This window comes from Tamandua tetradactyla, chromosome 3, assembly GCF_023851605.1.
Source record: "Tamandua tetradactyla isolate mTamTet1 chromosome 3, mTamTet1.pri, whole genome shotgun sequence".
In the NCBI taxonomy this organism is placed as follows: Eukaryota; Metazoa; Chordata; class Mammalia; order Pilosa; family Myrmecophagidae; genus Tamandua; species Tamandua tetradactyla.
Window position 1 is genome coordinate 168,372,516 of NC_135329.1, and position 72,089 is coordinate 168,444,604.

The following is a 72,089-nucleotide window of genomic DNA, read 5'->3' on the forward strand; positions in this document are numbered from 1 at the left end:
ATTGGATTAGGAATAAAGCATTATGTTAGAATTTTGAAATTGAAATTGTATGTAAATTAAAACAGGATTCCATACATGCAAAGCAAGGAGAAAAATTAAAGAGTATTTTATTTACTCTTTAAAGTCAGTCTACAAAAAAAAAAAAAAAAAAAAAGGAGCAAAGAGTCTTATCCCCATTGCTAAGTCCTTTCACAAAATCCTTTTCTCCAAGGTCATTTAAGTGAATTTCTGTTTCTTATTATCTATGTTCAAGCTAAAGAACACTGTCAAAATATCTTAAATTCATGACTTTTGTTTTCCTTTTCTCATTGCTTTTGAATGTCTATGTGATCAAAACATTATCTGTGTATAATGTCATCTTTTACCTCAGTTACATTCTCTCTTTCAAGAAGGCATTGTGTGATTTTGATCATAGAAATCTGTTATGGGTTTATTCAAAGGGCAACTCAATTTCTTTTATTTCCAAGTTCTTTAGTGGTGTCTTCTGTCTACTCACAGGTTTTGCGTTTTTTTTTTTTTTTGGCAACTTTTTAAGTTACAAATCCTTCAATATAGCAATATTCACATTTACTTTAAATAGGTTACTTGACATTTACTTTAATTAAGTCCTGTTTGCTATAATAATTAACTCTACTTTGAGAATGTATTTCCATAAAAAATCATCATTTATGAAAAACATACCACCTGGACATTTGAGAAACCAAAACTAGTGGAGTTTAAACTATTTATTTTCATTTTTTTTAGATGACTTCAAAATTACAGGAAATAAATAATACAAAATAACACAAAATCCACACAGAGAACTGCAATAAACCCCCAAACCAGAGACCAAGATTTTCCAAATTTTAATATTTTGCCATATTTGCTATATCATTCTACCTTCTATCATCTATATATCTGTATCTATTTTCTAAAAATTTGTGAGTAGATTGCACACATCATTCTCCTTCAACACTTAATACTGCCATGTATACTTCTTAAGAACAGTTATGTGCCACATTAAGAACTTAAGTTCAGGAAATTCAACCCCGATACACAGCAAGAAGACCCTTTTCCAATATTTTCAATGTCCCAATAATGACCTTTGGGGCCTTTCCCCTCCATTATTAGTCCAGTCCAGGATCATGTATTCCATTTAATTGTCATTGTCCCTTTAGCCTCTCTCACACTTTTCTTTGTGGTAATATATATATAATTCAAAATTTGCCACATAAACCACTCTTAGGCATAAAATTCAATGAATTAATCATGATCACAATGTTGCACCACCATCCAAAACACTCATTAGTAAATGGTTACCCTCACTTAAAGTTATTGCTAAAGTCCTGATAATGCAGGACTTTGTTCTGCCATTTTACCACTTGGTGTTTATAAGTCTTTTATATTTCTTGTCCCTTAATTCTTCCATTACTCCCTACTTTTGTATTTAGTTGATCTTTAGTAATAGACACTTTGAAATCCCTTCTCATTTCCTTCTCTGCATATTTCCTCAATATTTTCTTTGCGGTTACCATGGCACTAAAAATTTAATATCTTAAATCTCTGAAAACCTAGTTTGATTTGATATCAACTTAATTCTGATAACAAATAGAAACCATGTTTCTATACCCTTCCAACCCCCTACTTTTATATTGCTATTGTTACAAATTGCATCTTTATACACGGTGTGTTGAAAACCATAGACTTACCATAATTTATTATGCCCTGGCATTTTAGGTCCTGCAATAATTAAAAAGCAAAATTGCAATCCAAAAAAGATTATTATCTTTTAGAACTGGCATTTATATTTACTCATTTAGCTACTTTTACTGGAGAATCTTAATTTCTTCATGTGGCGTTGATCTGTTGTTCAGTGTTCATTCCTTTCAACCTGCAGAACTTCCTGTAGTATTTATATTTACTCATTTAGCTACTTTTACTGGAGAATATTAATTTCTTCATGTAGCATTGATCTGTTGTTCAGTGTTCATTCCTTTCAACCTGCAGAACTTCCTGTAGCATTTCCTGCAAGGCCAGTTTAATGATGATGAATCTTTCAGCTTTTATTTATCAAAAAATACTTAATCTCCCTTTCACTTTTTGGAAGACAGTTTTGCTGGATATTGAATTCTTGATTGGCATTTTTTTTCATGCACCACTCTTAACAGCATCCTGCTGCCTTCTTGTCTCCCTGTTTTTTTGATGAGAAATTGATACTTAACCTTATTGAGTCTCCCTTGTACATGATACATTGCTTCTTTCTTGTGACTTTCAGGTTTCTCTCTTTGTCTTTGGCATTCAATAATTTGATTATACTGTGCCTTAGTGGTGGTCTCTTTGAGATGATCTATTTGGATTTTGTTGAGTTTCTGGGATGCGTATACTCACGTCTTTTGTTAAATTTGGGAAATGTTCAGTTTTTATTTCTTTGAATATTCTTTCTTCCCCATTCTCTCTTTCCTTCTGAGACTTCCATAATACATATACTGGCATACATGATGATGTCCCACAGGTCTCTTATGATCTTTGCACTTTTCTTCAACATATTTCCTTTCTGCTATGCAGACCAAATAATTTCAATTGTCATCTTCAAGATCACTGAGTCTTTGTTCTGTCACCTCCCAATCATCTGTTGATACTCCTCTTGGGAATTTTTATTTCAGTTATTGAGGTCTTCAGTTCCACTAAAAATCCTTTTTAATGACATCCATGTCTTCATTTTGAAATTTTCTTTTTGTTCATCTAATGTTTACTGAATTTCCTTTAGTTCTTTGAGCATATTTAACACTTTTTAAAAAGCTTTATATGTATGTCTGAAGTCTGAATTTCCTCATCAATGATTTCTAACCCTTTATTTTACTTCTTTGCAAGACCAGCCATTTCCTGGTGTTTTTTCCTGGTGTTTTATAATATTTTGTTGTATATAGACATTTTAATATTTTCATGTGTTATATCTGTAATTTAGTCACTCAAGTATCTGTTGCATTAACTTATATCCAGTTAATGTTATGACTGATATTTCACTAATGTCAGTAGCTACCAAAAAATAAAATTAAAGAGAGAGGGAGAGAGAAAAAGAAAACAGAAAACACTTTTCTGAGTCTTTGTAGATTGGCCTGTGGAAGTCCTTGCCGTTTGAGCTTATCTAGCCTAACAATGAGTCTAAAAACTGCCCAGGGCAAAAGATTGAGTCATGACTGATCTTTTCTGAGCATGCTCCTAGTCTGAGCATTTAGGCATGACCTTAGGAATACCCCATTTACACAAATCCAAATGTCATTTTCACCCTGGAAATAATCTTTTCTCCCAATTCCAGGTGCTATATTATATGTCGTAAAGCTGGTAATCCTTTTCCCTGGTCAGCTGCAATGTGATTGTTTTCTTAGAGCATTTCACATGCGCTGTGCACTACTTCTATGTGCAGGGTGAGTTATAGGACACAACTGAGCTAAAATTATCCTGATATGTATGTTAGGTTGCACTATACCATTTGATATAAATTCATATGCACCCATGCACATAAAGTCAAAAGTTGCATGATATCACTCGAAAGAGGTTATTAGAAATAACAACTTTGCAGATACAGAAAGCAAATGGGTTGTCTATGGAGACATGGAAAGAAGGAAAAGGGAGAGTGTAAAAATAAAAGAAAATGCATGCGCCCTAATGTGTGCTTAAGAGTTGCTTTACTCCCTCCAGAAACAGGAACAGGCGCCTGCATTGGGAGTGAAAGCTGGCTCCATGTCAACCAGGAAAGTTGCAGGGAAAGGTCCAGCAAAGCTTCCTTGAGATTTTTCTACCATTTTTAAGTTGCTTTCTTCTTGAGTTGGCACTTGCTCCATTACTGCAACTCTTTAACTATTTTCTGGAGTTCTCAGAGAGATGTTTTTACCAGTTTTTGTTTGTTGCTAAAAACTTCAATGAGGGTATGAATCTTGGAGCATTACATTCTGCCACCTTGTCAATGTCATCTCTTAAACAATAAGTTTTTAACATAATTTTATGCATATTATACCCTTCATAAATTATTTTTAAAGTTATTTCAAATAATATTTCAAATCCCTGTAAAAAGCACATATTAATTTGTTTACCCCAGATTTACTCAAACTTATTTTACCTGAAAATATTATTCCCACATAAGAATTAACAGCATTTCATATACTATAAAAATTCCCAGCCACAAAGTTAAAATATTACTATAGTAATCCTTCTATACTTGATGTAGACCACCTAATGAATTCAAAATGTTCCATATCTGAAAAACATATTTTTCAAAATGTATTCCAGAACACAAGCTCATACGTAATTTACAATCAGTAAATTGAGTATTGCTATATATAGAATTTTGAGCCAAGATAAATACTAACTTTAATCTGATCTTATGACTTAGATTGAATAGGACATGGCTTATGACACAGCAGTCTTGAAAGCATTTCTACCTTGTTCCTGTTACTAAAAATGAAAGCAAATACTAAATGCAATAAAGTGTTCTGTTAGGATCTACCAAAGAAAGCATCTACAACACTAAACTCTTATATAAGTGAAATATGCACTTTTAAAAGCTACAGATTTCTCAAGGACTAAACTAAGCATTTTCTGAAGTTAATTCATTTCTCTCTTGCATGGTTTCAGTGACCCTCTCAAACATTTCTAGAAGACTATTTCTGGAAGATGTGCTATGTGGTTTATTGTCCATAAGAACACCATTTAAGTCAGGAGAAATAAACCGTTTCCCATGAACAAACTGGCTCTTGAGAAAGTTCAATTTAAGTTAGTTATTTCATACTCAGAATTGCAGTTTCCTTTAGGAGCAGTGTTGGCACTAGGTAGCCTATACAAACCAGCAAATTGTTAACCATGACATATCATCCTCATTTATAAAATGGTTTTCTAAAATAAAACTCAAACAGTCATAATAGTAAAAGTTCTTTCTTACTTTCTATTACAAATTGCTGAGAGCGCATCAAGTGAAATGTTTAAAGCAGATAATCTATTTGAATTACCTGAAATAAATTCTTGCTAATCACACTCTGAACAATACACAGATATTAGGTTATAGAAATGTGCTAGCTTGCAAACAAAAATTACACCAACAAACTTTAAGTTAGTTTTCCAAATAGGTTCATGTGGTTATGAATACCATTGTAACTTACTACTTTTAATTTTTCATGTCTCTATGCCCTTTGACAATATGGAAAAAAAAACTCTGGATCTTTTCTTAGAAAAATAAATACTGAAATTCAGAGAAAAATTAAATACTATTTATGACACTCATAGGTGCTTAAAATTTTTCTCAAGACTCCTAGCGTTATTATGGCTCCTAGCATTATTCAGGAGTTGGACAGTGTTCCTGCTCTTGGATTAAGCATTGTTAGAGATTCCTTATCAAATACTATTTTCTAACAAGCGTTCATAATTGCAACTACCTTTCTAACTGCAGTCTACCCACTAGAATCATATAGCATCTATATAATTTTGTGTATAACTTTGCAAATCTATTTTTTATTTTAATTTTATTTATTTTTATGTTTACAAATCTTTACTCCTTCCTGCAAACCTGCTAATAGTTGAAACAGAGAAAGGAGAACATTTGATGGGGTAGCTACTAAAATTACATAGAGCTTATAGAGTGGCTAATATAAGACACAAGGGATATCAAGCAGGTTCTATAAGAAGGAAAAAATACGTATGTTTCAATGTCAAGTAGATTTATCTGTTATTTTTTTCCTCCACCTCCCTGACCCCCATCCATTTCATACATTGCGGGTGGTTATGATTTCAGATGAGTCTAAAAGCAGATGAAGACTGAATTAAAGAGAATGGAAGGCGGATATTTCTTATGACATATAAGCATTGTTCAAAAATAGACATCTCTGAGTAAGAGGTGAGGAGTTACCTTACTAGTGTTACATTTGACACTCCAGGTTAATAAGAAAAATAACCCCCCTAGGTTATCGAATTCATATTGAAATTTATCTCCCTTAAAATTGGAAAACAAAGTCCTCAAATATTGTGCTAAAAGTGGTGTCAAGACCCTGACAACAATGAAGTTAAACTTTCTTACTAAAAGAAATATGTTAACCCTTAAGCAATGTTCTTTATCCCACACAGAGATTCCACTAGGCATCAACATCAACGACTTCAACTCAAATGATTGAAAACACAATGTGTCATTCTCTGAATTGATATGGACATGGAGAGCACAGGAATGGTGAGCCACATGTCTTAGTTCACAAGTACTGTAACCACAGAAGTCCTTCCTTTATAACGTTAGGTTATATGCTTATCTGCCTAAGGACTGTTTTATGTATAAAAGGAAGCAAACAAACAAAAAACACTTTAGTTTTTCCAATTATCTTCAGAAATGCAAGGTAATCCCTTAATTCAGAGAGAAAAATTTTTAAATATCCATTTCTGTTTGTTTACCAGGTTAACTGTTAGACTCAAATTTTAAAAAATGGCTTAATGATGACATTTTTCATGATACATGTTCTGTATTCTACCTTGAATTACTTTGGAATCCATATCACACACAGATGAATTTATTTATAGACCACCTGACATGACTAAATTGTTCTCTTTTGCAATTTTTTGCCTATTTGTTTATAAGGTATGCAAAAATAAATGCAACTTAAGCACATAAATATTCATGGATTCTATGTATCTGAATATTTATATAGCACCTGCCAAATACTTTGACAGGCATGATAGCTTCAAATGCATTTTCAAGGGGGTAAAGAATGTTTATTTGGCATCAGGTTTCAGATCATTTCTTGAACAAATGCAGTGTAAGTTTATAAAACAGACACAAGCGAAAAACAATATGACTTAGAAATGGACAAATCATAAGGTGGATTTAAATATTATTCTATATACACATAAATATTGGGCTCAAATGATCTCCATAGACTGAAATTTTGGGGTTTTCTTTGAATTTTGGTTGGTGTTATTTATATAAATTATTTTCCTGAAGTAAATCCTGGCTTTGTTCTTACATATCCTGACATCCTTTCTATTTGTAGAGATGAGATATACTTTTCAGGTGAGGATGTGGGGTGTGAGATTTAGTTTTCATAATAAAATTCCAACACAACTACTTTTCATCTAGTGTCTAAAATTCATTAAACTGCCTTAACGAACGGTCTTATACTCCTGCTGAAACTTACTACATAATACAGTCTTACAGCTTTATACTCAATTCTCATAAGAAACTTGGCCTTTGGGAAAAATATAGACAAGATAACAAGAAAAAGATGTCATTTGTCTAATATTCTGCTAAAATATGAGCTTAATCATGAAATCCTTGATTAAATTAGATTATTGGAAAACTATGTATTTTGAGCGCATACTTGTCCTTTGCATTTGCATGAATTTGTTTTAGTGCTATAGTTTTAACATATATCAGAAGTTACTACATATCCTATCTATTCCCAATACTGTAAATATTAGTGTTCTGCAGGTATTTATGTTGAGTTTTTTTCAACTGTACCAGATTGACTCAGTTTGAGTCTCAGATTTAACATTTTACAGGCAATGTGAATTTGAGAAACTTAATTTTTCAGTAAAATAAGCATAATAAAATACCCATCTAATAGGATTGTCTTAAATATCAAGATAATTAAATGTACAATATTTAGACCTGTGCCTGAACACAGTGAACTTCAGAAAATATTAGAATCACTATGTATGGTTTGTTCCTCTCACCCTAAAACTTCTTGAGCAAGTATATCCACTTCTCTGTCTACAATTGACATATCTTGGTTGATGATTCACACAATTATATATTCCTTCAGATCTCTCCTCTAAGCTTCTAATCTGCCAAATGGACAGCTAAATTTGAATGTCTCATAGATTCTGCAAACTAAATAGATCTGTTGTCTTCATTAGGAATTTAAGGAGTCAATAAGTCACACCCCTCTTCTCCAGTCACGTTTGGAAACAACTTGGAGATAGGCATGAAAGCTAGGAAGTTCAAGATGTGATTTATTACTCATATTTTGTCTGGGGAATGTAGCTTAAAATGATTGTCAAGTGAATTAGACATGATCATTTACCAGATGGATAATAGGAGACTCCCCAGACATTACTTAATGCCAAAAAACTGGGCAAAATAAACACTCCAAACAATCACATCAAAAAGAAAGAACACAGAAGATGCTAGACCACCCATGCATAATTCCTTTTCCCAAATGCAACAATCAGCTAAACTACTCCACCTGCCTTAAAGGAGGCCAGAAGATGCACTCACCGTAGAATTCCTCCAAATAAAAGCCAAATTTATTTGTAACACAACTTTTGTCAAGCCATGTGTTCCAAAAGAATGTATTATTTTTTCCATTGATGTTAAATGCCAAGACAAAAATATCCAGTAATGTGAAAGATGTAAAAGACTATAAATTATGCTATCTACTTTTTTCCCATTATGAAATTTCCTGGGAGAAATTAATGAATAAATATGAATAAACAGTGTTACCATTGAAAGTTCAGACAAAGTACATAATTCTAAAGTTAAATTTGCTGAAGAACAAGCAAACTTTGAGATGCTTGGAAGTGGGAGTTTTTACTGCTAAGATGTTACTTGGACTACCCTCCACTGGTAAAAGCCTAAATCTTTAGGCTCTCTGATGTTGCATTTGCACTCTTGTGCTCTATATTTAAAAAGTGCAATAAAGATAATAGGTTAAGCTAGTTTCTTATAGCATTGCCATACACCAGCCATTTTTGAAAATATGTTCTTAGAGCACTTATTTCACAATAAATTTTTAGTATGTGATAGTGCTGCCAAGGATCATGAAATGGGCTGAGTATATAAGAACAAAGGAGAAGAGACAAAGCAAGTGGTTTGGATTCAGTTTTCCTGGAGCAGTAATTCATCACTTTTAATTCTTTGACCTAAAGAAAATTCCATGACCTATACATTTTAAATCAGTAGTGAAAAATCACCCATGTGATTAAGTTGATACCATATCTTACCTCAGATAGGGAAAATCTCTACCTTTGTGCATTGCCTCCTCTCTTAGCGAGACTTGCAAAATTTGGAATAGCAACCCTGTGGTAGTTAGATTTAATTGTCAACTTGGCCAGGTGAAGGCACCTTGTTTTGTTGCTGCAGACATGAGCCAATAGTACATGGAGCCCATCTGTTGTTAATTACATCTGCAGTCAGCTAGAAGGCGTGCCTGCTGCAATGAATGGCGTTTGACATAATTGGCGCTTAAATGAGAGAGCACAATGTAGCACAGCCCAAGCAGCTTGGCATACTTCATCTCAGCACTTGCAGCTCAGCCCTGGCCTTTGGAGATGCAGAAAGGAATCACCCCTGGGAAAGTTGTTGGAACCCAGAGGCCTGGAGAGAAGGCCAGCAGAGATCACCCTGAGCCTTCCTGCGTAAAAAAGAACCTCAGTCGAAAGTTAGCTGCCTTTCCTCTGAAGAACTAACAAAATAAGTCCCCTTTTATTAAAAGCCAATCTATCTCTGGTGTGTTGCATTCTGGCAGCCAGCAAACCAGAACAAACGCCATCAACAGATCTTCTTATCTAGCGAGCATATTCAAAAAAAATCTTCATTTCAAGCCTCTACATTAAAAGCAAACAGTCCCTGGTAGTGACTCCTTCACTGTCTCTTTTGAAAGGTTATTTTGGCTTTGCTCTGCGCCAAGGACGGCTTCCATTTTACATTATTTGAATTGTTTTGGCTCATGAAACCTCCCAGGGAAGGATTTTCTTTCAGAACTACAGTTGCTTCAGCTAGAGAATCACTCTTAACACATCTCTGATTTGAATCTGTCCTTATGTTATAAATTTCGTGCCTATAACACCCTATAAAAGACTAATTCCTCTGCCATACATTCATCAAAACAGTGCCTTCTCTTATTTTCTGAATGTCCCAGACCTTGACTAACATCTCGTTCTGTTACATTTTTTAAATATCTTTTTATTTTTCAAATACCAATTTTCAGTTTATTTTTTTTTTAATTAGAGGAGTTGTACATTTACAGAAGCATCATGTAAAAGATACAGTTACCATATGCACAGTTACCAGTGTCCATCCCCCACTCTGGCTGCAGGCCACTGGGAGCCCAACTCCTGGCTCACTCACTGCTGACAGAAAAGGAGGTAAAAATCCTCCTCCCCAAGACCAGAGATGGGGAGAGCCAATTGCTGATCACAGCTGTTCATTAGCAACCTTGGGCTTCTGGGCGCCTTGCACATTATTCCAAGCTGCCCTGGACAAAGATAGCAGCAGAAGAGACTTACAGACAATATGATTTCTCAATGCTGTGGGGTACAGAAAGGCCACATTTGCTGAGCAAGTATAGGAAACTCAGCTTTGGTGAGCCACGGAAAAAGTTCCTGCATCCCTCCTGATTCATTTCCCAAGGCACTTTTTGAGCCAGTGTGTTCTTCTGTCATGGGTCCCTAGCCTTGTTTTATCTGGGAAAGATTGACTTGGGGTACTCCTTTCTGGCATGGCCCCCTCCCAGAATTTGCCCTCCAGGTGAAAGCAGTTTGAGACAATGAAAGGAGGTAAGAACTATAGAGGCAGATTATCGGGGGCAGATTGTGGAGAGGGAGGTCTGTCTTCTGGCAAATAGAGGAAGCATTCAAACTTTAACTGAGGAAGCTCCAAAACAACTAACAAGCACAAGTCCAGGACAAGACACTATCCAAGAAATAACCAGGGAAGACCACATACACTGCATTCACCTTGGGCAGAGCCTGCAGGTAGGAGGGCTAAAGCTCAAGAAAATGTCTGCTTTAATTGGAAGCTGGGAACAAAATCAAGAAACAGACATCTCCGAGAATGAATTCCAGAGTTAACACTTAAAATTTTAAAATGCACAGTGTGTAACAAAAGAATACAAGTCAAAGAAATGGGAAATGATGGCCCAACCAAAGGGGTTAAAAATCCAGAAGACACCAAGGAAGAACACCAGAATGTGGACATGCCAAAAAGATGACTTTTAAAAATTATCTTAAAAATGCTCAAGGAGAGGGAGGAAAACAGAAAGACGTAAAGGATACTAGGAAAACAATGAATGAGCAATATTAGAGTCTTAATAAAGAAAATTTAAAAAGGATCCAAACAAAATTACTGCAGTTGAAGACAAAAATAAATGAAACAAAAAATTCCCAGGAGGATTTCAAGAGCAGATTGGAACTGAGAGGAGAAAGAATCAGCAAATTTAAAAAGACAAGATAATTGAAATTAGTCAGGAGAGGAGCAGAAAGAAAAAAGAATTATAAAAAGTAAAAGTAGTCTAAGACACCTCTGGAACACCATCAAGTGCATCAATACACATATTGTGGGAGTCCCAAAAGGAGAAGAAAGAAAGGGGCAACAAGAATATGAGAGAAACAATAGCAGAGAACTTCCCAAATGTAGCAAAATACATGAATGCGCACATCCGAGAAGCCAACAGAATACCAAACAAGGTAAACATGAAGAAAAATATACTGTCATGGTTAGGGACAGGTGTCAACTTGGCCAAGTTGTGGAACCTGTTCATCTGATTAGGCAAGCGCTGGCCTGTGTGTTGCAATGAGGACATTTCATAGGATTAGGTCATGATCACGTCAGCTACATCCACAGCTGATTCCATTTGTAATCAGCCAAAGGGGAGTGTCTTCTGCAATTAGTGATGCTAAATCCAATCATGGGAAGCCTTTTAAGGAGGACTCAGAGGAGACAGGTTCCATTCCTGCTTTGGCTGGTGAGCCTCTCCTGTGGAGTTCATCCAGGCCATCCATTGGAGTCATCGGCTTCGCAGCCTGCCCTGTGGATTTTGGACTCTGCGTTCCTACGGTCACGTGAGACACTTTCATAAATTTTATATTTGCAAGTGTTCCCTGTTGATTCTGTTTCTCTAGAGAACCCTAACTAATACATCTTGGTACCAGGAGTGGTTCTTAAGGAACAGAATCTTAAAAATGGGTTTTTTATGAATGGTTTTCTACTCTGACTGGGCTCAGAGACACTAAGGACTCTGATTCCCGTAATCAGAATGACACTCCCAATCCATGGACTGAGTTGGCAAAGGAGATAGTCAAAATATCATCATTCGATTCTCCTAATGCTTCGCTTATACGAAGCCAGACTCTGGGGGATAATGTTTTTGACACCTTTACAGAGTTTTGTAGAAATAAGAGTTATACAGATGTTGGTTGGTTGTTGTTAGATACACTGTCTACATTAAAGGGTGAAAGGGATGGGCTTAAGGCTTCAAACAAGAAACTTAAGTGCCGTCTGAAAGATGTAGAGGTTTCTATGAGTATCCTGAAGGAAAATTTTATTTCCTGTAGCCATAGACTTGAGATCTCTGAAAATCAGACTCAGAATCTTATTGTTAGAGTAGCAACTTTACAATGTAAACTGAAATCTCAGTCTTCATGGTGTCTGCCGTTAAAGTGAGGGCATTGATTGGAAAGGAGTGGGACCCTGAAAAATGGGATGGTGACATACTGATTGATAATGATGTTGAGGGTGAGGTTGAAACTCTAGACCATGCTGAGCCTTCTTTAGATAACCCTGTAATAGTCTGCCCTGAGGACATAGCCGTCCCACCTCCAGCCTGCCTTGAGGAATTGGCCACCCAACCTCCTCCTGAAGGGATTAGCCCTAGAGTTATTAATCCTGTTTCACCAGATGAAACTGCAAATGAAAGCCCTGAAGCAAAAGACTTGGAAGATATTTCTAATTCTTTTCATGACCCACCCCCACCACCCCTCATTTCTTCTAGACCTATAACTAGACTAAAGTCCCAACAGGCCCCTAAAGGTGAGGTACAAAGTATCACACATGAGGAGGTACGTTATACTCCAAAAGAACTGTGTGAGTTTTCCAATTTATATAGACAGAAATCAGGGGAATATGTGTGGCAATGGATTTTAAGAGTGTGGGATAATGGTGGGAGGAATATAAGGCTGGATCAGGCTGAATTTATTGATATGGGCCCACTAAGCAGAGATTCTGCATTCAGTGTTATAGCTAGAGCAGTTAGAAAAGGTGTTAACAGCTTGTTTGGGTGGTTGGTTGAAACATGGATCAAAAGGTGGCCAACATTACCTGAGGTTGAAATGCCAGAACTGCCCTGGTATAATGTAGATGAGGGGATCCAGAGGCTTAGAGAGATTGGGATGTTAGAGTGGATTTATCATGCAAAGCCTGCTCTTACACCCCAGGAATGTCCAGAGGATGCACCTTTTACCAGAACAGTGAGAAATAAATTTGTGAGACTAGCACCATCATCCCTCAAGAGCTCTGTGGTTGCACTTCTCTGTAGGTCAGATATTACTGTAGGAACTGCTGTCACTGAGCTGGAATCCTTAAACACAATGGGGATGACAGGATCCCGAGTTGGCAGAAGCCAGGTGGCAGCACTTAATCACCAAAGACAGGGTAGACGTGGGTATTATAATAGACAACAAACTCAAAGGAGGCATCAAAATTATATGACACGCAGAGATTTGTGGCATTGGCTAGTAAATCATGGGGTGCCTAGAAATACAATAGAAGGGCAGCCTACTAAATTCTTGTTGGAGCTGTATAAACAAAAGAGTTCTAGGTCAAAGGAACAGAAGTCTAACCTGAAATACAAAAACACAGATTCATGGCCCCTTAATCAATTTCCAGACTTGAAACAGTTTACAGACCCTGAGCCCCTTGAATGAAGGGGAGGCCAGGTCCCTATGGGGAAGAAACCTGTTACACTGCCACAAATTTATACTGTTAACCTTCCTCTAAGTCTTCCCCAAGGAGACTGACGGCCTTTTACCAGGGTAACTGTGCACTGGGGAAAAGGAAATGATCAGATATTTCGGGGATTATTAGACACTGGTTCAGAAGTGACATTAATTCCAGGGGACCCAAAATGTCACTCTGGACCACCAGTCAGAGTGGGGGCTTATGGAGGCAAGGTGATCAATGGAGTTTTAGCTCAGGTCCGTCTCACAGTGGGTCCAGTGGGCCCCCGGACCCATCCTGTAGTTATTTCCCCAGTTCCGGAATGTATAATTGGCATAGACATACTGAGCAACTGGCAGAATCCCCACGTTGGTTCTCTAACTCGTGCAGTGAGGGCTATTATGGTGGGAAAGGCCAAGTGGAAGCCACTAGAACTACCCCTACCAAGCAAAATAGTAAATCAAAAGCAATACCGTATTCCTGGAGGGATTGCAGAGATTACTGCCACTCTTAAGGACTTGAAAGATGCAGCGGTGGTGATTCCCACCACTTCCCCATTCAACTCTCCTATTTGGCCTGTGCAGAAAACAAATGGGTCTTGGAGAATGACAGTGGATTATCGTAAACTCAACCAGGTGGTAACTCCAATTGCAGCTGCTGTTCTAGATGTAGTATCATTGCTTGAGCAAATCAATACATCCCCTGGTACCTGGTATGCAGCTAGTGATCTGGCAAATGCTTTTTTCTCAATAGCTATTAGTAAGGACCACCAGAAACAGTTTGCTTTCAGCTGGCAAGGTCAGCAATATACTTTCACTGTCCTACCTCAGGGGTATATCAACTATCCAGCCCTATGTCATAATCTTGTTCACAGAGACCTTGATCATTTCTCCCTCCCACAAGACATCACACTGGTCCATTATATTGATGATATCATGTTGATTGGACCTAGTGAGCAAGAAGTAGCAACTACTCTAGATTTACTGGTAAGGCATTTGCGTGTCAGAGGATGGGAGATAAATCCAACAAAAATACAGGGGCCTTCCACCTCAGTAAAATTTCTAGGTGTCCAGTGGTGTGGGGCATGTTGAGATATCCCTTCTAAGGTGAAGGATAAATTGCTGCATCTGGCCCCTCCCACAACCAAAAAAGAGGCACAACGCCTAGTTGGTCTTTTTGGATTTTGGCGACAACATATTCCTCATTTGGGTGTGCTACTCCGGCCCATTTATCGAGTGACCAGAAAAGCTGCTAATTTTGAGTGGGGACCTGAACAAGAGGAGGCTCTGCGACAGGTCCAGGCTGCTGTGCAAGCTGCTCTGCCACTTGGGCCATATGATCCAGCAGATCCAATGGTGCTGGAAGTGTCAGTGGCAAATAGAGATGCTGTCTGGAGCCTTTGGCAGGCCCCTATAGGAGAATCACAACGCAGACCCTTAGGATTTTGGAGCAAAGCCTTACCATCTGCTGCAGATAACTACTCTCCTTTTGAGAAACAGCTTTTGGCCTGCTACTGGGCCTTAGTAGAGACTGAACGCTTAACCATGGGCCACCAAGTTACCATGAGACCTGAGTTGCCTATCATGAGTTGGGTGTTGTCTGACCCACCAAGCCATAAAGTTGGGCGTGCACAGCAGCACTCTATTGTAAAGTGGAAATGGTATATACGAGATAGAGCCAGAGCAGGTCCTGAAGGCACAAGTAAGTTACATGAAGAAGTGGCACAAATGCCCATGGTTTCCACTCCTGCTGCCACATTACCTTCTCTTTCCCAGACCAGAGCTATGGCCTCTTGGGGAGTTCCTTACAGTGAATTGACTGAGGAAGAGAAAACTCGGGCCTGGTTTACAGATGGTTCTGCATGATATGCAGGTACCACCCGAAAGTGGACAGCTGCAGCATTACAACCCCTTTCTGGGGTGTCCTTGAAGGACAGTGGTGAGGGGAAATCCTCCCAGTGGGAAGAACTTCGAGCAGTGCACCTGGTTGTTCATTTTGCTTGGAAGGAAAACTGGCCAGAGGTGCGTTTGTATACTGACTCATGGGCTGTTGCTAATGGTTTGGCTGGATGGTCAGGGACTTGGAAAGACCATAATTGGAAAATTGGTGACAAAGAGGTCTGGGGAAGAAGTATGTGGATAAACCTTTCTGAGTGGGCTAAAAACATGAAGATATTTGTGTCCCATGTGAATGCACACCAGAGGGTGACTTCAGCAGAGGAAGATTTTAATAATCAAGTGGATAAGATGACCCGTTCTATGGATACCAGTCAGCCTGTTTCCCCAGCAACTCCTGTTATTGCCCAATGGGCTCATGAACAAAGTGGTCATGGTGGTAGGGATGGAGGTTATGCATGGGCTCAGCAACATGGACTTCCACTCACCAAGGCTGACCTGGCTACAGCCACTGCTGAGTGCCCAATCTGCCCGCAGCAGAGACCCACACTCAGCCCCCGATATGGCACCATTCCCCGAGGTGACCAGCCAGCTACATGGTGGCAGGTTGATTACATTGGACCACTCCCTTCATGGAAGGGGCAGCAATTTGTTCTAACTGGAATAGACACATACTCTGGATATGGGTTTGCTTTCCCTGCACGCAATGCTTCTGCCAAAAATACTGTCCGTGGGCTTACAGAATGCCTTATCCATCGTCATGGTATTCCACATAGCATTGCTTCAGATCAAGGAACACACTTCACAGCAAATGAAGTGCGGGAATGGGCACATGCTCATGGAATTCTCTGGTCTTACCATGTTCCCCATCATCCAGAAGCAGCTGGATTGATAGAAAGGTGGAATGGCCTTTTGAAAACTCAATTACAGTGCCAACTAGGTGGCAAAAACTTGAAAGGCTGGGGTAATGTTCTCCAGGAAGCTGTGTATGTTCTGAATCAGCGTCCGCTGTATGGTGCTGTTTCTCCCATAGCCAGGATCCATGGGTCCAGGAACCAAGGGGTGGAAATGGGTGTGGTGCCACTCACTATTACTCCTATTGATTCACTAGGAAAATTTTTGCTTCCTGTCCCTGCTACCCTGAGTTCTGCTGGTCTACAGGTTTTAGTTCCAAAATGGGGTGTGCTTTCTCCAGGAGAAACAACAGTGATACCACTGAACTGGAAGTTAAGATTGCCACCTGGCCACTTTGGGCTACTTATGCTTCTGGATCAACACACCAAGAAGGGGATTACATTATTGTCTGGGGCAATTGACCCTGACTATCAGAAGGAAGTAGGACTGCAACTACATAATGGAGGTAAAGAAGAGTTTTCTTGGAATATAGGAGATCCCCTGGGGCGTCTATTAGTACTACCATGCCCTGTGATTAAAATCAATGGAAAACTGCAACAACACAATCCAGGCAGGACCACTAATGGCTCTGAGACTTCAGGAATGAAGGTTTGGGTCACCCCAGCAGGCAAAGAAGAACGGCCAGCTGAAGTGCTTGCTGAGGGTAAAGGGAACATGGAATGGGTAGTGGAAGAAGGTAGTGATAAATATGAACTTCGACCACATGATCAGTTACAGAAACGAGGACTGTAATGCTGTTTTGTTTGTGTTATACTATTTAAGTTGTAAGATATCAAGTTTAAGAATGAATGTTGCCCAAGGATTTGCACCCTATTCTGGAGAGATTTAATGTGTTTCCAGTTATATGCAGGACAGTTGAGTATTGTCAGGTAAAAGAAAAAATGTGTGCTTATTTGTTTTCATTTGGAAATTAAATATGGTCTAAGGTGATATATATATATAGGTGCCAAGTTGACAAGGGGTGGACTGTCATGGTTAGGGACAGGTGTCAACTTGGCCAAGTTGTGGTACCTGTTCATCTGATTGGGCAAGCGCTGGCCTGTGTGTTGCAATGAGGACATTTCATAGGATTAGGTCATGATCACGTCAGCTACATCCACAGCTGATTCCATTTGTAATCAGCCAAAGGGGAGTGTCTTCTGCAATTAGTGATGCTAAATGCAATCATGGGAAGCATTTAAGGAGGACTCAGAGGAGACAGGTTGCATTCCTGCTTTGGCTGGTGAGCCTCTCCTGTGGAGTTCGTCCAGACCATCCATTGGAGTCATCGGCTTCGCAGCCTGCCCTGTGGATTTTGGACTCTGCGTTCCTACGGTCACGTGAGACACTTTCATAAATTTTATATTTGCAAGTGTTCCCTGTTGATTCTGTTTCTCTAGAGAACCCTAACTAATACATATACTATTCTGTATATTTATCACATTATCAAATGCAAAGGACAAGAAGAGGGTTCTGAAAGCTTGAAGAGAAAATCCACCTGTTAAGTACAATAGAATCTCAATTAAGTTGAATTCCAATTTTTCATCAGAAACATGGAGGCAAGAAGGCACTGAGCTGAAATGCTTAAGAATGCTAAAATAAAGCGAACACCAATCAATAACTTTATATCTGGTGCAATTTTCTTTCAAAAATGAGGGAGATACTAAGATGTTCCCAGAAAACAGGCTCTCGATCTTGGAGCTTGCCCTTATGAAACCTATTCGTGCAAAGGAGAAACAGCCTACTTATGATTATGCCCAAGAGTCACCCCCAGAGAACCTCTTTTGTGGCTCAGAATGTGGTCTCTCTCTCTAAGCCAACTCTGCAGGTGAACTCACTGCCCTAACCCCTATATGGGACATGATTCTTGGGGGTGTAAGTTGCCCTGGCAACATGGGACATGACTCCTGGGGATGAGTCTGGCCCTGGCATCATGGGAGTGAGAAACCCTTCTTGACCAAAATGGAGAAGATAAATGAAACAAAGTTTCAGTGGCTGAGAGATTTCAAATAGATTTGAGAGGTTTTTCTGGAGGTTATTCTTATGCAGTATATAGATATTCCTTTTCAGATTTTGGTCTATTGGAGTAGCTAGAAGGAAATAACTGAAACTGTTCAATTGTAATGCTATCTTTGATTCTTAAAGATGATTGAATAACTATAAAGCTTTTAAGTTATGAATGTGTGAGTTTAAAAACCTTGTGATTGACACTGCCTTTATCCAGTGTATAGATGGAGGAGTAAGAAAAGAAAAAGATAAGAAATATAAATAAACAATAAGGGAGAATGGGAGTTATGGTATATTTTGGGTGTTCTTTTTTACATTAATTTTTATTCTTATTCTTATTCTTATTGATTCTGGAATAATGAAAATGTTCAAAAATTGATTGTAATGATGAATGCTCAGTTTTGATACTATGAACCACTGATTGTACACTTCGGATGATTATATCTCCAATAAAAAATCATTGAAAAAAAATGACATTCTCAGGTTAAAAAAAGCTGAGGTAGATCATCAGCAGCAGACCTGTCCTGCAAGCAATGCTGAAGGGAGTTCTTCAGACTGAAAGGAAAGGACACTAGGCAAAAAAGAATGAAGTCCTCCAGTAAAGATAAGCCTTCGAATAATTATAAATGCTAGTACTACTGTATTGTATATTTGGTGTGTAGCTTCATTCTTACTTCCTACAGGTGCTAAAATGTAAATGCATAAAAATTGAGGGAGGACAGATCTATGGTTTTGGACATACAATGAAAAAGATATTTCTGGTAAACAATACAAAAATATGATGGGGGGGCAGAGGAGTATAGGATAAGGGTATATTCATGGAATTGAAGTCAGTTGGTGTCAAATTAAATGTTATTGTTATATATTTAGAATGTTAAATTTTAGCCCCATGGTAACCACAAGAAAAACACAGGAAAGATGTACCCAGATAGAAATGAAAATGCAACTGTGATGGTTAAGTTCTGGTGTCAACTTGGCCAGGTAATGATGCCCAGTTGTCTGGTCAGGTAGCACTGGCCTAACCATAGCTGCAAAGATATTTCATGGCTGGCTGATAAACTGGAAAGCTGGTTTATTAAATCATCAGTCAGTTGATTGCAGCTGTGGTTGATTACATCCACAATCAACTAAAGACCTGTACCCCACAAGGAGAGAATCCAATCAGTTGGGTTTGGTCCAATAGTTGAAGCCTTTTAAGGAAGAAGAGAGCATTTTCATTTTTTCTTTTTTAACCAGTGAGCTTCTCCTGTTGAGTTCACTGAGTCCCTTGCCTGGAGTTGCCAGCTATACAGCCTGCCCTACAGATTTGGACTCTTTCAAATCCATGGTTGCATGAGATACTTTTATAAATCTAATTTTTACTGATATCTCCTGTTGGCTCTGTTTCTCTAGAGAACTCTGACTAATACAGCCCTCAACAAAGGAAAACACACACGCAAAAATCAAATAAATGTGAAAGCAGATATTAATGGACAAACTGAGGGACAAAAAAAGGCATAAGAATTACAAAGACTATATAGCAAAATGGAAGAATAAATCCTGCATTATTAGTAGTAATGATATCATAAATGGAATCAGAGTAACTATGCTAATATTGGACAAAACAGACTTTAAATGTAAAGACATCATAAGAGACAAAGACCTATCCAGATGGTTCAATGGTAGGATACTCGCCTTCGGTGCCGGTGACCCGGGTTCAATTCTCAGACTATGCACCCAAAAAATAAAAACAAAATAAATAAAAAGACCTAGCCAACTTTAAGTGGTTGGATCTTAAAAGAATTTGAATGTTGATTCCCTCTTATGCAGTCACCCCAGTCTGCTTTGCGATATTTTGTTTTTCTTTATATGCTGAGTCTAGAAAGAAGTTCTGATCTAGCAAGAACCAAACTTTCCACCTTTTCTTATCATTATCTTCAAGAATATATCCCTGATCATATACATTTCCTTTCTATACTCATCTATTATATGTTTGAGACCTTAATCCCTTATTTCAAGAGAAGAACCTCTCAGGGAAGGAAAATTCTCATTTTCTTCAGCTAATCAGTTCTGATATTCATTACTGAAGCATTTTTCCCCAAAAGTTTTAGTTACTCTTTGATTTTCTGAGTAATATACTCCTCAAAAACAGTGTATTCAAAGCATAGGAATTTTTAATGGCTTTTGCCTTTGGATTTACAATAATTTAATAATTTTATTGTGTTGTTTCTCTATGAAAACTTAAGAAAGAGTGATTCAATTTTGAAATAAAGTAGGCTTTCAATTGCTATAAAAAAATTAACCACCCTCCTGTGGATGAAGCTCTGACATAAAAATTCACATTCATGGCTTCTAAAATTAGTAAATCTAGAGCCAAGTTTTCACTATATGGTTTAAGATGACCTAATTAACAAGGGTAAGTTTAAAATATCAGTAGGAATGGAATTTTACTGATAATCTAGTACATATTGAACTAACATTTCAATGCCATATTGAACTAACATTTCAATGCCAGAATACCCAATATATTTATTTTTCCATAACTTATGTGGAACTCAGCATTTTAAGTTTAAAGATATGACTTAACAGAGCTGGCTTAGTAAGAACCCGGCAAAAACAGTGAGCGTTGTTACTGACCTTTCATTTCATACAGTGTTTCACTGGATCTGGAATTCCCTCTTATCACTTTTTCTCTCTCATCTGCAATTTTAGGAATAGCAGGTCTTCTGTTGCAGCCTACACAGTAAGGAACCTATGACCATGTTTACCATGGTTTCCATGGTAGTTGTTTGTTCCCCAAGGCTCTTGCTTGCTAATTTATCTGTGGCCAGAGATTGCTAAAACTAACATAAAATATAATAATAGCCAATGCAAAAAATCCGCATGAGTCACAAATACTAAAGCTTAAGGCCTAACATCACTGTGCTGGTGACATGTGTTTAAAGACAACCTGCAAATGTGAGACTACCATTTCCTACTTCATTGCTCGTCTCTCCATGACCCTGGCCACATTAGACTTCTTTTAAGAACTACAAAATCATGAGTTCCTGCCCCCATATCTCTTTGTAGTCAACATTCATCCTCCTGACAGAGCTCATGAATTCCTGCTGGAAATTTTCCTTCCTCCCTGGATTAGTTGCCTCTATTTATGCGTATTGTATTTCATCTAGTGTAGTACTTAGTTACTGTTATTGTTTGCTTTTTACCTGTCTCATAATATTAGAAATATACAAAGTTTTGGAAAGTCAACAAAAGGGATCATTTGGGCTATCAGATGAAGTGAAGAAATCCTGACCAACAATTGGGATTAGGCAAATAAAATCTCACTACAGGAGAACACTGTTCTGCTCAGTTCTGCATTCCTGCTGCATAGGAGAGATTTTGAAATATAGTAGGTAGGAATGCGCTAAATATTTTTAATAAATATGTGATACAGAAAAAAATCATATAATCCTTCTCTTTCATTTTATGTTGTCCATAATAATTCTATTGGATCCCTCTAAGAAATTAATTAGCAATAATTTAACTGATTGATTTTACTTTTTTTAACTTTATTAGCCAGAAATCTTAGGATCAAGTTTTATCCTCAAACCTTCAGAATTTTGCTTCAATGTCATGTTGGTAGATTACAAAAAAATGGCCATGAGTCTTTCTCTGACTGTGACCATAACACTCATAAACATTTTTTAGAGTTCCTCATTGATAATTGGAATCTATTTTCCCTCCTCTTAAATCTGAGTGTCCTTGTGATTTTCTTTTTCCAATAGAATGCAGCACAAGTAATGATGGCCAATTCCAAGCTTGGGCTTAAGAGAACTTCTAGGTATTTGCTCATACCGTTGAAACCAGGGCAAGCTGCCAAGTGAAGTATCTTGTTAGCCTACCAGATGATGACAGCTACATGATCCAGTTACTCCTGTCATCCTAGTCAATAGCCTAAAAATGACCAGATATGTGAGGGAAGCTGTCTTAGATTAGCCAGTCAACCCAACCTACCATGTGAATTTAGAAGCATGAATAAATTCGCTAAAATCCACTGTGCATGGTCCAGAACTGCAGATTTACCCAGTGACCTACACTCTTATGAATAATAATAATGCTTCTTGTATTAAGCCACTAAATTTCAAGGTTGTTTGCTAAGTTGTAATTGTTTTTTAGTAAAACCTCTCCAAATGACCTTATTTGTAAAAAGCAACATTTCTTCCTCACACTTACCTCAACATTTCATTTCCACTTCCCATCTTTATATGTTTTTCTTTGGTGATATGTGTCTTTATACTTACATCTATATCAGTGTTTTATTTATTCTTTATAGTTTGATATACCCCAAATTAGGAAGGGGCCCACATATGGATAAAATTTTATTTTCTTTCATTTTCTGTATTCCTCCAACACCTAAAACATGCTTTTACACAGAATGGACATGAAATAAATATGTGTTTAATTAATCCATTGATTGATTTTAGCAATGTTATTTATTCATTTAAGAAATATGAAATATCTGCTTCTTTTACCTAACTAAAATTCTTCTCTCTCCCTTGCCCCTTGTTTAATAAGTTTTATTGTGTTTGTCAGATTTCTTGTTACTCAATATATTAATTCTGTTAAACCAGAATAAATTCAATGAATGCATTAATGCTTTGCATGAGTTACTGAAGAATGCACAAAAACATGTTGTTATAAACAAATTTATAACTATTCCTAGTGAGATTCAGGCATGGAAAAAAATATTAAGTTTTATTTAAAAAATCCCTGACTTGGTGTCAACTTTTTTTATAAAGATGTTAATAAACATTGTGACAGCCTTACAAAGGGTAAGTAGTTGATTATTGGATTTTTCATTAGATTGCTGCCTGTTTCTATAATTTCATGATCTCAAAAAACAAAAAACAAAACAAAACAAAAAAGCAAGAATGGTTTGTAGTTTCTAGCAAGGCAAGAATGGTGACTTCTACCATACGTCCCCGTCAAGTAATTAAGCATGCTGGTTTGGAAAGGACGTTTGTGGATTGTCTGATGGACATAAAATTAGTCATGTAGATGAAGCAATTTTGGAAATCAGTTGGTAGTATCTCCAGATTACTCACTTTGACATTGTGTTATATATACCATTAAGACATGAAAATTGGGAATTATTTTTTAAATTAAATTAGATTTATAACACCTTTAAAAAACACTCAATTTAATGCTAAAGATACTTTAGTAATTGAAAAATCTTAATATATATGAAACAAATTTATAGAGTTGAAAAGATAAAAGATGTTATCAAAATTCCAGTTGCATTATTATTCTTGTACATAGTAGATTATTAAGCTCATATTAAAAGAGCATTTAAAAAAATATACTTAAATATATTTTTTAAAAATTTAAACATATGAAAATTGTGTTTAACAATTTAGAAGAGTTGTAAAAAATAGAAAACAACTCAGAGTTCATGATAGTAAAGCAAAGCATAATTTTTCAAGTCATGGTAATTATGCTGGTTATCACCCCATTACTGATATAATGTGAAGCTAATAAGCCAAGTAATTAGTATGCTCTAGGTCAGAATGTTCACCTCAGGAACTGAAGGGTAAATGAAGACAAAGCAGTGAAATATTAAATATACAAGCAAAAGAGCAGTAATATATTAAACTGAAAATTTGAAAGGTCACTTATTTAAGAAATGGGGTATTTGTGCTTGCTCATGGCAAAAAATAACAAACTGATTTTGTTTTTAAACTTAGTGAAAGTTCAGACATATTCAACTGTGTTGCCAATGGATGTTACTAAATACACAAACAGAATGCAGGTTGCAGATGTGTATAAATTATGTTTTAGTTTAGATGTGTGCTTCTCAATCAGTTACAATAGTTTCTTAATTGTAAGTAAAGAAATACTTTTTGCTGTCTTGAAGAATAAAAACAAATGAAATCCTAAGCTTGTATACAAGAGCTGGTGCCCTCAGAAAGAAAGAAAAAATATTAAGAGTCACTGGATGTTGAGAGGAGTTTAACTATTTTCCTTTAACGGGGGCTTAGGCACAACCTGGGATGAAAAGAGTTAAGTAAAACCTGAGTCCATGGTCAGGAAGATACTAGAGATACTAGATAACCATCATTCTGTAAGTCTCTTTGTCTCTAGTCCCTACTCTGCTCCAGCCAGTACATACAAAAAGAAGGAAGGAGAAAAGTTGTGTTTGAGGAAGTACTCTGTTTTGGGGAGAGGATATCCCCACCTCTCAAGAATAGAGAAGACTTGTTTATCCTTAGGTTGATTCTGCAGAAAGAAGGATGCCTATTAGGGAGTGCTCTTGAGATCAACTTCCTATGGAAGAGAGAAAGGAAGGAAGAACGGGATGAGGAAGAGGTGAGCTGTCAAGCCTATAAACTCTAGAGCTGGAATGGCTCTGCACAGTTTATCTGAGTTGAGTTGAATCACTGTGAAGTTAGTTGGTACAGGCTGCACTTGTAAAGAGGCATGACGTTGGGAAAGGCACCGTTCTTCAGCCAGGAAATCTGCAAGACAGACAACTAGGGGCCATTCTCCAGCAGCATCCTCAGTAGCTGAAGGAGTTAGTTTCTCATTCCTGAAGATGATCTGAACAGCATACAACAGCATCTGTTTCACGAACCTTGTTCAACCTTGGCAAGAGACATTGTAGAGGGCTTTTGTATAAAGGACAGAATTGGCAAAACTGACCCCAGCATTCCCCAAAGTCCAGGAGTGATAGAAATTATGGACCTTAGAGTCCAAGAAATTTGGGAGAGGTTCTATGAGATTGGGGATTTTTATCTTGCGGAAACAGCATCAGCATGGGTATGTGGGACTGTGTAGAATTAGTGTGTGAATTCTAACAGGGGCTGTTTAGCTGAAAGAGATTGCAAGATATCACAGGGGGCAAAAAGAAATGAGCCCTTTTCTTCCCACATCAGGCTCATAGATACGAGTTATAGTCAACCAAGTAGAAGGTTGCAAACTTACCAAATTAAATAAGTAGGTATGTGTTCCACAACCAGAAATGAGAGGAAAAAAAAAGGAGGGGGAGGAAATGTGAAGAAAACACCATACAAAATTTCTAACACTCCAAACCACTAGAAACACAGGCAAATTTGAGTTGTCACAAAAGATACACGCCAGAAGTATTAAGGAGTTAAGGTCCTTGGAGACACAATGACTCTGCAGTGACTGCAGTCGATAAAGGCCTCCATCTTCTGCTCTCTTGGGCAGACAATTCTAGAATGTGGAATAAGGTTCTCATAATGTTCTAATAGAATCAGTACCAGTTTCCCTCAGGGTGGCCAATTTAATATATCCCTCTTGTGTAGCTTTATCTCCTTTCTTGTTTCATTCTCCTCCTCTCTCTCATACCTGTGTTCTACTATCACATTCCTAAGCCTGTGTCTCAGCTCTGTTTTCCAGGGAGCCCAAGCTAAGATGCAAAAACAAAGTATGCTTTTCTTTATCCTTATGTTTAATAGAAATCTCTTTTAACCTTGGTTTGACAGAAACCAAACACTATTTTAATCATTAATATTATAGCAGTAATACATTTGATGGTTTGAAGATACCTTTGTCTTCAATGTTTCTAGCAATTTTATTGAAGAAATTGGATACTTTTTCTCAGGGTTTTTATTTTGGAAATATAATTTTTTCTCCCTGAGTCTGATCAAGGATAGCCACTTGGCCCAATGTTTTTCTCCCAAATCATAGATCTTTGTAAGCTTTGTATTATGGTTTTAGAAATTCGATAGGTTTAGAAATATTTTTTACTTAAACTTTCTAGCAACAGAAGACCATAAAAATAATATATTGCAACCTTGGATTGGACTTGCACTTAAATAATCACAGAAACTATTCTAGCCTCTCTTTATTGAGAATGGTTGTAGGACTATCAAAGTCACTCTGAAATATTCATGTTATAACTTATATATGATATCAGACCTTCCAATAATACACAATTTCCCTTGCACTTTATAGTTTCTGCAAATTTTTTTCCTCTCAGTAAAATGAATACACTTTGGACATTTATATAAATCACTGGCAGAGAAATGTTTGTACCTGTCAAGCTGAACAAATGTTCTACACCCCTTTCATTGCCATGAATCTACCAACTGACTGCTTATTTATTCATTGTGTTTGCATGTTTGATTTATAAAGGAGCAAAACTGTATGATTGGATACTCTGAGTTTTGTACCACTTTTCTTCATAGTAAATAGTTGACAATCACTGGCAGGTTTTTAAAAAAAGTTTCAACTATGATTATATCCTGAGAATCTCAACTTTAAAAGAAATCTGATTTTAAATAGACATATATTAGTCATTTGGAAGAAATCAAGATAAATGATTGAAGTATGCATGTCTCTTATAAACCAAAAGTGGGAAGATGGTTTGGAAAAACAGCTGCCAAACATGACACAAGAAAGGGGGGGGTGGGGAATACATATAGAACCATTATGCTTATTCAAAACATTTATGAAAATTTGAATGTTATGGTGTGATGTTATATAAGTTGAACATAATGTTATGATTCACATGGAGCCCATTAATTATTACAATTCAAACATAGTTTTTTTAACAAAAAATTTCCTTTATCAGAGGCAGTAGTTACATTTGATTAGTAGTTGTCCTATAATATAATACTTCCTTTTTCAAGTATATACCTTAATAACAAGTGCAGAAACTTGGATGTCTGGTTCTTCCTCTCCCTATTACCTCAGTACTGATTGAATATATTTTCCTTTCCCTTGACTTCAATTTTATATCACAGCCATCACATACTAATGCTATTAGAAAATCTAAACTGATAGTTCTCTTGATGGAATCTATTGGGAGAAGAAGACAGAAGGCTTGGTACCTAAGATGATCAATAATACTTATCCAAAAGATGCTTAATTCATTGCTCTTTATTTCCATTTCTCAATCTAGCACTACAAGGAAAAAGCTCAGGAATGGCTGCATACCCTTAATCTCCAACTGAACTCTTTAGGCCAAGGATGAGAGAAAAGGTTTCTTTGGCAAGCGATAGTTTAAGATGGAGTAGCTGTTACCTACATATCAGGCATCAGCTTCAGGTGCCATATCTATTAGGAGAAGAAACAAAGCCAAAGGAGACCCCAGTCCAAAAGCCAAGCAGTCAGCTTCATGTCTATTTGATTTAAGAAAAACTGAGCCCAAAATGAAACCATGTCCTGAAAGAAAAGGCATCTGCAATGTGAAGCGCAACCAGACAATTAGGTCAAGTGTAGAAATGAAGCACTTCTGGAACTGACCACTGGACTGCTCTACATATGTTTATTCAGTCAATAGGGAGAGGTTTATGGCAAATTGTTAATGTAAGGTCGGCAAACCTGCGAATAACAAATGATCGGGAAAACAATGTCTAATGCTGTCCAACCTCAGAACTATATTTGCTTCTTACCCTCACTGCTGCTCGTGTTCCTTTCAACATTTGTATTGAATGTTCTAAGAAGGCATTCATGCACTGAATGTTTCATGTCACAGAATGCATCATGCAGGCATATATTATTTTACTTATTAAATTACTGGGATAAATCTATGAAATAAAAATATTACCCCACTTATAAGAAAAGAGAAGTTGAGATTTGAAGATATTATGAATCTTATGTTAGTTGGTAAATGTTAATGTGGATCTTTTTATTACAGCCCCTAGGGAAATGCAAGGACAACTGAGCAGACAAAATGAAAACACACCGCAGAGGAAATTTTAGCCTCAGATATCTACAAGTCCAGCGACTAGAAAGGGGTGAGCAACGGGTAAAATATAAGACACAGTGTCAGAGAATTAACAGGGATGGGTGGGAAGAAAAGAAAATGCATGTAGGGCCATATCCAACAAAGAATTCATATCCAAAACATATAAAGAATATCTACAAACCAATAAGAAAAAGTCAGGCAGACCAAGAGAGAAATGGGCAAAATATTTGAACAGGCACTTCACTGGAAAAGAAATGGGGAATAGCACATGATAAAATATTCTACTACATTAGACATCAGGGAAATGTAATTAAAACCACCACTTACATAAATGTAAGTGTTATACAACTACACATCCAGAGAAAAATTAAAACTTAAAAGGCAGACAATACTAGGTGAAGCAGAGGAAACAGCACTCTCAGACACTCTTGTAGGTGTGTAAATTGACACAAACTGCAGCATCTACTAAAACTAAGTATATGCATACCTTATAAACTACTGTTTCCATTTTTAGATTTATATCCATCAGAAAAGCATATGTATGTTTCCCGAAAGACATGAGTTAGAATGTTTAGACCAGAACTAGTCTTACTATCCAAAATTTGAGAACTACTCAAATGCCCAGTAACAGTAAAATGGACAAACAGATTGTGTTAAAGTCACACAATGGACTACTATGTAGCATTTAGAATGAGTAAACAAACAATATAGATTAATCTTACCAAAAATATTAAGCAAAGGAACCAAACACACAAAAAATTAACACTCTGCAATTTTATTTGTATAATGTTCAAAATCAAGCAAAAATAATCTCTGTTGTTAGAAAATCCCCAAAAAGAGAATGAGGGGAGATTCAGAGAAGCCCATTATATTCTGTTTCTCATTGTGGATGCTCATTAAATGAGTGAGGTCAATTTGAGTAAAGTGCCCAAGCTTCACACTGATGATCTATGTTCTTTATTTGTATTACATGTCAATGAAAATTCATTTTTTAAACAAATCATATACATGCATTCAGTTCCCTCCACCAAGGTATCAGTGACCTATCCAGCACCTGTACCTTACCCTACCCATGGTAAATATGAGGGACAAGGAGCATGATGGATTGCTGGCCTAAGAAAAGAAAGAGTACAAGACTTGTTTTCTCAATCCATAACTGCAAGCTCTACATTTAAAGTTACTGAAATGGACACAGTAAATTCTCTGGCTTGTGGGAGAGAGTATCTACTCCAAAGAAATTGAGCAAATCAGAAATTAACTTGACTCTGGCCAAGATATGAGGGAAAGCTATCTTCCCCTTAACTTTATAAATGTTAATAACGTACTTATTGTACCTTATACAAAAGAACATTTTCATGTAGCATCATGGTGCCAGCTAAAGCTGTGGCAACATTTTGAGATGAATAATTCAAAGTTTAAAGAAAAATACATTGCATATTTTCAGTGTAGACATTATGAGCTCTTTAAAAGCCAAAAATAATTACAGCTTTTCAAACCAGAAATGAAGAAAGCATTCTAAAATTTTAATTTCTAATAACATAAATCTCAATAGGCATAACTCACACAAAAACAGGATGGTTTGGAATCCTCAATAATGTTTTTTAGAAGAGTAAAGTGTTCTTGAGACCAAAAAGTGAGAAAACCACAGTGGATTATTCCCAGCCTTGATGGGTCCATTCCTTACTGTGACCTCTTGGGGAGCCACTGTTTGTAAATTCCCAGTCTCTAGTTATGTCGCTGCTGAGCCTCAGGACTATAATTGCTACCCAGGTTTGTGATTCTTCTAACACAGGAAGCTGATTTTCAGTTACTTGATGGTATGACCAAAGTTAACTTGTTTGCTTATGGGGCTTTTGTCCATTTTATTAGTTACTTTTTTTTTCTTTATTTATTTCTATTTATTTTTCTCATTTTTAATTTTTTCTCTGTTCTAATTTTACCTTTCTTTTCTGTTTTTTTATCTTTTATTTATTACTTTTCTTACTCATTTTTCTTTATTTTTCTTCATTTCTTTTTCCCATTTTCCCTTATTGTTAATATTTTCTTTTTTCTCACTAAAATTTAATCTGCTAGTTTTGGGGTTTTTTGCTCATTTGTATTTTGTCAGACATGGTATTTTGAATACATTTTAAAGATCAGTTCATCAAATGAGCATTGGAAATGATTTGTTTTTGAGGTATTTGGATCAAACTTCCTACTAGATTTGCTCAATTATAAACCTACCTCAGGACACCTTGACTCTAAGCCCAGTAGTAAGTGCAACATGCTTCAGGGACTCTCAGCCTTTTCTGTTGAACAGGAGATCTATATTGGCAACTTCAAGTTCAAGATCACCAGCAAGTAACTTAGCCAAGGTGAATTTGCCTGGGCATGTCCTGAGAAAGGGGTAGTCGTGAAGAGTCAACGTAACTCCAGTCCCCAGAAATTACCCCACAAAATAAGAATAATGAAGATTTTGAATTATTTCAATATAGTTAAATTATTTGAAGTGATTAAGACTGAGAAAGCACTCTGCTTTTCCAGGGAGTAACCTAGCAAGGGGAATGTATTTGATTACTTGGTGGCTCATGATAATACCAAAAAAAAGAAGCCCAAGCTAAATTACACTAGATATCGTCTGCTGTGCAGTACCGTGCAGTACTGTCACCAGAGTATAGTGTTCATAGAGTCTTAAAGGAGAAAATATGCTCTTGGATATTAACACAAACATCAAGGTTGCAGACTTTGGTTTCAGCAACAATTAACCTTTGGCAAGAAGTTGGATAGCTTCTGTGGGAGTCCCTTATGCTTCTATCAGAACTCTTCCATTATCAAAAGTATGATTTGTTGGAAGTGAAGTGGTCCAGGAGTCACTGGTGGGCTACAAGTACAATGAGATGACGGCCACTTATCTGCTCCTGGGTAACAAGCACCAGAAGCCCCAACCTAGAGGCAAAATAGCCAATGGCAACACTCCTTCCCATCCCACAAGGTACAGCATAGCATCTCCAAGAACCAGAGTTGCAATGAGTCTGCTATTTCCACATCTCAGAGTAGTGACAGAGAAATTAAGGGCCTAAAGAGCACCATTAGTCAGGGTACAAGGCCAGCAGCACAGCCAACAGGCCTGCCAACTCCCTTTGCAGCATGGAGAGAAAGAAGACCACCCTTGGCTCCTCTGCAAACCAAAAGCAGCCTCTCCATCAGTGCAAAGCAAAGCAGGAATTCTCCACTTTTGGAGAAGGCGAGGCTTGGCCAGGCCTCTATCCAGAACTCACCAAACTCACTGCAAATTCTAAATTATCATTGTTTTCTCTTCCAAGCAAACCATTATGGGTAGCCTGTCCCTGACCTCAGGCTACTGAATTTGAGACCTGGGCAGCTGTGGGCTGAGCTAGTGTCAACCCTCAGCAGATATTGCTGGCGGCTGCTCTGGAGTTGCAGAGATAAGGAAGAGGAGCTCTGATCTCCTCCATCTTGAAATTTCACCCCCCCCCCCTCCCTGGAGCTGAACATTTCCTTGTACAAGTTGCTGTGCGAGGCACATTTGTGTTCCAACTCAAGAATCTGTGCCTGTGACACCGCTCCCCTCCCTGCCATCTTCTCAAATACAAGAAGGAGCTGACTTAAGTTTGGGCGGTGGGGAAGAGACTGGCTCCTTCCATCCTCATTCTGGGAAAGCCTTAGTCTGAAAGCTTTCCTGCTCACCCCTCCTCATGCCATTCCTCTTCTCATCTGCTTACCTTTGATAGGCATTAATCTGGATACTGGCTAGTTCTGGTAATAACTTCCTCCCCTGACCTCCCCAACCCCCCAACCCCAGACAGGGAAAATTGGCTCCCAGACTCCTAACCTTGAAGCTGGTGTGGGAGGAGTGGGTGATTAAAGGTGCTTGACTGGTGGTGACCACTGTATTCCTTACTTTTGTTCTTGAGCAATTGAGGGAAGGACCCTTACACAGAGACTGCCTCCTCTCTTACCTGGGATGTTTATTTTTTATTTTATTTCACTTTTTAAAAATTTATGATCACTCAGCCTCTATCCATTACCCTCTCCCACCTCTGCTCCTCTCCCAGGCTCAACTACAAGTTGAGCCCTTGGATCTCAGAATGAGGCCTCATCAAAATTAGCCATCCTGCCACCTAGCCCAACCTGGGCTTTGGCTCTGACCACCGGCTCCTCCCATCCCTCCTCTACCTCCTACCCTGTAGAACAGCCCAGACACTCCAATACAAAAAAAAATGTACATATTCCATGGGGCACTGGAAGGCATGGCCTGGTTCTGGAAAGGAGTTAGGGTTAGGGCACACAGTGAAGTGATCCTTCCCTTCCCTCACTTAGTTTCTACTAAATGTCGACTATAAAATAAAGAAAATGTTTGGAGGGGAGGGTGGCATGTAGGACCCTTAAGCCTCTGTAAAGACTTTTAATCTAAGAGAAATAGGGAGGCACTGGAAGATTTTTACGGATAACTGACAATAGTCTGAGTTATGTTTCAGTGGGATTGTTGTGAATTCTGAGAAAGTGTTTAGGGTGTGAAGAGCAGAATGAGGCAGACACTAGGAAGTATTTCCATAATCTAGGTGAGTGGTGATGGTAGAATGGGCCAGTGTTTTGGAAGCAGAGGGGGAAGAGTAGTGTGTGCCTGTGAACAATGGTTTGCACCTGCCGAATGAACAATCAGTTGGCCCGATTGGTGATGGACCTCCAACAGAGCTGAATCTGATTAGTGGAATGTTACTCACTGGACTATGCCCTAGCAGCTACAGTGTCTAGGAAAAGGAACATATGACATTTTTAACTCATATTGGATTTGTTATTCTCTGCATCCAGCCATGGTTAATAAGTTTGGGGAGATCTGAAACATTCAAGGAATTTCAGATGCTAAGCAAATCAAAAATTGCGTTTCCAAAAGAAAAGCATATCGTATGGGGGCCAGTGAATGTCATATTACTATGAAATTATCAAATTGATTTTCTTCTGTGGCTCTAATCCATACTAACAGAAGGAAATTCCAAAAGAGAAATGACAAATATGTTCCATTATTTCAACAAATAATTTAGTTTCACTACAGAACTACCTTAAAGGACAGAATTCATTTGGATATTTAAATATCATTATCAACAGCCCAATAATTTTTTTATAAAATAAAATGTATATATGTCATACCCTCCTTTTTGCTCCAGCTATAACAGGAGTTAAATAAATCCATGAAATTCACAAGTATTGAGACAGATTATATTTTGAGTTTCAGTTATTTTGAGCTGAGTTTCTTTCACTTGCATTCAGAAAGTATTGAGTAAACAAACAATTATTTGAAAAAAATGACACAATATTTATTGATTCTATTTGCTTGAACTACAGGCATCCATGGATTTATGTGAGAATGTTTTTAAGTGATATCAGAAGAATGAGGTATTAGAAACTGAAATGACTGTAGATTTATTTCTATAGCCCTCCTTAGGTGAGAACTATGATACATTTTAGATTGTTTTAGAATTTTCCTTAGCTTTTAAATTTTAGATTTCCCTAATGCAAGTAGGTGGACACAAACGAGCTATATGAAAGGAAGAGGTACTGGTGTATTGTGAAAGATTACTTTTAAGGTCTGGGTAGGGTAGTTTCTATTAATTCCTGGAAAGGGACTTGCTTTGACATAAATTTAGTGTCAATGTGTGAAAGAGGTAATAGACTTTACAACGTAGGTTCTTTATAAAATAAAAAGCACTGATGCCTTCTTATTTTCAACACACACACCACTTAGATACTTTGCTTTAAGGGTTCTACAACACTACATTAAAACTTAGTGCATAAAAATGTGTTTTAGAATTTTATGGGATACTTCCCACTAATCATTGAAAAATGAACATGGACATTTATATCCAGTCCCTCCCATAACTCCACTAAAATTATTGCCAAGAGTTTAATTTACAAAGTCAAACCACAAGGATAAATAGAAGTGGCATGGAGACAATAGCAATAAAATTTGTAAGCAAGAATGAGAGCAGGTAGCACATTTTTAGCCAACATAACACACACTTTAGCTAGCAGTGGCAGAAGCATGAGCATGCTGATTCATGCTGCAGATCCCTCAAAAGCTCTGAACTGTAGGCATCCGGTACCCTGTGGTGGAACAGGTGGTCTATAAAATAAGAGGTTTAACTGGAAGTCTAAATACAGAATAGTCATAAGCCCATATCCCTTCCCCACTGGCTGAAGCGTGAATGTTTACTCTTTGGAGATGTTGATTCAGTGAAGCTCTGGACTTAACAGTTCCTCTTACCTCTTCAGGCAGTAATGCTGTTCTGAAAACAGGGAACAAATGAATTCTACACACCCAATAGTGAGTCCCTCTGCCCCCTTTCTCCACTAAACTCCCAGTATACTGGTGATTAATTTAGGGTACAGCTTTCAGGTTTTCTTTACTTTCTTTTATTTATGTGTTTTGAATTCTTTATAATTAGCATATTATTCATGAAACTAAGCAAACTCAAGAAGTAAATTATTTCCAATATAGAAGTTTATATCCAGCCAAACTAATAATCATGAGGATAGATTGAAGCATTTATCTGACCATATAAGGGCTCCAATTTACCTCCCAGACACCCTATATCATTCACTTTCTATAAGATGCACTACACCAAAATGAGGGAATAATGCAGGACAGAAGACATGGGACACCCAAACATAGGGGATTTGGTACAGGAGAGAAACAAATGGAATTATCAGAATGAAGAAAAAGGGAGTTTTCAGGTCCTAGAAAATAGGCACCCTGGATTAGAATGAGAGAAAGCAGGGTTCCAGGGTTGATGGGCTTCTCCAGCAGAGCCCAATTATACGTTAGGCACTGTATGTTGGGCTCATGATACTTTTTTAAATTTTGTTTTGTTTTGGCATGGGCAGGCTTCAGGAATCAAACCCAGGTCTCTGGCATGGCAGGTGACAATGCTGCCACTGAGTCTCTGTCACCTGCCTACACGTGGTACTTTCATAGACACACAAAAATGTTTTCATTTAGCTTCCATTTAAGCTCCAAGGAAAACATGATTATAATGACCATGAACATGTAGTAATATTGAATCTGTGTTAGTTACATGCATCTTTATGCCAATGCAGCTATATATACATATACATATGTATTTTTTTTTCATAGAGGAAGAGGACCCCAAAGATAAAAGTGCCGAGGACACAGAATTGGTATAGTATGACAACGACCTCCAGGAAAAAAAAAAATAAAAGGAATTGAATAATTTCATTTGAACATATCTAAATGTTATTTAGACTTCTGCCAGAATTTTTGACAGAATAGTGATAAGTACATAGAAAATTAAGCAAACAAAAATCAATATAATACGTACTCAAAGGAAAATGTAAGAAGGAGGTTGTCATCCTAATATACCTCAAGCTCAGCTTTTGAATAATTCTTACATTGTCAAAATAAACACTGAGAATTGATACAATAAAAATATGTTGTTATTTGATTAGGAAGATGGGAAAAGGGCAAATGTGTGAGGCTGTAAGACAACCTACTCTTCATCTTCTATATTAAGAAGCCTACAGATAAGAGCTAACCTGAAAAAATAAGAAATTGTGTTATGAGCATGTTAGAGAAAGGTGAATGTAAATAATACAAGAGACAGTTAAAAGAGATTAAATTTCTTACATTTGGGGACTGAGAATTAATGGAGAAGACAGTTGGAACAGGAGGCCAGTTTGCATTGTATGACTGACTTTTTGAATGAGAATATATGTTACTTTAAGAAATATAAAATTAAATTAAAAGAAATATAGGCATTGTTGAAAAGAATTTTAACTTAATTGAAGAATTTTCTATTTTTTTCTAAGTTTTATGCATAAATGTTTAAATCTTTTTTTGAAATACCTTCAAACCTACAGGACAGCTGCACAAATAATACAAATCCCATACAGAGAACGCCAACATACCCCTATCTGAAAACCAGATCCACCAATTTTAACATTTTGCCACATTTATCATAACATTCTATATCTATCTTTATATCTATCTATCTATCTATCTTCTATCTATCTATCTATCTATCTATCTATCTATCTATCTATCTATCTATCTTCTATCTATCTATCTATCTATCTATCTATCTATCTATCTATCTATCTTCTATCTATCTATCTATCTATCTATCTATCTATCTATCTATCTATCTATCTATCCAATCTCCCTGTTTATCACCAGTTTATCTACTGGTGAACTCCCTCTGCTTTTGTTTACCTGGGAATGTCTTAATCTTTCCCTCATTTTTCTTTGCATGGGCACGCACCGGGAATCAGGCTAGAACTCTGCCACTGAGCCACCATCTCCCACCCCAAAATGCTTCCTCTTTTAAAGGATTCTTGAAACTAATCAAGACCCACCTGGAATGGGTGGAGTCATATCTCCATCCAATCAAAAGTTAATACCCACAATTGCATGTGTCAATCTCCATGGAGACAACCTAATCAAGTTTCCAACCTACAGTACTGAGTACAGATTGAAAGAAATGGTTGCTCCCTCAAAAGTAGATCAGGATTAAAACATGGCTTTTCTTGGGCACATAATCCTTTCAAACCAGCACAACATTCTTAGCCAAAACAAATTCAAAGGACATAGTAAGTATGTTCTCAGACAAAAATTAAAAATTTAGAGATGTATAAAATTGAGTATTTAAAGAAGTTCATGTCACTTCCTAGAAGTAAAGAAAAAAATCATTGACTATAGTATATTAAAGAAAATAAAAATCCAGGAAAAGCAAAAAAAAATTATAGCAGCAATGCAATTACTTTTTCTATGCTAACTATGGTCTCTGAAATCTTGTGAAATTCTCATTTTAGTTCTAGTAGCTATTCTGTAGATTCCTTATGGTTTTCTACATTTATAATCATGCCATCTGAAAAAAAAAGAGAGAGGATTTTATATCTTCTTTTCTAAACATTATGCATTTTCTTTCTTTTTTCTTCCCTTATTGTACGGCTGAATTATGCAGTGCAATGCTGAAAGGAAGTGGTAAGAGTAAACCTCCTTTTTTTTCCTGATTTTAAGGTAGAAAGAACTAGGTTTTTGCCCTTGAGTATTATGCTAGCTGTAATTTTAAAGTAGATGTCTGAAGCATAGTTGAAGAAATCCTCTTCTAGTCCTTGTTTTCTGAGAATTTTTTTTTTCATGAATGGGTAATGAATTGTGTCAAATTTTGTTTTCCCCTATCTACCGAAGTGATTGTTTGTTCTCCCTGAGTATCTTACAATGGCATAATAGAATTATTGATTGTCAGATGCTAAAAAAAAAATTAAATTCCCAGAATAAATTCTATTTCATCTGGCTGTATTTTCCTTTTTACACATTGTCATATTTGATTTCCTAAAATTGTGTTAAGGATTTTGTGTCTATATTCCTGAATGGCCTTGGTCAGTCATTCTCTGATGTCGTGATGTCATTTTCTGGTTTTAGTATCAGAGTAATGCTGACCTTTTAAAATGAATTGTGAATTATTCCCTACTTTATTTTCTGGAAGAGTTTGTGTGTAATTGCTATTATGTTTTCCTTATGTATTTGATAGAATTAATCCAAGAAGTCAAGCTGTTCGTTTTAGTTTGCTAAGCTGCCCAAAGCTGATACCATAAAATGGGCTGGCTTTAACAATGGGAATTTATCAGCTTACAAGCTTACAGTGTTAAGACCATGAGAATGTCCATATCAAGGCATCATTGAGGTGATGCTTTCTTCCTGAAAACTGGCTGCTAGAGACCCTTGGATTCTCTGCCACATGGCAAGACACCGTGGCAGTGTCTGCTGGACTCCCCGTTCTCTTCTGGGTTTTGTTGTTTTCAGCTTCTTGCTTCCATAGTTTTCTCTCTCTCACATCCACACACTCTCTTTCCCTGTATTCATCCTAATTTATGAAGGATTCTAGTAAGAGGATTGAAACCTACCCTGGGCCACACCTTAATTGAAGTAACCTCATCAAAAGCACCCTACACACACTCATGGGAATGGATTAGATTTTCTAGAGTGCATACAGTTCAAGCCACCACACTGTTTCTTCTCGAAAGGGTATTGATATTTGTATCTTTGAATTTCACTTAAATTATTTTGGCATCTAGTTGTTTATATGACTCTTCTATTACCCTTAGATTATATTTTGAATCTGTTGAAAAGTCACCTCTCTCATTTGCTATATTGGTAAATTGTATTTTGTCCCTGTTTTCTCATTATAGAGTTTAGTCCATTTTATCGATTATTTCAAAAATAGAGCTAGCTTTTGGGTTCATTGTTTCTATCTGTTGTTTTTTATTTGATTTGAGTTCTACTTTTTATCCTTTGGATATCTCTTCTATTTATCTTGTGTTTAGATTTTTCTTCTTTTTCTCATGTCTTACATTGATTTTAGTTATCTGCTCTTTTTTAAACATGAACACTGAAGACTATAAATTTCTCTATAAGCACCAAGTTAGATGGCCCCAACAAAATGAATCAGTTTCTTTTCATTCTCTAGTACCTTTGGGAGTTGCTTTTTACATTGTGAACACATTTGATAGCTGTTTTCCGAGGGACTCACTCAGTAGGGTCTTAGTGGTCTTCTTTAAAGTAGAAGTTGATAACCACATTTTTTTAAATGCAGTGTAATTTTATTAAAGCAAGATCAGGGAGTAGTCATCTCTTTTAGAATATTTATTTTGGTATAATATTATAATATTATTTATTATAGCATATAATATTATTATATGTTATAATATATATAATATAGCATATAATATTATTTATTATAGCATATAGCATATAATAACATGCTTAATAAAATTCTGCATATTAAGAAAAGGTTGTCTTTAGAGTACAAATCCTGTACTGACCTGCTTTAATTATGATTTATTCACAGACATAGTGATAGCCTTTCTAAAGCTCAGCAATTGTCTTGGGAGATGTATCAATGAAGAATAACTTCTATTTGTTTGTGGATTCTCAAAGCATTCCACAACTCTCAATTTATTTTAAATAGAAAGTGAATGGGAAAAACTGAAATAATTCGTGAATACTCAACTCCACTTCAAATTAATGAATTTTAAATTGAAGTAATAATAAAGTCCAATTTTTTATTTGCCTTATAGTCACAAATTTAAAAGTTTTAAATGCGCAGTGCTTGTGAGAAATTGCACACAGGTATTTTCAAACTTCTGGTTAAGGTAAGATAAAATATTTAATAGGATATTTTGGCAATTTCATTGTTAATATTTCCTATGTATATAGTTTCACTTATATTTATTAACATATTCATAATACTGTTTGTCACTTTATTTTCTATAGTAATATAACTGTAAAAATAATCTGAATATAAATCAGTGGAAGAATGATATATTGTGATGGCACTTTGTGATGGTACTTTTCTACAGTGGAAAAACATGCAGCTTTAAAAAAATAGAGCCAGATCTGTATCTGCTAATTTAGAAAAAATACCCAAGATTTATACTGAACAAAAGAGAAACAAGAGAAATCAGCCTAATATAAATAACATTTGCCTAAAAACAATGTGTGTATGAATCAAAGAGAGTATGGATACTTGGTTGCAAAATGTTTTTTCTCCAAATCTGAAAGTGCACATGCTCATGCTTTTAGTTCTAAGAAGATTTTACTTGTCAAAAAGAATGAAATCAAAAAAATGCAGCTGAGTTCATAGTACAGGGACTATATTTCTCATTTAAATCACTGAAAAATATTAACATCAGAAAATAGGAGAAACTTAACAACCATTAATATAAAATTTAAAGGCAATAATCAACTGTGAAAGAGAAAGAATTTACAATCTTGAACTCATTGAATAAAAATTATTAACACTATTATATTAAACCTTCAACTATAGACACTATGGAAAAAGGGAAAAAAATAAAAATTAAAAGAACCCACCTTCCCCTACCAAAGAAATAGAAGACAAGAAATTACAGAGTTAAAACCTGAAAATCATGAAATAGAAATAACAAAACCAAAAGCTAGTATTTAACAAGATTAATAAAAATTGCAATCTTCTTGCAAGGCCAAATTAGAGAGAGTGAGTGAGATTGAAAAGGCATACATAATTGATACTAGGAATAGCAACAACAAAAAGTCAAAGATGGAAATGGAAAGAAAAAAACTAAGAGAATTTCAAAAATAATTAACTATTACTTCATGACAATATCCGCTTTAAGTCAAAACTCTGCCTTCTGAAGTTTCAGGCAGTGTCAGTCTCATAGATTTCTTTTTTTATGGTTAGTTCTATAGTTCACTAGGACTAAAGCATCAGGAGGTGATTTGGTCATCTTGGTACTTGCCAAAATATCTCAAAGGCCTATCATTCATTTTCATATTTTCACTAAATATTGGGTGATGAATGAATGTATGAATGCCATTAACTTGAAATTCAGTTAATGAATCAAAAGTCAAATTCAGCTATCTTTCAAATTCATCAACACAGAATGAAAGAATCTTGTTAATAAAATCTGTCAGTAATTGCAATTTCTGTTTTTTGACAGTATCGAGTGCCATATTTCTCATAAGTATATTATCAAGGTAACTGGAGGTGAGCACTTAGAAGTTATGTTCTTGTTAAAATTACATTTTTCAAAGCAGGTCATGATATCAGATAGTTATAATATTGATTCAGTGTCTAGTGTTTCTTACCAGCACACATACACACACATGCAAACTATGAAAAGAAACATCAATTATATGAAACATTACATTTCTTTGAATAGTTTTATTCAGGTCTGAATATGAGAAGAGAAGGATTATGTACTGCCCTTTTGAGAAATGTTTTAAAGCAAAACATTTCAGTTTTTTTACTACTCTCCTGTCCAGTCCCACATAACCTTAATACAGAATTGGAGGAGATATGCCCTATAATAACTTCATGAAAAAATCATTCTCAAAATTCTTTATCTTTGGAAATGAATGTACAGCTTTTGAGCTTGACTGCCACAGAAACACCATAAAAATGCATCCCTGGACAAGAAACTGTATGATAATCGGAGACAAGATAGAAATTTGAGACAAATATCACGTCTGTCTCAACCAATGGATTGCATGGAAAATAAATTGAGAGGGCAAAAAAGTAGTCTTATCTGAAAAGGTGAGATAGTTATTATTTTAAACAATGTGAATCTCACATACTCAAGTTTCAGACAATAAGTTAGTTTTTACTATTACATTATAAAATAGGATAGAATGGGAAATCAAGGTTAAGATTTAATGTTACCTAAGGACTTGTACCCCATTCCGGAGAAATTTAGAGCATTTCTGGTTATATGCAGAACAGTTGAGTATTCTTAGGTGAAATAAGGCCTGTGCTCTCTTTATAAATTAACTATGCTTTAAGGTAGTGTGTTTAGGTGCCAAGTTGACAAGGGGCGAACTGTGATGGTTAGATTTTGGAGTCAGTTTGGCCAAGTGATGATGCCCAGTTGTCTGATCAGGCAAGCACTGGCCTAACTGCTACTTCAAGGATATTTCAAGCCTGGTTGATAAATCAGAAAGCAGGATTTATTAAATCATCAGTCAGTTGATTGCAGGCAGTTGTGGCTGATCTATGATTAATTAAGGGGATGTCTCCTGGAAATGAGATAATTCAATCAGTTGGGTTTAACCTAATCTGCTGAAGACTTTTAAGGGAGAAGAGAGAATTTCACTCCTTCTTCAGCCAGCAAACCTCTCCTATGAAGTTTTTTGAGTCCCTTTATTTCACCAAAGTTGCCAGATTCACAGCCTGCTTTACGGATTTTGGACTCTTGCATCCCCATGTTTATGTGAAATTTTGATAAATTTCTTATATTTACAGATATCTCTGTTGGTTCTGTTTCTCTAGAGAACCCTCATTAATACAGAGCTTAATAATATATAATATAGTAACATAATATATAATAGAAATTTGTAATTGTATATAATTAGCACAACTGTGTTTTCTTTCATCTACATTTTAAGTACAAGTTTATATTTTAAATTTGCAAAAAATATTGCCTCTCCAAATATATACTTCCTAATGATTATCTTTAATTTTTCCAGAGTAATTTTATTTGGTAAAATCTATTTATTACATAGAGGGAAAATTGGATATGTAAAGCATTTCAAATAAGATTTACCCATTGAGTTGGAAAAAATGCTATAACTCGGCTGTTTTCTATTTTCTTTTGTGTAAGTATATCTATTTTTTAAAGTTTAGGGATGTCAATTCCCTTAACTGTAGGCTTGGCAGCAATACACACCACCTCAAAACATACTTAATTTATAAAGAGAACACAGGCATTTATTTCACCTAAGATACTCAACTGTTCTGCATATAACCAGAAATGCATTAAATGCACTTTTTTCAAGGCACTTTTTTTCAAAAGCAAAATAAAGACTTTCATTCATTCTTCCTATGATGACACAAATGCTGTGACATAAAAGAAATATGAACACTAATTCAGTATGTATTCTTTTAAATTTAAATATTTTCAAAAAAATTAAACTTATTGTGCATGATTATTTCCTCACAAAGGAAATAAGATATTCATTCTTTGCTTAAAAGGAGAGAAAGAAGGATAGAAAAGGAAAAGGGGAGAGAGAGAGAAAATGTGGGGGGAAAAAAGGGAAAGAAAGAGAGAAAGAAAGGAGGGAGAGAGGGAAAGAGAGGTGAAGAAGGAAGGAAGGAAGAGAGGGCCAAGGCTGGGAATACATTAAATTAAAAACAGACCAGAATGAAAGATAAGACTCCACTATCACTGAAAAGACAAGAATTGAATCTGTTATACATGAGTTATGCTCCAGGATCATGAGGTTAGAAGGCAAAAGCTTTAATGCTCACTCATGAGAGACTATCAAGTCAATGGATTAGATAAAGAATTTACAGTGATAAGATTTTAAAAGCGGATATTTTCTGGTAGCATTGTCTGCCATAATAAATAGAGGTCATAAAGCTTTAGTATAAATATTCAGTGTGGTGGGGGTGGATAAATATTTCACCAGACCATTAATCTGAACTTTGAGAATGTACTCTAGGCCAATTTAGTAAGTGAATAATGGCATAAAGATTATTTGTGAGCCTCAGGGAAATTTACAACAATTTCCAAGTTCATTCATTTGCTTGTTTGTTTTCTACTTCACTACAATTCTTTTTCTAAGAGATATTTGTGGTGACCACAGGTCCAGGCTCCCCCTCCATATTGAAAGTAAATTACTACATGTAGTTGTCTTCTTGACCAAAATAGAAGTTAAAAGCAACTGAGCTCCTCAAGAAGGAAAGAAGGTACAGATAATATCATAAACCACTTATTTTATAAAGCGTTGAAACTCCTCTAACCTGATCACTGTTGACAACAAATCTCCAAACCCATGCTTCATGAGACCTTGCTGAAACTCCATTCTCATACCCCATGAAATGTCCTTGTCCTAAGCCTTTATAAGCTGTCCCTTGAAAATCGACTTCCATATTCTGGATGGCTGCCACCATGAAAGATCTTCTCCTGTTAGTAAGTCCTAATAAAATTCATGTCTAACTCTGTGACAGACATGTCCCTTGGTCTTGGCACTACTCTTTAAGAGCTGAGTGGGGACAATATTTTTATTGCAAAATTGGACAAAGACATGCCTTTGTTATTAAATATATGTAAAACAATTATATGAATTACAATGTAAAAATTACAATTCTAACAATAATAATAATTTCAGGCTAAACATTTTTTTCCAAAATCTCCAATTCCTGCATGCCCAAAATTATGATTGCTAATCTTGCCTAGGGTTTTTATGGAACCATCTAATATTAGTAATTGTTTTAAAAACTAATGAGTGTGAAAAGAACAAATGAATACTGCATTATTTTTGGGTGACAGAAAGCCATAAGTTAGAAGACAAAATGGATCATTTTATTCAGCTTCAGAATTTCAGACTTTAGTTCCAAATTGGTACATTTCTAGATACCTAAGTGGATGGATATAATATGTAGAAGGTTTAACCTGGGTGAGACAGTGTTTAATTGGTAGGGATTTGTGGTTGTGTTTATTGCAGTGATTCCACTCCTGATTGGCTGTTCTAGAAACCAGGTGTTGTCACTGTTTGGTTGGGCTGCAAAAGTTTGTTCAATGAGGTGAGCAGAATGGGTTTAATTGGTTTCAGGATACTTATTACCATCTGTACAGAACAAGCAGTCTTTTGGATACATAGTTAGGAGTGGTGTTGCTGGGACAGAAGTTATGAATACATTTAGCTTTAGTTTATATGGACAAAGATCTTTGCAATGTGGTTGTAATAACTTACACTGTGTGAGAATTCCCATTGTTCCAGATCCTTACTAACCCTTGGTGCAGTGGTATCTCATTTTTTTAATTTGCCTTTTTAAATTTGCCTGATTGCAAATGATGTTGAGCAGATTTTCATACTTTATTATCCATTTGTTTATCTTCTTTTCCAAAATGTCAGCTAACCTCTCTTGCTCTTTTTGTCCGCTTCCCCCCCGCCTTTGTTTTGTTACTGATTTGAATGTACTTTATATATTTTGGAAATGATATATTTATTGGATGTCTCCACTGCAAATATCTTCTCCAACCCTCCGGATTTCCCTTTTACTTATATAATAGTGTCTTGTTTTTACTTTAATGAAAAGATTTTCTTAAATTTGAGGTAGCCCAATCATTCAAGGATTTCCTTTATGATTCATGCTTTTCTTCTATTTAGGAAATCTTTGTAATATTCTAGAAAAAGTATTATTTTACCTTTAATATTTTGATGCACAATGCCACAGAACCGATTTTTATTGTATTGTGTGTACTGCATTATATGCACAATTGTGTGATGTAGAACAGGTTTAGTAATTTTTTTATATTGAAACTTACCAGGCCAAGAAAAATTTAATAGAAAGTCCTTCCTGTCTTCCCTGGTGTGTTTTGCCCTTTTGTTCTAAATCAAGCAGCCTGGCATGAGGGGTCTCTTTTTGGCATTTCTATTGTTTTCCACTGGTCTTTAGCTTATCCTTTTACCAATATCATATACCCTCAAACACATTCTTCATGATAACCTTTGAAATCCAAACAAATGAGGCCTACAAGTTAGTTTTATTTTCAAGTTTCTATTGACTTTTCTGACCATTTTAACTTCATATACATTTGTAAATCTGCTTTTAGTTTCCCACAAAGAATGTCTGGGATCACAGTTAATACTGAATTACTCTATGGTTTGATTTTGCAGAATTGTGTGTGAATGTATGTGTGCTTCTTTTTTCTTTTCATGACCATTTCTGCCAAATCTTCATCAGTTTCTGCTATCTAGTTTCTTCCTTTTAGTTCCTTTGCATTTACTTTACTTTTTGTTTCATATCTCCTAAAGTGAATACTTAGCTACTTGGTTTTCAGGTTTCTTCTTTTCTAATCTGTGCATTTTAGACTATAATTTTCCCTCCAACTACAGATTTAGTTGCAACCTTATAAATTTTATGTAATATTGTATTACCATTTGTTCTAATTTGCTAGCTGCTGGAATGCAACTCACCAGATATGGATTGGCTTTTAATAAAAGGAGATTTATTTCATTACTTCTTCAGAGGAAAGACAGCTAACTTTCATGTGAGGTTTTTTCTTACATGGGAAAGCTCAGGATGGTCTTTGCTGGCTTTCTCTCCAGACCTCTGGGTTCCAACAACTTTCCCCGGGGTGATTCCTTTCTGCACCTCCAAAGGCCTGGGCTGAGCTGTGAGTGCTGAGATGAGGTATACTGAGCTGCTTTGGCTGTGCTATGTTGAGCTCTCTCATTTAAGCACCAGCCAATTAAATCAAACATGGTTCATTGCAGCAGGCACACCTCCTAGCTGACTGCAGATGTAATCAGCAATAGATGAGGTTCACATGCCATTGGCTCATGTCCACAGCAATAGAACCAGGCCCCTTCACCTAGCCAAGTTGACAACTGAATCTAACTACCACACCATTCAATTAAAATTATTATATAATTTCTGTTGTGATTTTCTTTTGACCTATGGATTAATGTTACATGTATTATACTTTTCATTTTAGAATATAGAGATATTTCTAGTAATTTTTGTTGTTATTAATTTCCAGTTTAATTCCATTTACCTCTAAATGAATAGTCAATTTGGCCAATATTTAATGTCCAACTAAAAAGCATGTGCAGTTGTTAACTGCATTGTATAAGTGCCAATAAAAGCCATTTTAGTGCATTGTTAAATTTTTCTTTATCTTTTTTGACTTGTCTGTTTTTTCTATATTACCAAGAGAATTATTTTTAAATCTATAATTATTTTGTATGTTATTGTTCTTCAGTTTAATTCTCTATTGTGTGGTTATGTTATTAGATGCAAACTTAATTGAAATTACTGTGTCTTCTTGGTATATTTAACTCTATCAATGTATGTTCTTTACTTTGAGTGTTGCTTCTTGCCTAACTCAATTATGTGCTTCTATTCTCTGTTGTTTATTTTTATTTTTGGTTACATTCACTGTTTCCTCTTATCCTGTTTATTTTTTATTAAAATAATGGAAATTGTACATTTACATTCTAAAACTAATTTTAGCCATAGACTAAGATTTTAATTTTATTTTCGGCAAATGGCAAGGGGTACTAATAATCTTACACTGCCTTAATACAATAATAAGAGTTGAGATAAATTTCAGCTGACCTTTAGACTCATTGAAGGTGGAACAATTTCCATCCAATTTTACTCATATATTTTAGTGTTTCAGGGTCTCAATCCCAAATGTGGTTGATATACAAAATCTGTCCCTCTTTGATATTCTCACATTCCTTTTTGTCCCTCTAGCCTTAAAAGATTGTCAAAAGTTTGCACATCTTCTAAGCATTTCAGTCCCTTTTGCCAGAATCACCTGATATATCTGATAAAAAGCTGGGTTAATGCCTATTACCTTTCAGTTTTTCGTTCTTCTGAATCTTGTCACATCTAAACACACATATACTCATGCTCAAACAAATACACATATTTCATTTTTTAATACCAAGAAAAAGTCATCTAAAATATTAGAGAATATCCTTGATAAAGTACAGTAGTCTTTGGTAGAATAATGAACCCTCAAATAAAAGTAATATATCAAAGTAATTCATCTGCTAGCATCTTAGCATATGCCAGTTTGTGATAGTGCTTAGATGCTAACAGCAAAGTAAAGTATTTTACATGGGGGAATTTAGTAAAATGAAGAAAGAAAGGTCAGTGGGAAAGTTAAGCATATGCTTGAAAAACATATCTTTGATCTTGCTCCTATATTTTAGAAGCAGGAACTGGAGACAGACTAATTGGATTTTGATTCTAGCTCTGCCTTACTGACTGTGGGAGGTTAGGCAAATTTTTTTGTAGCTCATTTACCTCTGTTGTAAAATGAGTCTAACAGTACCACTACCTAGAGATGTTATGCTAGGTTTTGAGTATTAAATCAAAATATGTAAAGTTATCAGAACAATATCTTGTACTGAAAACATGAATATCATGATTATTGTGTTTATCATATTATTATCCTTTGACTAATCAAAATAATTAGAGATAATCTCTTCAGTTGTTAAAATTACCCTAGATTGGTCATCAGCAAAATCCAAAGATTAAAGCTAACTTTTTCAAGCTTTTTGAAATTATATCTTCAACAATTCATTTTATTGTGGGGGAATTGACATATCTTTTGGAATATGTCCATTAATCTTCTCAGGACTTATTGACTCTTTTGTAGCTGAGATAAAGTGTATTTTGATAATTGTTACATGTAATAACTTCATGTCCCAATGTCAGACAAGTTATCCTCTCATTTATAGAGAGAAATACTTACACTGCAAATACCTATCTCGTATTTTCTTTATAAAAATCTTGATTATCTCCTATATCTCAGAGAAATACATGTGATAAAGTAAAACTGTGGAACCACAGAAGTTAAATGTTTCTACCAAGAAGGAAATAAGACTATGGGATTTCAAAATGAGTAAATTTAAATGCACCATCTTTGAATGATTGTCTTTTCCTCTAGAAATATAAATGGAAAGAAGAGTATAATGCCCTCTGCACTCAGATTAGAAGCCCCATTCTTTCTAGTCTATGATGAATCAAGTGCTATTTTGTATGAAAAAGCATTTTCAAAAGCACTGATACATTCACTGATTTCTGAAAACAGAAGTATTTAAAAGCATGTTGTCAATACCATAATATTATCAGTAGATAATAATATGGGAATAGACTAAAAAAATCAAAAGAGCAGATTATGCCTTTGAGAGTGCTTTCATAATAGTATTGAGAAAGATTTTATACCACTGAATTAACAAGTAATATATATAAAGGCATTTTTCAAATTTCCTGATTGTTTTAAGTTGCTGAAAATTAAATTTTAAAATATTTCTCCTTTTTTAAGACCAAAAGTAGTGAAATATTTCCATTTAATAAATTCGTTTGTACCTTTTTATTGGTCAAAACATAGCTGATTATTGAGTGGAATAAAAAACAGACTATGAGAACAGGTGGTGTATATTGAATTTTGTTTGTGTTCATTTATGGGAATATAAAACTGTAAATATTAATCTATTAATATTTACTTCCTCTTTCAATGTCATCTCACATCAAATAGAAAATATGTTTAAAGTATAAAAGAGTAATGTTTTTACTAGGAAACAAAAATTGTCCAGAATACAAAATACTTTAATAAACTTACGTTCTCATGCTATATGAAAATATATATATATATATATATATATATATATATATATATATATATATGCAGAAGTTTAATCTTAACAATGTGGAGAAAAAGCTAGATCTTTAAAATATTGAATGTATGAATCATTTTGTATATGTTTTTTGCATTTTACATTACCTCATTCAATCTTTCTTGACAATTACTGTGTTGTCAACATCATTTTACAGATTGGAAAAAGATTTCCAGGGATATTAAGTAATTTGTCCAATGTCACACCAGTTAGTTACTCTCTGCAAAGTCTGCTAATAGCTTTCCTAGTTCAGTTAATTTTTACTTCATTTTAGATCCCCAGCCTACTTTTTTTCATGAAACATGTTTCATCTCTGAATTTATTGATAATTAAAAATAAGGCAGAAAAGTGGAAAATATTAAGATGTTTCTGTTGGTGCCATTTCTTTTTGCCTTGTTTCTTTCCTTTTTTTAATTGAGATATAATTCACATAAGTTACCATCAATTTCACCCTTTTATAGTGTACAATTCAATAGTTTCTATTATCTTCACCAAGTTGTGCACTATCATCATTATCTTCCAGAACATTTCCATCACCCCACAAATAAACCCTGTGCACATTGACAGTCATTCCCCATTACCTCCTAGACTCCAGCTTCTGGCAAACATGAACTACTTTCTGCCTCAATGGATTTGCCTATTCTGGATGTTTAATATAAATGGAATCATATGGTATCTGTCCATTGTATCTGGCTTCTCTCACTTAGCCTAAGACTTTCAAGGATTATCCATGTTGTAGCATTATCAATAATTAATTCCTTTTTAAGACCAAATAATTTTTCTTTTAATGGATTTACCACACTTTATTGTATTTATCCATTTATCAATTGTTGGGTTGTTTCCATTTCTTGACTATTATGGATAATAATTCTAAGAAAATTCATAAACAAGATTTTGTGTGGTCATATATTTGCAGTTTTCTTAGATATATTCTAAAAAGATATTGCTGGGTCTTATGGTAATTCTATGTAAAACCTTTGATGAACTATCAGATGGTTTGACAAAGAGTGGCTGAAAATTTTAAATTTCTACCAGCAATGTTTGAGGGTTCCAATTCCTCCAAAGTCTCACTAATACTTGTTATTATCTGCTCTTTTGAGTATAAACATTCTACTAGGTGTGAAGTAGTCTCTCACTGTAGGTTTTACGTGCCTTTCCCTAATGACCAAGATACTGAATATCTTTCATTTGTTTATTGGTCATTTATATATCCTCTTTGAAATAATGTCTATTTAAATCTATGATAGGCTGAAAATGACCCCAAACATGTCCACAACTTAATTCATGGGACCCGTGAATGTAACTTATATGGAAAAAAGTCTTTGCAGATGTGATTAAGTTAAATATCTTAAATTTGGGGCAGGTGGTATTGTAATCATAGGAGTCCTTATAAAGAGAGGTAAGACAAGTCAGAATCATAGAGAAGGCAAAGTGCTGATGGAAGCAGAGGGAGAAAGAAAGATTTGAAGATGTTATGCTACCGGAAACTGTAAAGGGCAAGGAAATGGTTTATTCCCTGGAACCTTCAGAAGGAATCAACCCTCTCTGCATCTTGAATTTATCCCCATTTCAGACATCTGACTTCCCAGACAGTAAAAGAATAAATTTGTGTTTTTTTAAGTCATTCTGTGGCAATTTGTTGCAGAAATACTAGGAAACTCATGGAAAATCCTTTGCCCGTCTTAACTGGACAAATTGACCTTTTGAATAGAGTGCTGATCTGTTTATATTTAATTTAATTATGTTAAGGTAGGGTGCATTTCTGACATTTTACTATTTGTTTTCTATGTCTTTTGCTTTTTTGCTATTCTATTACTCAATTACTATCTTTTTCCATGTTAGATATTTTCTACCATATTATTTTAATTCCCTTGACGGGTTTTACTACATTTTTAAGTTATTTTATTAGTGGCACTCTGGAGATTATATTTACGTCTTAATTTATAAAAATATAGTTCAGATTAATATCAGCTTAATTTCAATAGTTGAAAAATCTTGTTTCCATAGAGCTCCATTCTCCACTCCCTTCTTTTTATGTTATTGTCATCTAAATTACATTTTAATATATCTGAACCAATCATTACTGATATAATCATTGCTGCATGCAATTGTCTTTTAAATCATATAAGAGAAAAAGAGAGCTACAAACAAAAATACATTTATACTGTCTTTTGTGTTTCCTGTGTGGTTATCTCTACTGTTGCTCTTTTTTTCTATTCAAGTTAGTCTTTTGTGCTTTCTTTTCCCTGCAATCTGAATAATTCTATTAGTGTTCCATGTTTTTTTCTTAATCTTAAAATGCCTTAATTTCTCCTTCATATATTGATGAATACTTTTACTGGATATAGAATCATCAGTTCATGATCTTTTTTTGTCAGTACTTTGAATATGTCACTGCCTTCCAGGACATTGGTTTTGAGAATAAATCAATTGATAGTCTTTGAGGATCTCATATGTGATTAACCTCTTTGTTGATTTCAATAATCTGTCTTTGGCTTTAGCTGTCCACACTTTAATTATGATGTGCCACTTGTGGCTCACTGTGAGTTTATTCTACTTTACCTTTGTTGAGTTTCTTTGCAATGTATCTTAATATTTTTCTGTAAATTTGGAAAGTCTTTGGCCATTATTTCTTCAAACATCTCTCCCGCCCCTTTCTCTTCTTTTTCTGGGACTACTATTATGCATATATTGGTATTATGAATGTTTTCCCACAAGTCTCTACCACTTTTTGCATTTTTGTTCAGTCTATTTTTTTCTTTAAAAAGCTCAGACTGGATAATCTCCATTGACCTATTTTCCAGTTCACCAATTTTTTCTTCAGCAGCTCAAACCTGCAGTGAACACCTCTAATGAATTTTTCATTTCTATTATTATACAATTTATTCTAGAATTATTGTTTGGGCCATTTTGATAATTTCTATCTCTTCATTGATATTCTCTATTTTGTGAACCATTACTGTCATGCTTTAATCATTTAGACATGGTTTCTTTTAGTTTTCCAAATGTATCTATAGCAGCTTATACTAAGTTCTTGCTTTCAGTCTAAAAATGCTTTGAATTCATTAAGGACAATTTCTAGTGACTGATTTATCCCTCTGCAGGGCCACAATGATTTGTTTCTTTGCATATCTCTCTTTTTTTTTTTTTACTGAAAACAGGACAGTTTAAATAGCATAATGTGGCAGCAAGTTTGGAAATCAGATTCTTCCACAGGATTTGTTGCTGCTTTTTGCAGTTTTTCCTGCTGCTACTTGTCACATGACTTTCCTGATCAAATTCTGGAGTCTGTATTTGTTGAGTGTTGTCACTGAAGACTGTGTTCACTTAACTCAATGGTCAACTAAAGATTAGATGGAGATTTCTTTAAATGCCTTGGGCTAATAAGTCTCTTAGGCTTTGTGTCTGTGCTGTAGCAATGTGTTTAACCTGCAAGCAAGCAATTTACAATTCTGCTTTGGTTTCAGTTCCTGCTTATGCAGAGCTTCAAGTTTAGTCAGAGAAAAAAGCCTTCTTAGGATTTTTCTGGGCATGTATATAGCCCTATGTACGCAGTGGTCTTCTAGAGTCCCAGGAATATGTCAAAGTTCTTCAGAGTCTCTTTTATGGACATTTATTTTCCAGCTTTCCCTTTAAAGTCACCTTGATGTTTTCTCCAACTCTTATTGTAGCCTCAGGCACTTGCAATATTAAATAATTGTCGATGATAGGTTTTAACAAATGTCACAAGGAAAAGGCTGTTCATATTAAGTTATATCTGAAAACAAATGGGATTTTCCAAGGAGCTTCCAGACAGGTCAAATAATGATAGTTCTCTAGGAATGGGCTTTGAAGGGAAAACTAGGGAGCTCTCCTTGGACACACTTAGTGGCCATCTCCCAGCCCTTACCTAATCCCTTCCTTTATTCTCATGCTTATTTGTGTGCAGGTATGCAGGTGCGTTTCCATGTGCAGGTGTTTGGTGTGTTTCCATTTCAGCTCGCTTGCATGCAGGTGTTCAGTATGCTTCTATTTCACAAAACACCATAGGTCACTAGAGAAGGCATTAAATTTTAATCAGCCTGATCTCCTTGCCAAGGCACAAGTGCTGCTCACTGACAGAGCCCTCTTCCACTGGAGTGTATAAAAGCCCAGGACTCAGGGTGTAAAGGTGTACCTCATCTCCAATGCAAAGTAAGTTATGTGGAATGCAGGGCAGTTGGCCTTCCTGGCAGAACAGTCACAATTTGTCCCTCATCTCTGATGCAAAGCAGGGCATGTGAGTTACTATCCACTGACCCTGACCTAAGCAATTGGCCTCACTAGGGACTGGCCATTATGGGATATTTTCCCCTGCTCTTTTGGACCCTTTGTGCTATTTAGTTAATAAGGCAATTACTTGCTGTAAGTCTCCATTGTGTCCTGAGCCTGTGTTTCCATGATGCACTATTTGGCAACTCCACAATCTCTAACTTCATTCTGCCCCCTCCACTGGCTAGTAGCTGTGTATATTCACCAATGGAGCTAATGAAAGAGGCATGGTAATAGGGAATGCCAAATGACACGAATATCATTTTTTTCTTACTGATGTGGTCATTTGTCCTAAATAAATGTCTCCCATATTGTTAATTTCCAGACTTCTGAATAGAATAAGTTTGTATGAATTTTTGCCCATTGCTTTTATGGAGGAAAGGATGTCCAGAAAATCTTTACTCCATCATTTCCGCTAGTATCACCTCTATTCCTTGAACACATTTTAGTAATCCTATTCATGCTGGAAATTCAAAATGACTACTGAAACTATTATATGAAAGGGGACCATTTTAAAAAATGTCTCCTTAACTCACAAAGATCAACAAATTGTTTTTAGATAGTCATTTGTAAAACAAATATCTTACTTCATAAGAGACATCTATCTATAGGACTTTGCTTGCTAAAGTCATAATACTAAATTTCTACCACTTTCAAGCAATTGCTATGAAGCAGACATGGTAATTCTATTCCCTTGTTATTTATGAAATCATTAAATACTCACAAGATGCATAAGAAGCTGCTGCTGTTATATACATATATTTTTTTCAGATGAAGAAACTGAGGCACAGTGATTTTATTGTCTATAAATGTTGAGCTTACACTAGTGAGTAGCTGAGATGGGATTTCAAACCAGACCATTTAACCCTAGAGCCCAGGCCCTTCATCATGAAGTAATTCATGTATCTCTCACAATGAAACATGACATTTTTATTAAAACTGTCTGTTCTAAGAGCTTTGAAAATGCTGCCTCCTTTTCTTATGAACCTTAGAGTCTAACAATCATCTAACTAGTGTGTACCACTTTGCATTCAGTATTCCTCCGTTTCTCATTCTTTCACATACATGGTAAAATTTGGTCTTTATTATGGATTTTCTGAAATTGGTTAATAAAATCCTCAGTGTGAGAACTTTATTCATTTATGAGCTTCACTTCACAGTTCATTTCTTTAGTTCTGCAGAATTTTCTGTTAGTAATTATTCTAATATTATCTCTCTTGTTTCTGTTCCATTCTCTCTATCCTCCCATAATGGATCCTATTATACAGAAGTCGGAACCTCCCACCCTGCTCACCTTCTTTCATTACTTCATACTATCCAAATCTTATATCCACTTGTCCTTGCAACGACTTCTTAGAAAGCCTTTGTAAGCTGAGGAGTGATCATATAAATAAATCAAAGATGGCCTCTGTGTAGTAGCGCTAGTGTTTTTTACTTCTTCATAGCATTCTGAACCTCTTAGGAAAAGCTGCAAGCTCCAAATTAAAAATTTTACACGTTCTATTGTTTTATCATAGCCCAAATAAGTGATTTTTGGCCATTAACTCTTTAGCCTGCTTTGCATACCCCATGAAATTGCCCCAACATCTGCTCTCAGTTGATAAGGTAAGACCCTTAGCTTAAAAATCCCCAAGTTATTTTGACATCTTAGAGTTTTTGTGTCCATTGAGGCTCCCCTCTATGCTAACTTCGTGACACCTTGACACATAAGCCCTTCTCTTCACCTTCTCCACTGGATGTTTTAAGCTTTACCCTTGCAGTTTCCCTTGTGACTCCCACATGCCACTGGCATCGGGATGTTTTCCTGCTGCAAGAACTTTCTTCTGCCACTGAATACCAGTCAAGGAATTGCCCTCAATAAATAGGTGTTACTTCTATCTGGTGGTCAAATCCTTTTTGGAGTCAATTCTGAAATTCCTACAATGAAACTTACAAAAGGAATCCTGTAAGAATTTTATCCTCCACTCTTCTATGTGTCTTGTGTGCACTTCTTTTTTTCTGTTTGTTTCAAATATTATCTTTTAAATTTCCAAGCTCTTGAATTAATTGATATCTTCAAACCAATGAAAGTCAACCATGTTCTTACCTTAAAATGTAGTATCTTCTTTTATCATTCTAAGCATTACATTTATTTAAAAAAAATAGTATGATTGCTCTTTCAATTCTACTTAATCAGGTCTCAGTACTTTCAATAATATAAATTTGTTTTCTTTTTTTTTTTTTACATGGTGTTCCTTTCTCCATATATTTGATTTCCTTGAATGTATAATCAGCTGGTTATTGCAATTCCTAGTTAGATATTGTTGTTTATATTTGGGAAGTCTACTTCTGACAAGAGACAGAAGTACTTGTGTTATGATGTTATGCTCCATATTTATATGGAGTGAGATACCTGACAGAACCTACCTTTTTATATGGCACGTACATGGCTGGTCTTCTTTAGATAGGTGATCACTTTTCTGCTTGAGTTTTTCTTTGTCTTTCATGTCACTAACCTTTATTACTAAATGTAGAGGCAATTTCTTGTTGGGAGACAATTGTCCATGGAGCTCTAAAATTTCTATATAGCTAGGGATTAACAGTCCATTTGCTTCAGGACTATCTTTTCATGTTTGTATAAGCAAACAGCCCTAGAAAAGTAGAGAAGTGACCCCTTTAGTGCAAATTTATTAAAATTCCCAGATAGTAAAGCTCCAGGAAATGAAATTAGAAAACTTCCTACCTTCCTTGGAAAGATTTGTTTATCTTCCATGAGAGAGACTCATACTTTCTCTAGGGTAGCCAAGTATGCCAGCAGCCCCTGTTTAAAATCAAGGTCTTCTATTTTCTGGGTTTCTTTGTGTAAAACATCCACATTGTATGTGTAAGAGCTGGCTCTCATTACATTACCCTTGGTGGTTGGGGCTTAGTGCACTAGTACAAAATTGTTATTATTTCTCTATGTAATAAACTGCCTAACCCAATTTTAATCTTAATGCCTTCTTACTGGGTAAATCTTTGGAACTGTGCAAGTCAACCTAACAGCTATGACTATGCTGATGCTTAGGAACTTCTTTGCTTCTTTATTTTCTGGAATCTCCATGAATTTTGGGTTTTTCTGAAATTTCCTCATAACTTGATTCAAATTATGTTTCTTGATTTATGATTTAAGTAATATTGTGTTATTCTCAGGGTATCACAGTAAGAGGCATTTGGTGGCATGTTGTACTGTTATTAGCAATATTAACTGATCACTTAATATGATTATGTTTGAAAGAATTCACCTCTCTAAGATTAATCTTTGTTCCTTATTGTAATTAATAAACAATATGTTCCTCACTAGCCTTAGCATCTGTTTTGAATTAGTTAAGTTGAATTTTAAATTTGGGTTGAGGTGGAGGTCAGGTGCTACACAATGGGAAATGGAGAACATAATGCATGAGTAAAGATTGTTACTCACAAGTCCCCTAGAGACAGACATGCCATGAGGGGAGTACAGGAAGCATGATCAGCACTGGAGACTCAACCAGCATGTAGGGAGCCCACTAGCAGAGTAAGATGGATCCTTGGGTTTGTGCCTTTTCTGTGGTCTAGGGTGGCATTTAGTAGATTTCCTGTGGGAGTTAAGGACTGGTTAAAGTAAATGTGAAAAGGGAAAAAGACAGATGAGCTCTGAGGGTTGTGGGGATTGTTAGCCAATTATTTAGGATCAGCTATGGGTTCTGGGTAAGGCATGTGAGGTAGAAGTGACAGGTGTGGGTTTGAGTTCTGGGGAGTCTAGATGCGATGGGTGGAAACTGCTAATTAACTAGGCCAAAGGTCAATGCTGGAGCTAGTGGCTTAGCCAAAATAAAATGGATTCGGGGGCAGTACACAAAAAGTTTTGATAGTTATGACAGCATCCACTTGTGATTCTTACCTGAGTTGATTTTTACTATAATTACAGGAAAATGGTGATTTACTGATGCTCTTTCCCTTTGAAAAATATATTTATCATTATTAACTTACAAATTATTATTTTGCTCAATGATATGTAGACTATTGCTACTATTTTTTTTGATATCCCGACTTTAGTCAATGCCCCCTCTCCACCTCTTGGGCTCTTTTGGCATGCTGATATCTTTAATATTTTGTCTTGTTTTCTGGTGTGTGTGTGTGTGTGTGTGTGTGTGTGTGTTTAGCACACAAAAGATTTTCCAAGCTATGTGTTAACCCTCAAATCAATCATTTCCCCAAGGTCTTCTAACTCCTTTGAGTTGGAAGCAATATTTAAAAATACAATGTATGGATGCTAGGTGTACTCATTGCTTCTGACATGACATTTTCTGCAGAGAGAAACCCTGAAATAGATATGAATTGTAAGATAACCTGAGATCTGTTTCATAGTAATCTAATTGGTAAGAAGAAGGAATTGAAAGAGTTAAAGACAGAACAAAACTGGTCATACTCTTTGAAGTTAGGTGATGGTTATCTTGGGGTGCATATACTATTTTATCTATTTTGGATGTATTTGAATATTTCTTTATAAAACAATTTTAATATGATAAAACCAACCACCACCACCAACAACAAAACCCTAATTTTCCAGAATTAGTGATATTTATCTGAAAAGCTATTCAAATAGGTGTGGACATATTTGATGGTCAATCATAGATACTTAAATTGAAAAAAATACAAAATATCAATATTCCAATGTAATTGTAAGCAATATCACTTACGATAAATTAATTTGCTTTCTTATTTGAAAGTCCCCAAATTTCTCTTAATGGATCTCAGTAGTTATATTAAGCTGTATTTAATGCTTTAACTTTTCTTTTGAGCATAGCTTAAACAGTGCTTAAATCCTGAATCTTATTAAAAACTTCCTTAAACTGATAAGCAAAAGTCTTATTTTTGTCCTCCCAATGAGCATTTGGGAACCTGTCCATCACCAGCAAGCAACTAACATTTTTCTTCTCTACATGCATTTTGTACTTCTTCTGTTATATATGATACATTACTTGGCCCCCATCCTCAAGTAGTCTGAGGTACCTTCAAAGCATCCATGCAATGCATTTCATCTTGATTTCTCTTTATCTGTTTTATTGAAACCACACAGGCTCACATCTACCAAACTTTCCTTACAGTGAGAAAATGATACTCTTCCCTTAACTCTAGTTTGTAAATACAGGAAAGTACTCTAATTTTTCAACTTCTGTTAGGTGTCTAAATTTGTTCTTGGGCATCAGAGAACTAAACTCTAAAGCAAACAGTTGGATTTGAGGTGCTTAGAGGCAAAAGAAATCAATTGCATGTTTCCTCAAAGTAAGAGGTGGAGAAAAAGGCTGGGATTACCAAAATATTAGTACCTGTTATCTCATTCTTTCAATCAGCAGCATATTGTGGGTCAATTTATATGTCTAATTTATCTTTCTAAAACATCTGTTTCATAAATGGATTATGAGTAATGATATTTTATTTCATTTTAATTCTTACTTAAGGTTACATAGCTTCTCAAATTCTGTAACCACTTTAGAGTAAAAATCACACTGGGAACGTAAAATTCAGTATATAAAATCTAGAATATTTCAGTTGACTCAAGGATAGGGTTTTAATTCATTTTTATAATCATATTAAATGATGTGATTACTAAAAAATGATCAAAATTAGATAATAGTTCAGTTGAAAAGCATGCATTTAAGTAGCTTTCATTAATGTAGCCCTATATTAAGAAAACAAACATTTACAGGAATAATGATCTGTTTGTTGAATAATTTTTCCCTATAAAAGAGTTTATTATTAAATCTACACAAGAAAATATAGTTGGCTTATTGTTGAGATGCATTTGCAAAAGGATGATAGAAACTTATTTACAGTAAGCTGGACTATACACCAAAACATATCTTCTCCCTTCCATACACTATACAAACAGTGCGTTTATTGTCTAATTGAGAAAAAATGTAAAAATCATGAGTGTGTGAATAAGAATATCATATAATTTAACGACTTTGGAAAATAAGGAATGCTGCAACCACAATGTCAGTCTCTGGGTCTTTTAGGCTTTACTGGATACAGCAATTTCTGTCTTAAGTCTGAACCTGTACTTTTATACTCTGTTCAGTTGAATATATTTTTTCAATGAGTTTTTGGAAGAGGGGGCCCACCTGAGTCCGTCTCCTTATATTTCCCTGAAATTTAATGAAACAAATTATCATGAAATGTGATCACCATAAAGAAATCTTCGTAAATCAAATGATCTACGAATTAAAATAAAAATGGAGTGAGCACCTGAATGCATATTACAGAAGCCCTGGTTTGAATGCAATTCCTTTTAAGTAATATTTCTATGTACATGTTGGTTTAAGCACTGAAAATGTAAAATCCTATTACATGATTTCTCATTTTATCATAAGTTTTTCTTCTTCTGCCATCTAATTTGTGTATTAATACATGTCTCTCCATTATTTTACACCATAGCACATAAAGAATCAGGCTGCCCGTGAAACAATAGCTTGGTAAAAAATAATCTATCCAGCCATGGCATATCCCTAAGCATCTGGTTTGGGAAAACAGAACACATAATCTAAGTATCTTCACACATCTGTATGAAGCACAGTGGAGTTACTTTCATTTGTTTGTTTCCTTTTTACAGTTTAGAAAATGAAAGCTGATGCATTTGAAGTTTACAATAATGATAGCAAATATTCCAAAGGCTTTCATATGCAAAGTAGTTTAAATGCCAAAGACTTGGAATAAATTTTGACTCACTTGCATTAATGTCTCTCTTTTTTTGGACTTTTGCTTCCTTTTTCACAAAGTTTGCATTATTAGTACTTTGTCAAATTTGCATAAGATTTATTTTCCTTGATCCTTCTGAACATAGACAGATAAAAAGCTAGACTCACACTGAAATTGAATTCTCTAATTAGTGTTCAGGCCATGGCAATGTTCTTAGAAATTTTATACAATAACATAAATCAGCAAATCAAACTATTTCATATGAAGTATTCAGTTTTTGAAATTCTTAAGAAATTGTGATACTGAAATGAAACCTAAAGAGGTGAAAGATTGAATTGATACTGAGTTCCTCCCAGAAAAAAAAAAAAAAAAATTATCATTATTATAGCAACAATTGCTATGAACCAGAATGCTGGCATTCTCCTCTTATTTGAGGGAAGTGAAACAGAATCAATTTTCTACCCTCAGTTACAATTAAATGAGGTCATAAGATCGAAAGTATGTTCCACATAAAAGCATAGCCCATAAAAAAAAAAAAAAAGTGATCCTGTCTTTCTCTTCCTCCATCCACTATCTAAAGGCAGAGGCACTATAGGAGATAATGGGGCCCTATGATATGGCAGCACCATTAAAAGTTAGGAGCCATAGTTCATAGTTCCTGGATTCCTATATTAATTGAGTGAGAAATAAACATATGCTAAACCCACTGAGATACTGAAGTATGGTTGCATTTATAATATTTTGACTCTCTTTCAAAGATTATCTTGGCTATTCCTGGTCCTTTAAATTTTGATAAAAATTTTAGGAATAACTGATAAAATTGCACTTACAAGGATTTGGTTTGCAATTATTTTGAATCTACAGATAAATTCAAGGATGATTTAAAACCTTGAAACATTGAAGCCTTTAAGCCATGACCATTACATGTCCATTTATTTATTTAGTTCTACTTAATTTTTTAAAAACATTTATTTTACTATGTTAATTATCTTGTATATTTTTATTAGATATATTCTTATGTACTTTAATATTACTAAATAGCACTTTTTTAAATTCATTTTCTCATCATTCATTGCTAATATATAGAAAAACCAATATAATGCATTTTAATACTAATTTTATTAATTTTAAAACTAATATAAAGCATTTTAACTTTTTTGAGGTATAACATACACACAGTAAAGTGCATTAATCTTAAGAGTACAGATTACTGATACTTTCAATGTGTTTGTAATAACATAACCAACAGAGAAATCAAAGTAAGTACATTTCCAGAATCTAATAAGCTACCTTATTTATTTTCCCAGTAAATAACCATGCCTCCATGAGATAAACACTATTGTAATTTCTATTACCTTATAAATGTACCCTATATCCAGTAAAGCTATCTTCCAAAAATGAAGATGAAATGAAGACATTCCCAGATAAAGAAAAACTGATAGAATTGGTTGGTAATATTGTTGTCTTATGAGAAATGCTAAAGTCCTTTAGGCTAAAATCAAGTGATTCCATATGATTATTTAAATTGCATTGAAAAAACAATGAGCACAGGTAAAGGTAATTATGCAATTATAAAAGAGTATAAATGCATTTTACTGTATCATCTCAACTTATTTTTTAAAAATTGCTTTAAAAAATGGATATGTGTGTGTTATTGATAGAAGCATAATAAATTTGCCAATAATAGCAGAAAGCAGTTGGGTGAGAGCAAAGCTGACTGGAAATGACTCCAAAATATAGCTCAAATCTACAAGAGCAAATGAGAGGACATGAAATGATAAAAAAGGAAGTTTAATATAACAAAAACTATAAATATATTCACTCTCCTTTTTTCTCTCAGCATTCTTAAAGGCATAAAATTATGAATGATTTTAGCTATGTATTGTGGGATTTGTAGCATATATAGAAATAATATATGTAATAGTAATGTCCCAGTGGCAGAAAAGGGAATAGAACTATTCAGGAGTAACACTTATATGCATACTGGAATTGAGTGTAAATCTGAAGCTGATTCTGATAAGTTAAGATGTACATGATAAGCCCTCGAGCAACCACTAAGGAACTAACTCAAAAAAATATGGTGAAAAATATAAAGGAGGAATAGTGAAACAAGATATATGAAACATATAAAAACTAAAAGTAAAATGGCAGACTTAAATCCAACCATATCAAAAATAACATTAAATTGAATGGATTAAACAATCCAATCAAATAGCAGATTATCAGACTGCATTAAAGTAACAAGATCAGATTGTATGATCTCTATATGAGACAAACTTTAAATTCAAAAATAGTTAGATTGAAAGATAACAGATAGAGATATGTAATTCAAGCACAAATCACAAGCTAGAGTAGTTATACTGATAATATACAAAAAATTTTTAAAAATACACCACTAGAGATAAAAAGGATTTTTTAATGAGTCAATCCATCAAGGAGATACAATTAAAAACTTCATGTACCTAAAAGAACATGGGACATAGTTCAGGATAGATGGAAGGTTGGGACATAAAATAAACCTTTAAATGTAAAGAATTGAAATAACACAAAATATATTTTCCTTACATAATGGGATAAAGTTAGAAATCAATAACAGAAATTTGGGGATTTCAATGTGTGTAGAAATTCAACAACACACTACTAAATAACAAATGGGTAAAGAAGAAATCAAAAGAGAAATTAGAGAATAGTTTAAGATGAATGAAAATGAAGACACAATTTTCCAAAACTTATAGGATGCTACAGAAACAGTGCCTCGATGGAAATTTATAGTTGGAAACTTACATACAAAATGTGAAAGATCTCAAATGAATAACCTAACCAATCACATGATAATCCTGTAAGAAGTATAGAAAAAAATGCTTAAAACAGGGTGTGATGTTTTGAAGTTGTATGTACCCCCAAAAAACATATTCTTAAATATAATCTGTTCCTATGGGTGTGAGCTCATTGTAAGTAAGATCTTTTGATGTGGCTACATCAGTTGTGTGACTCACCTCAACCAGGATGGATCTTATCCTACTGGAGTCCTTTATACGAGAATGAAATTCAGACACAGAGAAAGAACCCATGGAAGCATGACGCTAAAATCAACATAACCTAGAAGAGAATGGAGTGTACAACAGACACCACCACGTGCCTTGCTATGTGTCAGAGTTTCCAAGGATCACCAGCAGCTTTTCTAGAAAGACTCATCACCCTAATGATGTCCCCAGGACTGACCTGATTACTAGAGTCCTTTATAAGAGAATGAAATCCAGACACAGAAAAAATAAAGCCACTGAAGCTGAAATTAATGAAACCCAGAAGAGAAGGCTGAAACCAGATGCTGCCATATGTCTTGCCATATGAGTGAAGAGCCAAGGATCTCCAGCAGCTGGTGTTTGGAAGAAAGCACCACCTGATGACGTTGCGATTTGGACATTTCCCCTGCCTCAAAACCTTGGGCAAATAAATACCCATTGTTTAACTCATCCCATTTAATTGTCTTTGCTTTGAGCAGCCTTGAAAATTAAAACACAAAGAGAGTCAGGAAATTGCAAAGATAAGAGCCAGAGTTTCTAAAGAAGAAGAAAAATACAAAGAAAATCAATGAAACACAAAACTAGTCCTTTGAAATGTTCATCAAAATTGATGAACTTTTAGATAACTAGAATGAAAAAAAGGAATAAGATTTAAATTACTTGAAATTTCAGAAATGAAAGAGTGCACATTGCTGATGACCTTTAGAAATACAAAGGATTATAAAAGAATGCTAAGAAAAATTGTATGCCAATAAATTAAATTACTTAGCTGAAAAGGAAAAATATCCTATTAAAACACAAACCATTGCAACTGACTCAACAATCCAAATAGATCTATAGCAAGTTAGAGACTGAATTAGTAATAAAAAAATTACCCACAAAGAAAATCACAGACCAGATGGTATCCCCTCTGAATTCTACAAAACATTTAAAGGAAAATTGACAACAATTCTTCACAGACCCTCCCCCCCAAAAAAAAAAGAAAGAAAAAAAAAGAGCAGATGGAATATTTCCAAACTTATTTTCTGATACCAAAATCAGACAAAGATATGACATGGAAATAAAACTACAGATGAATATTCCCTATGAATATGGATGTAAAAAGTTTTCAACAAAACATTAACAAACTGAAAGCAGAAACATAAAAAGAATTATACACTATAACCAAGTGAATTATCCCAAGAAAGACAAGATTGTTTCAACAAATGAAAATCAATCAATGTAATATGCCTTACTACTAAAATAAAAGATTAAAACCATAAGATCATCTCAATAGATCAGAAACAGCATTTGACAAAATACAACACCCTTTCATCATAAAAACACTCAAAAAGAGTAGGAATTTAAGAGAATTTCCTGAACTCAGTAAAGGGTATCTCTGAAAAAACATGACTAATATACTAAATGGTGAAAGACTTTCCCATAATAGCAGGGACAAACAATGCTGTTTGTTCTCACTCTTCCTATTCAACATTGCATGAGAGGTTGTAGCCACAGCAATTCGGCAAGAAAAAGAAACTAAAGATACCAAGATTGGGAAGGCTAGGGAGGGTCTAGACTTAGCACCTGGGGCTGTGGGCCTGTTCTACCTGAGCACTCAGGGTGCAGTGGCCTCAGCTTGTATCTTGTGTACTGCAGGCCTCTTCCTGCTCTCCGAAGCTCCAATGAACAATGCAATACCTGGCCAGGCTCAGACCCGTGGAGTCCGAGTGGTGAGTCAGCCCTTGTGAGTCAGACTTGGAGAGGTTCTGAACAGAATGGGGTAGGGAAGGGGCCCTGTGAGCTCCAGAGGATGCCTTGGAGACTTCTTAGGAGAGCAACCAGCCCCGGCCAGCACCTTGCCAATCGTTTAGACCTATCTCGACCTCACTAGGATCTTCCATTGGGGTGGTCACTCCAGTTTAAAGGTGAGCAGATTTAGGTTCAGTCACGGGAAATATCATGTGAGGTCACAGAGGTTAAATATGAGAACTGGACATCTATCACATGGTTAATTTATTCATAGAATACTTATTGAGTCGGACTCATGAACCAGGCACAAAAGTAAAAAAGGAGCAATATGGGCGGGTCACAGTGGCTCTGCAGGCAAGAATGCTTGCCTGCCATGCCAGAAGACCCGGGTTCAATTCCTAGTGCCTGCCCATGTAAAAATAAATAAATAAATAAATAAATAAATAAATAAATAAATAAATAAATAAATAAATAAATAATTTTTAAAAAGGAGCAATACAATTTTGAGGAAAAATAGGGAAGAATGTAGACTATGAACCTTACACTCCAGTGAGGGAATTGGATACTTTATGCAAAGAACGATAAAAAATGTAAAATCCCATCTGTGATATATGATTTGATGGAAAGACATGCAGCTGGAAAAGAGAAAAATCCAGATGTTTATGCGCCATCTCATTATTCTTAGAGCAATGGGAAATGATTGCAGTGTTTGAAATTGGAGGGTAATAGCATCAGCTTTGTGTTGGGAAAAGTGTGGGGTTACGGAATTGACTGTGGGGATGATGTGCAAGAAGGCAGTTAAAATATCAGACTCCGGTACCTGGCATGGACTTTGTAGATGGCTCACCAGCCTGCTCCTTTCCATTTCATGGCCTTATTCCAGAAGGACATCAGTTTGTCCATTATACTAAAGGTGATATTCTGCAGATTTCTACCTTATAAAGGATTGAGTGTTTGAACCTTTGACTACTTCTTGAAGAAGAAAGTCAAATTTAACTTCCTAGGGCTTATCAGTAATAGGGGTACAAGTTGTGGATCTTTCTTGGCAGCTATCTCTGGAGCTAAGGCCTAACTGAAACCAAACCTAAATTTGGTCAGTCTACAAGGTCTTGGGAGGATATCCACTTCTTACTAGTTTTTAGCTCTAGGGAGTCAGTCTTTGCTCCTGGTTCAATGCAGTTTGTGACAGGCCTGTATAACCTCCAAAAGGAGCATAGTTGCCCCACCTGTCTGGTTTATTTGAAAGACACAGTGACCATCAACTGTGGACACAATTTCTGTTGCTTTTGCATCAACAAGTCCTGGAAGGATGTAGATGATACCTTCCCCTAGTCCTTGTGCCGTTTTTGCTTTCCCGACAAAGAACTTCAAAGGTAACACCCAGCTAGGTAATTTGACTGAAGTAGCTAAGTTTCCCCAGATCAGAAGTGAAAGGAAGAAGCAAGAATAGCATGTTGTGTGTGAGAAGCACAACCCGTTTTGACCCTTTTCTGTGAGAAGAACCTAGAGGTTTTATGTACAGTTCCGTTTTTCCACTAAACACTGCAAGCACTATACTTCTCCCATTAAGAAAGCTGCCTCCTCTCATGGAAAACTTGTAGAATGTAGCACGGAGTCACTGAACAATAGTATGGAACGAGTTGATAATTCTGAAAGGTAGGAAATCAGGAGAGCTGAAAAAGAAGGTAAAATATAGGAGAGAAGAAATAAATTCTGAATTTGAACAACTTAGGTTAATTCTAAAAAAATAAGTGAAGCTTACTCTTAGGTACAAGATGAGATGAAGATGTTAACAAAACTCAGTGAAAACCTACAAATTATCAGATCATGTTTCTATGTTAAAACAACTGTTGATTCTTGTTGCTCAGATGTGGCCTCTCTCTCTAAGGCAGCTGAGCAGGTAAACTCTCAGCCCTCCCAAGTATGTGGGACACGATTCCCAGGCGTGTCAATCTCCCTGGCAATGTGGGACAGGACTTAGGGAATGAGCCAGGACCCAGCATCATGGGATTGAGAAATTCTTCCTGACCAAAAGAGGGAGACAGAAATGAGACAAAATAAAGTTTCAGTGGCTGAAAGATTTCAGAGTCAGGAGATTATCCCTGAGATTATTCTTATGCATTATATAGATATCCCTTTTTAGTTTATGGTGTACTGGAGTGGCTGGAGGGAAGTACCTGGAACTGTTGAGCTGTGTTCCAGTAGCCTTGATTCTTGAAGACAATTGTCAAACTATATAGCTTTTACAATGTAACGCTGTTATTGTGAAAACCTTGTGTCTGATGCTCCCTTTATCCAGGCTGTGGACAGATGAGTAAAAAATAAGGACAAAATAAATAAATAAATAATGGGGGAGGGATACAGTGTAAAAAAATATTGGTAGACTGAAATACTAGTGGTCACTGAGAGGGAGGGGTAAGGGCTATAGGATGTATGAGGGTTTTTTCTTTTGTTTCTTTTGTTTGGAGTGATACAGATATTCTAAAAATGATCATAGTGAAGAATACAGAAGTATGTGATGATATTGTGAGCCATTGAGTGTATACTTTGGATGGAGTATATGTGTGTGAAGATATATCAACAAAAATAATTTTAAAAAAAGATATCAAGATTGAAAAGGAAGAAGTAAACCTCTATTCTTTTATGACATGATCCTGCATACAGAAAATTCTATAAATTTCACTAAAAAACTATTAGAACTATCAAATGAGTTCAGAAAATTTGCAGAATACAAGACCAATATACAAAGATCAATTGTATTTCAATGTATTTTGCAATGAACAATATAAAAGATATACTAAATAAACAATTTCATTTACAATGTCATCAGAAAGAATAACATCTTTAGGAATGAATTTAACAAAAGAAGTACAAAACTTGTACTCTGAAAACTGGAAAATATTGTTGAAAGTAATTAAAGAAAATTTAAATAAATGGAAAAACATCCTTGGAACACTTAATACTGTTCTGTAACAATATTTATAAGATACATGATGCTATGTAACAATATTAAATTTCCCCCAAATATTCAAATTAATCTACAGATTCAATTCAATCATTATCAGAATTCCAAATAACTTCTTGTAAAATGTGATAAGCTGATTCTAAAATTCATATGAAATTTCACCCCAAATTGTCAAATCATTCTTGAAACAGAGCAAAAGAGGGGTATCAAAAGTCTGAATTTCAAATTTCAATCCATTACATCCCTCTGAACATCTGTCCTATAATTTATATTATATATATATAATTTATACATATATTTATTATATATTATGTATATAATAAATAAATAAATATATATTTATATTTAATGGTCACAAAATGTAATTATTATGGTATATTCATTTCTTTCTGGTGCTTTTCTACCTGTTCTTCATTTCTGTGTTTCCATCTAGTGTTATTTTCCCTCTGCCTGAGGAATTGATTGTTGTATTCATTTTAGTGTCTATCTGCTGATAACAAATTGCCTTTGGTTCTGTTTCTCTGAAAATGCCTTTATTTAACTTTAATGCTCTGGAGGTAACTTTTTTTGGTATAGAATTCTAAATTGGCAATTGTTTTCTTTAATAACTTTACCAATGTTTTCTCATTGTCTTCTGGCTTTTGAATCCCCTTTTCTGACTGCTTTTAAAATGTTTTATTATTTTTTTTCTTCATTTGATCTGTTTTTAGAAGTCTGATAATTTTACTGCTGTTTGGATATTTTGAGAACAATTACAATAACCACTGCTGATGTCGTCTTTCACCAAATAAGGTCAATTTGCTTTTCTGGCAGATAGAATTTCATGTTTATAGAGTTTAAAAGAATATGACATTATAACTCAGGATTTAAATTTTCATAGCTGATTTTATTCACTTTTGAAAAATCTAGCATGTTTTCTGGCCTATAGATTCCTTCCAAGTCTTCAGTGCTAAAATGTATTACATTGAAATTTGATGATCAGGAGCACAGAAGCCATGTCTCTTGCCTTTGCAATGGTACGCTTGATAGGCCCAATGAAGATAGGTATTGATAATTGGGGCAGCCCAGGGGTTGCCTCCTTAGGGAAAAGGGAGCGGCCTGTGTGGCAGAAAGGAAGACATTGAAGATCATTGGGCCTAATCACTCTCAGTGATTAACATTCATGAGACTAAACTGAGACTTCTTTGTAACCAAATGTCACAAGGCTCTTCTATCTAAGACACTCCCCTTTATCTGGATTTTTGTAAGTTACTGACCCTGATTTCCCAACTGGAACCATTGGGAATTATATTCTCCTGTAAATCCCCAATAAAACTCATGAGAAACTTTTGCCCAGTGTGTCCTTTGGTCTTTGGGTTGAGCTGGGTTGGAACATTTGGCAAGCCAGCCAGGAAACCAAAAAGCTACAGGCAGTTAAAGGTATGAATACTTAGAAAGAAGAGTTCTCAGGGCGAATCCTGGGATGGTCTGCAACATCCATCTGTTGAGGGCTGGCTACTCTCTTAAATGAATGGGGACAACTGAGGTAGTATGGAGATGCTTATAACTCCCTCACTGTAATAATAGGCCTCCTACAACAGGCTGCAAGACAGTTGGGATTTCATAAGAATAAGGAAAGCCACAAGGACACTGCAATTGTAGCTTGGACACTTTTGGAGTCCATGTGTTGAGCTACAAGAAGAAGCTCTGAAAACTAAGGCAGCAGTTTGCCACCTGGAAGAAGAACTTGTTAGAAAGGGATATGCAGGTAGCTCAAGTAGAGTTGAAAGATGTTTTAAATGAGAGTCAACACTGAGTAGATGAAAATTTGCAAACATTAGCATGTTGTTATGAGAGGGTGTTTTGGTTTGTTAAAGCTGTTGGAATGCAATATACCAGAAATGGAACAGCTTTAAAAAGGGAATTTACTGAGTTGCAAGTTTACAGTTCTAAGAGCATAAAAAATGTCCAAACTAAGGCATCCAGAGAGAGACACTTTGACTCTAGAAAGGCCAATGGATCTGGAACACGTCTGTCAGCTGGAAAGGCAAGTGACTGGCCTCTGCTGGGGTTCTTGGCTTCTTGTTTAAAACAGCTTCCCTGGAGGGTGTTTCCTTTTTTCATTTCCAAAGGTCTCTGTCTTTGTGGTTTCTGAAACATCTTCCAAAATTGTTCCCTCTTAAAGGACTCCAGTAAGCAACCCCACCTTCTATGGATAGAGATACATCTCCATGAAAACCATCTAATCAAAAGTCCCACCCACAATTGAGTGGATCAGATCTCCATGAAACAACTTAATTAAAATATCCTGGGCTGTGCTGGTTTGAAAGGAAGTATGCCCCCTGTCATGGTTAGGGACAGGTGTCAACTTGGCCAAGTTGTGGTACCTGTTCATCTGATTGGGCAAGCGTGGGCCTGTCTGTTGCAATGAGGACATTTCATAGGATTAGGTCATGATCACGTCAGCTACATCCACAGCTGATTCCATTTGTAATCAGTCAAAGGGGAGTGTCTTCTGCAATTAGTGATGCTAAATGCAATCATGGGAAGCCTTTTAAGGAGGACTCAGAGGAGACAGGTTCCATTCCTGCTTTGGCTGGTGAGCCTCTCCTGTGGAGTTCATCCAGGCCATCCATTGGAGTCATGGGCTTCGCAGCCTGCCCTGTGGATTTTGGACTCTGCGTTCCTACGGTCACGTGAGACACTTTCATAAATTTTATATTTGCAAGTGTTCCCTGTTGATTCTGTTTCTCTAGAGAACCCTAACTAATACACCCCCTAAGAAAAGCCATGTTTTAATGTAAATCCCATTTCATAAAGGTAGAATAATTTCTATTCAATACTGTATGTTTGAAAGTGTAATGAGATCATCTCCCTGGGTGATGTGATTTAGTCAAGAATGGTTGTTAAACTGGATTAGGGGACAACATGTCTCCACCCATTTGGGTGGGTCTTGATTGGTTTATTGGAGTCCTATAAAAGAGGAAATATTTTGGAGAATGAGAGACTCAGAGAGAGCAGAGAATGCTGCAGCACCATGAAGCGGAGAGTTCCACCAGCCAGAGACCTTTGGAGATGAAGAAGGAAAATGCCTCCCAGGGAGCTTCATGAAACCAGAAGCCAGGAGAGAAAGCTAGCAGGTGATGCTGTATTCACCATGTGCCCTTCCAGCCTAGAGAGAAGCCCTGACTGTGTTCGCCATGTGCCTTCTCACTTGAGAGAGAAACCCTGAACTTCATCAGCCTTCTTGAACCAAGGTATCTTTCCCTGGATGCCTTTGATTGGACATTTCTATAGACTTGTTTTAATTGGGACATTTTCTCGGCCTTAGAACTGTAAACTAGCAACTCATTAAATTTTCCCTTTTAAAAGCCAATCCATTTCTGGTATATTGCATTCTGGCAGCTAGCAAACTAGAACATGGGCACATGAGTGGTTCAGTGGTAGAATACTTGCCTTTCATGTGGGAGACTGGGTTCAATTCCCAGAGCAGGAACCCAACCCCCCCCCCAAAAAAAAGATTCCACCCAACAATATTGAATGAGAATTAAAGGACATGGCTTTTCTCAGGTACACAACAGACACAGCATATAGGATAATGGGGCAGAAGTAAGACTCAAGTAAGACATATTCTAATTTCCCCCAATTGGGATCCCAAAGTTTGGGACCCAGTGAGTTTTTCTTCAGATGATGAGGATTTCCAGTATGACAGGGAGAAGGAGTATGAAGGGTGTAAGGTTTGCCCTCTTGTCCAATGTAAGATTAAGTCAGAACATGTCCCAGCCCAACTGGGCCACCAGGTGGGCAGGGATGATGCTGCTGATATGGTTTCAGCCCCAGCCATGCCCACAGAATAAAAAACGCATATTACAGTATGAGATTTTACCACCTCTGAATTATGAGAGATGGAGGCCCAGTATAGGCAAAAACCTAAAGAACATTTATCAAATTGGCTACTGTGATTATGGGATAATGGTACAGATGGTATACTGCTCTCAGGGTATGAGATGAATAAATTGCCCTCTCTCATATTCCTTTTCTCAGAGAAAGAGAATATGATCTTTCTCTGCATCAATGCATATGTTTGTGTGTTTGAAGCACATTTGCTGCTTAATTAGCTTATATTCCAGTGTAAGGAAGTATGACCCAATGAGAGGGATTTACCCCATCAAACCCCCTATTGGAACACCATTGATAACTATAGGATGTATTAATGTGGCTAGGGATGAAGAATGTTATTTACACACCAGGTACTGTTGAACCAGATTGTACAACTTACACCAAATGAATTAATAAGATAATTCTACTTACTGCTCCCAATCAGTGGTATGGGACTTTCGTGCCCATTCTCAGTCCACTTATACAGCCCATTTCACAGGGTACCCAAATGATTGCATACCTGAGAGAGCTTAGTATGGGTTGCATACTAAGGAGACATGATGGTCCAAACTGGGTGTCACGTAGACAAATGTGAAAAGATCTAATAGCTGTTGGAGTTAAAATTGAGAATATTGATGGGCAGCAGAACGCAGTATTAGTTGAAATGTGCAGCAAGCTGCCCAAGGAGAAGAGGTTTAT

At 35.7% G+C, this 72,089-nt stretch overlaps 1 long non-coding RNA gene across 1 annotated transcript; it reads left to right on the plus strand.

The window, feature by feature from the left end:
* Positions 1 to 25,713: 25,713 nt before the first annotated feature.
* LOC143676477 (uncharacterized) lies at positions 25,714 to 35,375 on the plus strand. Its single transcript, XR_013172113.1, has 3 exons — positions 25,714 to 25,867; positions 28,085 to 28,184; positions 35,268 to 35,375. It is a non-coding gene; the product is annotated as an uncharacterized LOC143676477 (long non-coding RNA).
* Positions 35,376 to 72,089: the final 36,714 nt, after the last annotated feature.